The sequence below is a fragment of the Pithys albifrons genome, chromosome 21 (genome assembly GCF_047495875.1).
Source record: "Pithys albifrons albifrons isolate INPA30051 chromosome 21, PitAlb_v1, whole genome shotgun sequence".
Taxonomy (NCBI): Eukaryota; Metazoa; Chordata; class Aves; order Passeriformes; family Thamnophilidae; genus Pithys; species Pithys albifrons.
In genome coordinates this window covers 7809841-7873148 of record NC_092478.1, presented here as the reverse complement: position 1 = coordinate 7873148, position 63308 = coordinate 7809841, and the positions used below count along the sequence as shown (strand labels likewise).

Here is a 63308-nt window from a genome sequence, read left to right as displayed (position 1 = left end):
CCCTGTGTAAGTCCATGGGGACATCTGAGTTCCCAAAGTGGGCACAGAGGCACATTTGCTGGCTGTGACCAGGAAAACAATCCCTTTGACAGACACAGAGGCTCAGTGGCCACAACCACCCCAGGGCACAGACTGCCCTTGCTGGTACCCAGGTAATTTCTCAGCAGGGCTGAGCAGCCCATGCCAAGTTTAAATTTAAACTTCATTTTGGTTTAAAGAGAACACAGACTGGTCTGTACTGCCCAGCCCTGATGGAGGGAGGGCTGTGAGTCTCTGCATGAATCTTTACCATCCAAACCCCAGTGCCTGCAGGGATGTTTTATGGGCAGAGCCCAAGAGGTCGTTTCCCTCATGATGGTGTTTTCACATTAAATAAGGTTCATGCTGGACAAGGCTTTTTGCTTTAGTTGTACCATTCCCAATGTTTTCTTTTCTTTAATTTTAAATATTGATCCTGCACTTTGTTCAATCAGATCAAAACCTGGTGTTTTCCACCAGCAAATCACAGACTCATGATTTCTCTTCCAGCCTGTTATCACAGCAATAAAACCCCTCTAATCACATTGAATTTAGGCTGCCTCTTGTCACAGTCAAGTGCATGGCACCTCCTTGGAGCAGGTCCTTAAGTTAAAATATTGTGAATTTTTTCGCTGTTTAAGCACTACTGCAGAGACATGAGTGGCCAAGGAGAGAGGAGTTTTTTCCTCTGCCTGGAATTTTTCACTGTAACCATCCTCAGGGGAGTTCTCATCTTCAAAAGAAACATTCTTTCTATACAAGCTGCAAAAGGAATTATTTAATGACATCATAAATTAATACAGAGAGGCACAAATTTTCCAAAATGTGGAGAGAAAAAAAATAAATTGATGTTTGCCAAAACCGCCCCAGCCCTTCCAGACTTAGGCCCCTCTCGAGCCTGTGAGCTGCCAGTGATGCCAAATTGAATGGTGGGGCTTTTGGCAGGACTGAAGTTTAGCTTGTTTAAATTTTGGCAAATATTCCTATTACTCACATTCTCAGCAAGCTGATACAAATATTTGTTCTATTTAGAGTGAAGTCCAAGCTTGGCATCGGTGCTGCTGGGCTCGGTGGAGCTAAACCCGCCTGTGCCAATATTAAATCTGGACATCTACCTTAAAGAAAAACAGAATTTAAAAATTCCCTGTGCCTTTTAATGCAGATTAGAGCACATCAATGGAAAACAGACCTTGTGTGTATCCAGGTTTTTCTCACTTGCTAACTTTGCTTCAATCTGATTCGAAATGGCCTCAGTTTTCCTGCACTCAGATTGCCATTCCCAGCAAACCACCTCAGCAGAGCTGGGGCTGGAAAAGCCTCCACACACGTGAAACTCCACATTCTTGAGAATTAAAAGCTGTTTAAACTGCAGTAAATCAAACTGGGACACAGTAAGCACACTTGATCTCTTTTAAAGCTGTGCAGGTTGTTGGGATTGGGGGTTTTTTGGTGATGTCCACAGTTTAGTGTTTCTGATTTGAAAAACAAACAGACCAAACCCTCAAGGACACTCAGCATTGCTCTGGCTCTGAGCTGGGCAGCACAGAACAGGCAGTGCTGGGAAAGATCTGCTCAGCCAGGGCTTTGCACACCCAGCACCAGGATGGGAAACACAACACAAAGGGGGTGGATCCCAAATGCCTTTCGTGGTCACAGCAGAGCTGCCCACCCTGCCCATGGGCTTGGGATTGGACACAAACCGGGGTAGAAATCCTGCAATGAGAAAATAAACCAAACTGAAAAAACAACAACCTGTCTCCATTCCATCAATGGCCACAACCAGAGGGTGCTCTGGGGGTGTGCTGGCTCTGGGTCTGTGCTCAGGACGGGGTTTGGGAGCTGAGCACCACTCAGAGCTGCCTCTGTCACAGTCACACAGAAGGGGATCCCACTGACTCACTTTTATCCTTTTGGAAATGGGAAATCTGCTCTAAGTGGCTCAGCTTCTCTGAGTGGAAAAAGATCATCACTAGAGAATGATTCATCCCATTTAATCTAAATGTCTGATCTCTCTCCAGTGACCATAAAAGGAGTCCAGATGACCAGATTAGCATTTATCCAAATTTTGCACATTTTTATGCTAACTCAGCCTTCCCCAATCAGGTCCTGCTCACAAACATCATGTATTATTTTTATAAGGAAAAGTTTGTTGTTTGGCACTTATGGCTGGTTTGAGACAGAGCCTTGGCCATGCCCTTTGCAAAGGCTGCCAGCAGTGCCTGCTCTGTGCCCACCAGGTAAAACCTGGAGTAATTCCATGGGCAAGTCTTCTCTTGCATTAACTGAAAGGTGCTGAAACAATTCTGAGTTACTTTTTAAAACTGTCTTAAATCAATAAATATTGCATCAATGAGCAGAAGGTGTATGAAAAATGGTTAAAAATAAAGGCCATGATTATTCATTTACAATGACATTGTTATTCTTTCAGTCATATTTGTAAAACAGGCCAAAGATCCAGGCAGTGGCTTGTCACCTGCAGTCTGGGCTGCTGACCCCATTGGACTGTGGGCTGTGCTGGCACATTTGTCTGGGCAGTGTTGACCCAGAGTCAGCATGAGGAGTGAACCCAACATTTCAACCCACGGGCAGTGACACCCTCGGGGCTCCCCCCTCCCTCCACCCTTCATTCTGCTCCACTGTCACTGTCACTGACCTGCACACCAGCACAGGAACGTGGGTTTGCTGCTCTTGTGCTCAGCTCAGTGGCTGCTTTTACCTCTCTCCTCACATCAACTCCTGTGCCCATTAAAACAAAGGAACAGGAGAAATCACAAACAAACCCAAACCCCTGCCTTGGGCAGGTGAAATGTGGTGGAGCTTTGGGGTCCTGAAAAAAGGCTCAGCTCTGCACCTTGGGGAAGTGTTGGTGTTGCTTGGATAGTGGGAGACAGAAGAGAGATGAGGCATCTTAACCCACCATGGAACATTGTTATACTAATTATTGAAATGCACCCAGAGACAGCTCATAGTAGTAAAATGACTTTATGTTCTGATATGTAAAATAAAATGTCCATGCTGTGTAACAAACATTTTAAAATTCCATACCACCTGTATCTAATGTGGTTTCTAATAAAGATTTATCTGTAGTATATATGTTTTTTGTCTAACCACTTCTTAGTTTTTACATCAAAGGTGTGTAATAAAAAAAATCTTAAATAGATGTCTTTAAAAAAAAAACAACCCTTGCAACATTCATTTTTATTAAGTATTTCATTTGTAAAAAGCAAAGCTGAATTGGACACGTGGCCTGCATTTGTGATATATATATATTTTTATATATATATATATAAAATATATATGTATATAAATAGCTATTCAGCATGCAAAAATGGTAGTGATTTCCAAATTCTGGTTACAAACCCCACCGCAGTCACACACTGGCTGCTGAGCGGGGTGTGGGACTGTCCTGGCTGAAGTGTGACCCACTGCGGTGGCCTCAGCGCCCTCACCCGTCAGCCCTTCCTGGGAACAGATTCACCAAAACACAGAAGTCCCTCCTGACTTCCCAACCTGGATCTCATCTTTGTGCCTTTGCCCCCTCAGGAAGCAGCAGGGGTAGAACCTCCCACCCTGTGCGTGGTGAGGGCTGGAACACGGTGCCCTGTGGTGGCACCGGCTCCCAGTGCCCCCAGTGCCACCCACCCCTGGGCAGCTCAGCAGGGCTGGACCCAGACACGTCCCTGCTCGGGGCTCTGGGGTGAAGGCAAGGGGAGGTTTGTTCCAGAAAGGCCTCCACTCGCTTCCCCACGTGAGTGTGAGCCGGGTGATCGCTCCTGACAGAATCAAGTTGGTTGGAAAAGACCTTGAGATCGTCCAGTCCAACCTGTACCCAATCCCACCTCAGCTGGTCCCCTCGCAGGGACACCCTGATGGGCAAAGCCAGCGCTGGAGGCAGCGGCTCAAGAGGCTTGCACAGGAAACGAGAGGAGCAACGGATACACTGGTTACAGAGTTTTGCCTGTTCTACAAGAAATTGTACACTGGAAAGCCTGACAGGTCATGGGAACTCTTCCCACCCCACCTCACCATTAAGAAAATACCCCTCTATGCCTCCTTTAGGCTGAAAATAATTCTGAGGGCGCTGCAAAAGAAAAAACAACATAGCACAAAAGGCGCATTTCAGCTGAACAGCACAGAAATCAAGGACCAGCAAATACAGAAATCGTTTCTGGGAAGTATTAGCAACTCTTAAGCTTAAACTTCATAAATATATTGCAATAAGCAAGTGTGATTCAGTCAAGGGATGGGACACTGGGTCTGTCCTAACAATTAATTTGCTGTTTGGCCTCGGGCATTTACACTTCACCTCTTCGCTCCCCACGGCCACGAGCGATGGTGGCGCGGGGGGAAGAAGAGCAGTTTGTGCCCCGGTGCCTTCTCCTCCGGGCGCTGTGCCCGGTACCGGTGGCACCGCCGCTCCCGAGCCCGCTCCGAGCCTGCCCTGCCTGCCACGGCTCCGGCACTTCCACGGGAAGGAGCCCTTCCTAAGGACCAAAGGAGCTAAAGAAGCGCTGCTACGGCAGTCCTGGAACTACACACCCGAACAGACGGCTTTTCCCTTGGAGCTTTGGGATGTTTGGATTTCATGAACCGGAAAAGTGAAGCTCTTATTTTTCCCAAATAGCCAGAATTTGCTTGTGGATGTTTAATATTACAAGCAAAAGGAAATGACCTGCTACGCCACTTGTTAGTCATGAAGGTGGTTTCTACCGGATGAAGACGCGAGAATTAATTTATTTGGGTGTCAGTAAGAGCCTGATGAACGCAGCCCACTGAGACAGGAGATGTAACTCTCTGTGTGCCTGAAGATACAGGCTCTTCACCCACACAAATCCCTCTGGAAATGCACATTTGTCTCCCCGAAGTGCAAGTTACCCACAGGTATCACAACACGGATTGAACACTGTCCCGGAGCAGCAACTCTGGCTGTGGCACTGCTCGGCCCTGCGAGTCACCCGTCGGTCCAGTTCTCCACAGCGCCCATCCCTGAATGGTACTGCAGCGACGACTCCCTGGACAGGGAGAAGCTCTGTGAGTACAGGAACTCGTTGGCCGCGTTGAGGTGCGGGGAGGGAGGTTTCCTCTCGCACACGGACGGGTGCACCCTTTCCCTCGGAAAGGACGAGGGCGGGACGCGCTCCCGGACCTGAGACTGCGACAGCTGGTTGTAGACGCTGAAGTGGCTGTTCCCGGGCGGCTGCGAGCCCTGGCCAGGGATGGCCGGGAGCCGCGGCATCATGGTGGTGGCGGGGAAGTGAGGAGGGAAGGGCTGGTAGGGCACAGTCTCCATTGTCTGAACGCTGTAGCTGGTGTAAGGTGCGACTGAAGTCCACATGTTGCAGCTCAGGGCGGGGGGCGGAGGCGGCAGGTCGTCGACGGCAGGCACGGCCGCGATGTCGGCGCCGGCCCCAGAGTACATGCAGGCGTCCCTCGGGGCCACCTCGCCGCAGTAGGACGGGCTCAGCATCTGCTGCTCGTACGGGGGCGGCGAGCGGAAATAGTGATCGTCCCCCACCGACGAGGACGCCTCCAGGTAGGAGCGTTTGCAGGGCAGGTCCAGGTGCCGAGCGCTCTCTGCGAACACAAGAACGCACGGTCAGGAGCGGCTCCCACAGTCCAGGGTTTAACACAGACCTGCAGGGACCCTGCGCTGGTTTTATGGAGTCCCCTTGGAAGCTGAGAGCGTTGTTTCACTGAACTGCTGCTCTTTTTTCAGAGTAATCCGGTTAAACCGTTTCAGTTTGGAAGAACAATGCACAACATCAAAAAGACATTGTGCTGCAAATGTCAGGCTAATCCCCTCGGCCTCAAAGCATTCTGGTGACATTTGTCAGGTTAAGTGAGGGACTTGGGCTACTATTCTCGCATCAGGGAGTACTTCACGCTCCTCCAGATAACAGAGGTCCCTGACACTCCTGCAGGCTTCCTCCTGACAAACTCAAGAAGTCTCTTAGAGGGTCTTATCGCAGCCTGCCTTCCTGTCGTTGCAAAAATGACCCTACATTTCCCAGATATTCATGTCAGAAGCTGCAGAAATGTTTCCAGATAAAGAAGCCCTTCCCTAGTCAACAGTCCTTCCCCAGCTTTCCAAGGAAGAGCCGTGGCCCGTCTCCTACAGATTATGGGGACCATGGCCATGTTTACCAGCAGCTTTCTGTTAGTTATTAGGAATATTCTCTGGATGAATTAGTGAATTCATCTGCAGATTGAACATCTGCTAGAACTCCACATTTGCCTTGCAGCCCTCATTACTGGAGCTGTTAGATTCTTCGTTTGCCCATGATCAGAGGATTCTCACAGCTTAACTAAATTAGCAGGCAATGAGAAATGCAAATAGAAGGATCTTTTTTTCTGGGCAAAATTTTTCCATTTAACTTAAAACATGCCATGATCTCATCTGATGCTGGATTAAAAGGAAAAGAATGTAGTCACAGCTCACTTAAACTTGAGAACTGGTGGATAAGAGGAAAGGGCTGCTTCTAAACAGCTTCCACAGCCCCACAGACACCGAGAGAATTGCTGATGGCTTTGTCTTGGAAAGTGCTGAATGTGCTAATGGCCTCTTACAGACAATTTTAAATTCAGCTGATCCTAACACTGGATAATTTTCCAGAGCAGCTTCGTGCCATTTGAATTACACATTTAATTAATATTTTCAGCTCTGACTCACAATCCAAATTTACTTTCTATGGGACAAAACCACCAATAACTGCCCCAGACAGCAGCTTTTGGGTCCTGATCCTCCAAAACCCTTGGATCTCACCAGCACCTTTGAAAGTCAAGGCCCAAGAGACTGATCCAAACCAAACCAGAGCCAGTCATAAGCCTTCAATGCTCATGGTCTCAAGTTTATTTGCTATAAGACTTTTCTAGTTGCAAACCCGAGTTACCTCTTCTTTTTAGGCAATGGTAGAAGAGCCCTGAATCTCTCTGTGCTGTGAAGGTGTTGAGTGGCAGATCTTGAGTGTCTGAAGCTGCGAATTGCATGTGAGCACCATTCTCATACTGATAATGTTGAAGGGTCTGGTGATTCCCATGGAGTGGGTTCACATCTGGCTTTGTTGAAAGCTGCCCGTGACTGGACACCAACCTCTGCCTCATGATGCTTTTGGAAATTACTGGATATTCTTTGCTGAAGGAGGTGGGAAAAATTGTCACTGGTTAGACAGGGATCAGCATCAACAGAAGGATGAAATATTAGTTTGGCTTCCCCGGAGCATCTCCAATGACTTTACCACCCTTTGCCTAATCCGATGAACTCATCACCCTCCTCTGGGTGTGGGCAAGTGACACACCGACTTACAGGAAAGGGCTTTTCAGGGGTATAAATGGCATTAAAAGCCCCAGTGCCCTCAAGCACAAGCAAAGGCAGTGCCCCATGGCATAGACACCGTCTGGGTGCTCTCCAGAGAGGTGCAGCCCTCGAGGAACAGAGCAAGGAGGGACCCCTCGAGGAGCAGAGCAAGGAGGGACCCCTGGAGATGCAGATCAGGGAGGGACCCCATGAGGAGCAGAGCAAGAAGGGACTAGAGATGCAGAGCAAGGAAGGACCCCTGGAGAGGCAGAGCCAGGAGGATCCCCTTCAGATGCAGAGCCAGGAGGGACACCATGAGGAGCAGAGCCAGGAGGGTCCCCTTCCGATGCAGAGCCAGGAGGGACCCCTGGAGATTCAGAGCAGGGAGGGACCAGACCCCACGAGGAGCAGAACCAGGAGGGACCCCTCAAGGAGCAGAGCCAGGAAGGGCCCCTGGTGCTCCAGCTGTACCTCTGCAGCCGAGCCACGCGCAGGTCGCTGTCGTCGCTGCCCCGGAATCCCTTGGCAAAGGGATTGTTCTCGATTTTCAGCTGCGTTATCTTGAAAAGAACAAAACCAAGGCTGAAGTTTGAAAGCAGATCCCACCAAAAAGAGCAGCAGTGCTGCAGCAGGTGGTGGGCCTTGAGGTGCCCAGTCCTGTGTGACAGCCTGTGAATAAGAGTCTGGATCTTAGTCTGGGCCCTGTGCTTACTCTGGGCTCTTGACAGAGAGAACATACTTGTCTGGTTCAAAAGGTTTCCCATGTTTCCATGTCAGAGAGCCCTACTTGTTATGCTGTGGCTCTCCCTAATTTCCATAAGGATTTTATGAACCTTTATGTCCACCATTCAGTCATTTTTCCTCTGTGGAAAGAACCACAGCTCCAACAGTGCTCTGCCCCAGGGCTGCCCGAGGCACCACGGCCCCTCTGCCCCTGCATCCCAGTTCAGCAGGCAGGGGAAGAAGGCAGTTCTGAGTGTTGCTCTAACTAACAGCTACACTTTCAGCAGTGTGGAAAAATAACCCTTACCAAAAAAAACTCCTGAGCAAACAGCTGGCTGTGCTCTGGGATGGAGGGGAAGGTGGTGACATGTGAATTGAACCAGTCCCCAGCGCTTGGGCTCTTCCCCTCTGCAGCCCACAGCAGCTCCAGGAAAGCTCCCAAGCAGCTGATGAACCACAAGGACCCTTCCAAACCCACAGCCTGACAGCAGGTTTGTACATCCTCATTTCATCTTGTTGTTTAGTGGTTTTCCTCTGACATGAACAGAATGAGGACATCAGTGTCTCCTTGTCACCTTCCCCGGCCTCATCCAGCCAGGAGGGGATTTTGGGTGAACACTCACACCTTCCTCACCAACCTGTGCTCAGGGGTGTCCTCTGTTCTCAGCTTTCCACCTCTGGGAGCCCACAATTACCAAGACTCTCATTTTTTAATTTAGAAATACAATTATTTGCAACAACACTTCTTGTTAGGAGGATATTTCTGACCTAAAGTGGTTCAGTGGTTTGTTTCTTCTAAAAGACACCCAGAGAAGGTTCTGAATTGTCCTCCCTGTGCTCCCACCCAGCTACACCCCCAGAACCAGCTGCTCAGCAGTGACAGTGGGAGCAGGAGGTCTATGAAGCACTTTGGGAGCCTTAGGGATGAAAGGCACTATTGACACGAGACATTTTAATTGAAGTACATATTAAATATAAGCTCTTTTCAAGCCTTTTTGGTTAACCATGTTTGGGCAACTGGTCATTTTACACCAACAGCTACAACTTTTCTAACAGGATTCACTTCAGTGTCCTAATGGGTACTTTTCCCCCCCTGCCTTACCATAACACTCACATCCATGTTTCTGCTCTGAGTCTCTTAATTAGCTCACTAATTGCAAAATTTCTGCAAGGGCTCTATGCTTCAAGCATCAAAGGGCACACAGGCATCCTGCTTGGGAGGAAAAGCTCTGGTCAGGTTATTGGGGAGGAAAAATTTCACACTTGTTCCTGTTCCTGTAGGGTTTTCCTAGGAATGTGCAGAGAAGGAGCTGGCACAGTAGCAGAGTTGGGGGTGACAGGAGGGCCCAGCAGTGCTGCCTCTCTCTGCACCCTTAGTTATGGATCCTCTGCACCTCAAACATTCCAGTCCATCCTCATACAGCCCTGCAACTGGAATTTACCATTAGGAAAACGGTCTGGGAGCACCGGCAGGGCAGTGGCAGGAGAGAATCCAGAGCCTTGCCATGCCCTGCCTGGCACCCTCTCCCTGCCCTGGTGACTGTCACAGGGAGGTGACAGTTCACTGTCCTGCTGGGAAGGAACCTGGCTTGGTAAAACCCTCCGAATGCTGCCCCTGCCAGCACTGCCAACACCCTCAAACCAGGAGGGAACCCAGACCCTCCAGCACATGGGCAGCCCCAACACACCCCCAGCACAGAACTGAGCCCTTTGTACTTCATATCCCCCCCCAACCACCCCAAAGTCCCCAACCCCTCCTGCCCTCACGTGCAAACCGCAGTGCCGGCGGTTTTATGGTTACATTCCTCGTATGTCTCACTAAACACACAGAGTATAATTACTTTTCACTGCAGATTTATGAGCAAGCTTTGCTGGGCATTATTAGATGTGCTTTGCTGGTTGACTGACAGCCCAGCACTATGAGCACAGTGATTCATTAGAGCCCGGACGTGCAGGGCTTGCCAGAATGTCGTTAGCAGGGATGTTCCACTGCTCCAGAGCTGCATCCTCTGGCTCATCTCTCCTGCTCCATGCCAGGGTGGAAAGTTGTCTTTTAAAGCAGCAGAACAGGCTCTCCACCTCCCTCCAAGCAGGCAAATCCCACTCACCAAAGCACAGAACTGTGTGGCTGCAATGGGGAGGATCCAGAGTTACAAAGCCCCTGGGCAGAAATAAAGCCCCTGCAGCCCCCAGAGCAGCCTAAAAGCCCCTGGGCAGAAATAAAGTCCCTGCAGCACCCAGAGCAGCCTAAAAGCCCCTGGGCAGAAATAAAGCCTCTGTAGCCCCCAGAGCAGCCTAAAAGCCCCTGGGCAGAAATAAAGCCCCTGCAGCCCCCAGAGCAGCCTACCTTGTGGTTCTGGTAGGAGGTCACTGATATGAAGGAGGTCTCTGGGAACACGTGGGTGCAGAAGGCTGTGTTCTTGGAGCCAAAGGCGTTGTTCTCGTCTGCCTTCACGATGTGCAGCCGGGGTTGGTATTTGTGCATTGAGTTAAGGATGATCTGGAAAACAATTGGTGCTAAAGTAAGAAATCCATTTAAAAAATTAAAAAGACAAGCCATAGCTGTTCACCAGAATTCCCAAAGTCCACTAGAGCCCAGCTCTGCTTTGCTTGTGAGTTAGGAGGGAAAATTACTTCATACAAATGCACATGAACCACGACAGAAAAGGTAACTGCTGCTCTGGCAAGCAGGACTGAACTTAAAGCTTTCCTGGTAAACTCTCATTTTCCTGTTGCTATTGGATAGAGTCAGTCTGGGTGGAAAAAATGCCATAACTTTTTTTCCCAGCTCACACTGAAGCTGTACAATATATAATTCACCAGCAGACTGGTCTGTAAAGATTCCTAATAAATACTTTACTGAGCTGAAAAATACACAGTTTAGCAGAGGAAAAAAAACAACACAGAAACCACAGGGGAAAAAAAAAGCTAGAAAGCTGTTTTTCTTTTATCTGCTGGTAAAAGAAAACTACAAAAGAGCAGATTGGTGTTTTCTGCTGTTGGTGGAGCTGTGGGTGGCTAGGTCTGGGCACCTCTGGCAGCTGCCCCACGGCTCTGCCCCTCCTTGACCCCTACGGAGGGAAAGGCAGGAGCCACCAAGGGGTTTCATGGCTCAGGGCAGCACAGGGGTCTCAGATGGGGCTGAGAGGGGCTGCCCATCCCAGCCTGGCCCTGCAGCACTGACCCCCACAGAGCAGGGATGTGCCCACACTCTGCAGAGGGAAACAGCTTCAAGAAAGGGAACTTCTTTTAAGAATTGTGGTGGGTTTAAGAAAAGCCTTTATTCCTTTCACTGGGCAAAGAAGAAATACTGCCTTCTGGTTTTCTGGGCATAATCCTTTTCAATCTCTTCTTTCCTCTCCCAAGTGGGCTAATTGAGCCCGGCTGGGCCTGGAGGAGAGGGAGTCTCCAGCCAGGCACCACCCCTGTCCCCAGCAGGGACACAGGGAAAGAGCCAGGGAGGGGACACTGCGGTGGGTGGAGGGGGGTGAGGAGTGACTGCCACTGGTGGTCAGTGAATGGGTGGGTGGGTGAAGGGAGGGAAGGGGGGAGGGAGGGATGGATGGATGGATGGATGGATGGATGGATGGATGGATGGATGGATGATGGATGGATGGATGGATGGAGGGATGGATGGACGGACGGACGGACGGACGGATGGATGATGGATGGATGGATGGATGGATGGATGGACGGACGGACGGACGGATGGATGATGGATGGATGGATGGATGGATGGATGGATGGATGGATGGAGGGATGGATGGACGGACGGACGGACGGATGGATGCATGATGGATGGATGGATGGATGGATGGATGGATGGATGGACGGACGGATGGAGGGATGGAGGGATGGATGGATGGATGGGGGGGGGGATGCAGGGATGGAGGGACAGAAGTCTTTGGTGTTCAGGTACCCTCTCTACCTCATGACTCCCATCCCAAGGAGAGCTCCCAGCGGTGGCTCCAGCCAGGATGGGAGAGTGTGTGGGGCTTGTGCTCTTTAAGCTCCTCCATCTGCCTGCACGACACTGCCCACAGTAGCCACTGCATTATATACCTCTTAAATGCAATTTTTATTGTTGACATTTGCCAGACAACCCTCCCTGCTCCCCAAGAGACAGAATGAGGAATTTTTGGCATTTTATCAGCTTTGCATCACGTCTCTTAAGCACTTTGTGGCCGTTGATGGGCAGGATGGAGATCTGAGAGGGTCAGCCCAGGTTTTGGGTTGGAGCCTTTTCTCTGCTTTCATGTTTCAGGCACTCGTAAAACAGAGCCAAGGAGTAACACCAGAGGGATGAGACTTTGGTCAGAAGGGACATTTTCATTTTCAGTAATTAAGGGTTGAGCCAAGCTGATAAACAGTGGCTGTCTGGAGCAGAAGCTGGGGCAAGCTGAGCTCTCCTCCCTGTCTGTCCCACCCTGCCCAGGTCAGGGATTGTCCCCAGAGTCAGAGCAACTCAACTTCTGAGTGAAGAAAACAGAAATTTCCAAAGGGAAAATTAGGTCCCCAAGTTTAGACATACTCTGTAAAAACAGTCTGTATTCCCCCTCCAAGGAGTTATCAACTGGACCACAACCCCTTTAAATATATCTATGTATTAACAACATCTTGAAATTCAAGGAGTCCAAACAATCTCTAAAATGAACATATTATTACTTCTTGGAGCCTGATAAAAGAATTCAGGAAAGGGTTTTTGACAGATGGCCAAGGTCCCAGTTGTGCCTGCAAACCTGCCTGGAGGTTCAGCATGAACTACTTGATGTCTGTGGGGTGTTTGTTGTGGAAATCCTAAATGGTTTAATTTAGCAACTGCATTTACAGGGTTGGGCATTTCTGCCCCTTACACCAAAGGGAATGTTTGCCCACTTGTCTCTGCTGGAAAGGGCCAAACCTGAGGCTGTGCCCATGGAAGGAGATGACCTTGGGATGTGCCAGATCAAGGCCTGAGAGCAGGAAATGTGATTAAAAAGGGTGAGAATTGCAGAGCCAAGAGCACTGCACCAAGTCAGTGTGCCCAGGAAAGGCAAAGCCAAGCCCCATAAAAACACATCACTGTCATGGGGTGAAGGGCAAACCCATCAGGTGTTGGCAGAGGGTCGGAGTGGCAGGATGGGCAGGAAAACGGTGTTGGTTTGGATGCTTCCCTGTGCTCCCCTCCAGCTGCACGGGGCATTGCCCACATTTTTGGGGAGCCACTGCCCACATAAACCCCCCATTTCACAGGCCTGAAAACAAGAGCTCCTGTGCAGAGGCTGTGCCTGCACACACATCCTCCTGCCCTGTGCATCCAAAATCCCTGCAAACCACCCAAAAAATGACCTTTAGCTCCAAAACACCGTGTCAGTGCAGAGCAAAATGCCAACAATTCAGGCTGAATAGTTTTCAAGGCTGCTGTGGAAAACTGGTCACCAGCTAAAAATACACAAAACAAATGTAAATTCCACTGGGCTGACGAAGATCCGTGGAAAGATTAACTCAGAGAATTGTGTCAAAAATGAGAAGTATTTTAGCTGATGGGGCAGAGCCTGTAAGAGCCTTCAGCCTCAGAGATGATGCTAAAACAGGAGCTTGGTATTTTCCTGCATTTACCTTTCCCATTGCAAAGTCATGGAGAGATTAATTCAGTGGCAGGCACTGTCACACCCATTTTTTAATTGTTCTCAGTATAAAATTAAAGCAGTTTGGCTGCTGAAAATAGTTACTGATGGTTGGTTGGAGGGGAATTTGGATGTGATAAAGGACAAAGATATAAAATCAGGAAGGGAAATGGAAAACAGTGTCCTGAGCAGCACTGGGAGACATTTAGGAACTGAAAGCCTCTCTCTGCAGCCTGGGGATATGAAAGAACAGCTCAGTCAGGAAAAATAGATAAATAAAAATAATAAAATTATAAGTAAACAATTTTTTCATATCGAAATGAAACTCAAAGCAAAGCAACAAATGGTAAATCAAACAGATGTCCCAACCAGAATCCTCAAATTAGATGGACTACCCCTAATTTGGGAAGTGGTATTGGCTCTGTGGGGATGCCTTTCCCATCACCACCACCCAACACTCTCTGCCTGGAAAACTCACATTTTCAAGAGAAATAACAGCTGCTAAAAATGACCCAGGTGGGGAATGGCCACGTTCACCTCTGGGGCATCAGTGTGGGCACCAAGAGGCTGCTCTGAACCAGCTGTGGGGACCCCCCGTGGGGACCCTCCTGGGCTGTGCCAGGTGAGGCATCACCTGAGGGGCGATTTCCACCTCCAGCCTCCCACAGCAGCCCCCAGGAGGCCCAGCCTGAGCGGGCAGAGCTGCCCCCCTGCCCAGGGAGCCCCCCCAGGGCTGCCCAGAGCGGCCATGGGGCATCTCCAGGGTGGTGACACTGCCACCTGCTCCACGTCTCAGTGAGGAGCAGATTGAAGGAGAGATGAACTCCAAGGGCACATGTGAGCTCACACAAACACCCCCTGCTTTGCACCCTCCTCTGTGCTGCTCACACAGTTGCAGCTGGAATTGCAGCTGTAACACAGCTCAGCTTTATTGTTTTGGCATTCCCCTGTCAGCAAGAAATGGAGAAAGAGGAATGGGATGGAATGGAATGGAATGGAATGGAATGGAATGGGAAGGGAAAGGAATGGAATGGAATGGAATGGAATGGAATGGAATGGAATGGAATGGAATGGAATGGAGTGGAGTGGAATGGAATGGGAAGGGAAAGGGAAAGGGAGAGGGAGAAGGAGAAGGAGAGGGAAAGGGAAAGGGAGAGGGAGAGGGAAAGGGAATGGGAAAGGGAAAGGGAAAGGGAAAGGGAAAGGGAAAGGGAAAGGGAAAGGGAAAGGGAAAGGGAAAGGGAAAGGGAAAGGGAAAGGGAAAGGGAAAGGGAAAGGGAGAGAGAAAGGGAGAGGAAAAGGGAGAGGAGAGGAAAAGGAGAAAAGAGAAAAGAGAAGAAAAGAGAGGTGTCATTTGCTCCTTCCAGTGGATTCTCCTTAGGAAAACAAACCCCTTCAGCCTCTGATCCCTCTCACTGCTGAGCAGTGTCAGTGCAGGGCAAAGGCTTTGTCAGTGTGCAGGATGGGGCCCAAAGGCCAAAACCCGAGTGGGGTGGGGGTGCCACATTCCTTGGCACGCTGCAAACTTGCCTTGAGATCACCAGTAAAACGTATTTACTTCCATATGAAATTTGGGGAGTTGATTTAAGAGCACTCCCTGCTTTGCCAGGGTATCAGATGTCACATGGTGGTTGTTATGGCAACGCCCCTTTTTATATTGAATAGTAAATGGCCACGAAAAAGCCACATAATTTTATGGTCAGTCCCAGGGGATCACATAACTAATATAAAATCTTGCATTTTAATATATTTTCTGCTTCTTTCTTCCTCCCCTCTGTTCTTTCAAAGTGAAAAAGCCTTTGAGCTGAGGCTGGCCCTGGTCCCACACTGGGACACTGAGCAGCACAAAAACCTGACAATTCCATTCTCTGCAGGGAAAACTGGGCTGGCAATCAAAGAGGCTCTGCAGGATCACAGCACTCTCTGCACACCTTGGAGCATTTGCTGGGGTGAACCATCCCAAACTCAGGTTTTCCTTAGGAGTGACTGGTTTGGAGATGCTGAGCCAGCTGTGCTGCCCTGGGAGAAGGGGATGTGTCCAGGGGAGAGGGAGGGATTGCTCAACCCTCTGCACCCACCTGGGCCTCACAGCAACACCTCAGCCCAAAGCACCAAATCATACACCATTTAGGTTGGGAAAGACCCTCAACAAATAAATAAAGCACTGTGTTCCCCCACCCTCTTACAGCAGGTCAGACACACACTCTGGAGTCATCTGAACCTCGTCCTCTGTTCTCAGACACATCCAGGGGAGGATTCCCCTCTCTCTGCCCAAGGGCAGGATGGGGCTGCAGCCCCAAAGACATGGAATGGGGCTCTTTCCAGCCCTGAATCCATCCAGGCTCCAGCAGAGGAGCCTCCCAAACCCACACGTTTGTCCTGGCAATCCACAGAGTGGGGAATAAAAGAAAGGCTGGAAAATCCTGGGAAAAGTTTCAACATGAGCTCAGACAAACAGTTCCTTACGAGATGGCCAAGGCTGGGATCTCTGTTTTTTTCCCTGCCCTGGTTCTTTTTCAGCTAACATCAGCTGGAACTCACTGTGGTGTTTCCTGGCCTCGGGGCAGAGCTTTGGGGTGAGTTCCACCTGGCACATGAGGGTTTGTTTGGGAAGGGGCAGGTCAGGGAGGATCCCAGGTGGGACATCCTGGGACACCCCAGTGTGTCACCCCCAGCACTGCCACCTGCCCTCCTGTCAGCCCTGGACACAGAGTGACCTCTTCTCTCACCCTCCTCCAGGCCAGCTCCTACCCCAGATGGATCTCTCTATATACAATTCCTATGTATTTCTTATTTATAAAAAATAAAGAAAATAAAAATGTCTATTGTATGTATTCCTTATATATACATATGAAATAATTTTTATGAAAATCTTATATAAATAAAATAATTCTTATAATATAAAAACAAAAATCTTATATATATATATAAATTCTTAAATGATACGTATATAAAAATATATATTAATATATATATATAAGAAATATTCAGCTGAGAATAAGAAATGCTTTCTTGCTACAAAGAGACCACAGCATTGCTCTAAGGAGGACAAGTGGGGTGAGGTTGTGTCTTTTCCCCCAGGCAGGATTTCCCCTGGGAGCTGCTGTGGCCCATCCCTCCACCCATCCATCCATCCCTCCATCCATCCATCCATCCATCCATCCATCCATCCATCCATCCATCCATCCATCCCTCCACCCACCCCTCCATCCATCCATCCATCCATCCATCCATCCATCCATCCATCCATCCATCCATCCCTCCTTCCCCCCCTCCCTGCCTCCATCCATCCATCCATCCATCCATCCATCCATCCATCCATCCATCCATCCATCCATCCATCCATCCATCCACCCATCCATCCATCCCTCCCTCCATCCCTCCCTCTGGAAAACCCAGCAGTTCCAGGGGGAGCTGCCTCCAAGGCAGCACATAAACCTCACAGCAGCACCCGAGAGGAAACTGCCTGGCCACAAGTCATAAAGCAAACAAATTAAAAAAAAATCATAAATAAAAATGAGGGGTTTGCAAGATTAGTGGAACATGAAGCTCATTAAAGGGCCTGAGTGAGCCTGACAAGCACAGACAGGAAAGAACTGGCTTTTAATTAGGAGAAAAATGGAAAGGAAACCCCAAGACTTGGGGAAAAATTAAGTCTTTCAGTGATAATCAAATAAAACCAAGTGTGCAAATATTAAATCTGGAGAGAAATAACAAACTCGTCAGCATTAAAGAGCAAAGCCAGTAAACAGCAGATTTGGGTAAAGAAAACCAGGAATATCACTTAAAATCTTGTCAAAGGTGACCAACCATCTGTAATATCCTGTAGCTTGAGACCTCCCTAAGTTACATCTCAGAAACTCAAATAAAAGCTTTATTTTAAAAGCAGATAAAGCACATTATGGCAATTAAAAGGCACCATCAGCAGCCAAGGAGCAAGGCAAGGACAGGGTGTGCAACAAGACCAAGCTCAGCAAGACTGTGTTGAGGGCACTGAATGAAATATCTACTTTTATTTGTCACAACCCCCACTTCTAATCTTCATATATTAATTGTCTTTTGTTTTCCCTGCAGGAATACCTTTGTATATTAGAGTGTGTGTGTGTGTTTGTATGTATGTATGTATGTATGTATTTATTTATTTATTCATTTATTCATTTATTTATTTATTTTTATTTATATATTCTTTATATTTACTTTTTTTGAAGCAAATAATTTCCAACTGATCTGGTCCCTGTCAGAGCCTGCCAGAATTACTGAGGTGATTCTTTCCCTTTCCAAGCACAACCCCCTGCTGGGATGCACTTGCTCCTCTGCTGTTTTCCAGCCTGTGAGCACCAGCCTCACTTATGTGGCTCTGAGTGTTCCCAGCAGGGCCAAAACCAGGCAAGGAGGGGGGCCCTGGGATGAGGCTGCAAGGATTCCTCAGCCTTGGGGCTGGGCTCCCCTGACAGCTCCTCTGGATGCTGAAACCTCATTCAAAAATCCTCAGGAGAACTTCCTGGGCTCCTGCACTGTCAGATTTGTCCAGGGCCACCAACCTGATGCCCTTCCCGATGCCCTTCCCTAAGGCTGGGCCTCCTCATGGCCAGTCATGTGGCTGAAGCCCAAAAGGTGCTCTCCTGTCCCCTCTGTCATGTACAGGGAGTAAAACCAAATTAAAGTCAGCCCTAATTAACAGCTGCTGCCCCTTTGCAGCACCCCTCATGTTCAGGGATGCTGCTTAACCCCTGTGACCTGTTTCTGGCTCTTGCTGCTCATCTCACCACCCCTCAGGGGATATTAACTACCTTCATATATTAAGTATCTTTGTATTAAGTACCTTGATGTATATTAAGCACCTTAATGCACATTATTAAGCACCTCCACGCACATTATTATGTGCCATTATCACAGTAACCTCCCTGCAGGTCCAGCAGCCCCCACACACCCCTTCAGCAGCTTCACCCTGAGCATCCCTCAGCTGCCCCTCAGCTCCACAAGGACCATCTCATGGGCACCTTCCACCTGCTGTTCACACACTTCACACCTCTGAAGAAATTGGGATTCCATCCATGAGTATTTATCCCTGTGGAGATGCTTGACTGGTATTTCCCCACGTGCCCTGGGCCAACCTTCTAAAGAAATCCCATGTTGCCCTCCAAAGGGGAGGTGATTTTGGGGCATCCTCTATGGCTTACCCAGCCCATGGTTGGCACTTGCACCGATACAACCTGGTTCATGATGGAATCATTCCCCTTTTTCACCTGGAAAACACAGCCAGGCACTTCCCAGGCAGGATAAGGGACGTGCCACCCTTGCTGGCACCTACAGGGCTCTTTCCATCCCTTCAGCTGCCTGTTGTTCCCGTGGCCTTGGGGAGCAAAGCACCGGCTCTGCCACAGTCACTAATGCTCATAATCACCCACCTGTCCCACGTAAATCAGAGGCTCTATCAGCCTGATTATCTCTGCATGTAAAGCTTTGAAAATACATAAATTCAGGTTTCCCTCTAAGCAGAGGTGGCTTGCAATGCTTTCTTTGGGATCAGACAGACCTCGCTGCTGATTTCTTAATCCATTCTCAACATGAGTGTTTCTGGGTTGTTAAGCCTGGTGTGAAAGAGCCTTTCACAGAGGAAAACTCCCCCTGGAGCAAAATATACAGCCCAGGTTTGTAGGCTGCGCAGTGTGAGCTGGGCACAGGCTCACCTGCCACGAAACCTGCTCAGCCAGTGGGGTTTGGGGCAGATTACAGAGCTCTGAATCAATTCTTATATAAAACCTGCCTGGTTTCACTTGTCTGCATTGACAAATGCCTCCCATGCCTCTGAGTGGAACCAATAATTTACCAAGCAGATAAGGGCAGGGGAAGCAGCAGGAGTGAGGTGTGTGAGAGCTGGTGGCTGGGTTGTGGGCTGGGTGTGAGAGAGAGAGAGGCTTTCCCACATCCCCAGCACGGTAAATAATCTCCAATCTAATTCTGTGGATTTCAGCAAGAGCTTCAGCTCCACAGCTTATTATTTAAGCTGTTTAACTTACTTATTTTAAGCCTTAAATGTGCCTACACTTGTCTTTATGAACTCTGTGGGGGTGCTTATCCCTGATGTTAAGCAGCTATTGCAGCACAGAGTCAGGGCAAGGGTTCATTCATCAAGGAATCCATTAAAATAATGGGAGGTTTCTCCTCCTGTCCCTCAGGTGAGATCCCAGGGATCCAGGAGCCAGAGGGATGTGACCCAGGGAGGGGGTCTGAAACCTTCAGGGGTCTGCTGAGGGTGCCGAGGTGGGTGACCCTGCACAGCTCTGCCCACACACCCAAAACTGCCCCAGCCAAGCCTGCAGGAATCCTCACCCCACGTGGGTTTGAGGTTTGGAGGAAATCAGGGAGAAAAGGAAGTGCAGGCAGGCTCTGCTGGCGCACGGGAAGGCAAACAAACCCTGTGGCTTTTCTGACTTGTTTTTCTTAGGGAGCTTTAAGAAAGTGTTTGCAGTCGCTGGGAACAAATTCCTAGAAATGAGAAGCTGTTGTTATGCCTTCGTAGGACTGTACTATGCTGGGCACTGCCCATCCAGGGCCATCAGCAGAACTGATGGAGAATTCCCACCCTCCTGGAGCACAGTCCCGCTCTCCTCTGTGAGCACCACACCCCTAAAGCAGGTGATTAATTCAGAAGTCTAACAAGGATCTGAGAAAGGGCTCAATCCCATTTAGCCAGGCAGGTTATCAGTGCCTGAAACTGAACAGCCAACCGGGCACCTAAAATAGATTATTTCAGGCATTGACCCAACAATGTGAGGTGGAACATGCTGCACTGTGGCACAAGGCTGGCATGGCCCGAGGGCACTGAACAGGGCCCATCTAGAGCATGGCATCACGGTGCAGGTATCACACCAAAACCCCAAGCAGAGTCCCCTCTGGGTCACCAGTGAAGCCTTGTGGGAGGACAAACAGTCTGTTCATTGAAAAGTGGAGGAAAAAAACTCTTCCCTGTTAAAATGCAGCGTTAAAATCGCAGTGTAAAAATGACAAAGTCAGGCAAAGCAAATGCTTCGAGCTGCAAAACCAACACTGCACATCCTGTTTGCTTTACAGCCACATTGCACATCCTGTGTGTTTTATGGGTTGCATTTTACAACGTAAACAGTTGGATATTGAGCTCCACAGTCAACCAAGAGAAAAACACCAAGTCCAGAGATGCCACGTGCAAAGCAAGTGGGCCAGGGTGGCCGAAGCACTGAACGGTGGCACTGTTGGGTCGGTGCCACTTGTGCCATGTGTGCCACCCCAAAGGCGGTGCTTTGCTCTCCTTTCCGTGGCACCTTTTTCTCCTGAGAGGAGAGCGAAGGGAAGGCATCGCCTGTGATTAATAAAGGCAGCATTAAGCGGTGCTGGGGAGCCTTTGAAGTTCCCACATGTTTGCTCGGGGTCAGTAGGTTGGGAGGGGCCAGGCCCCGGCGCAGGGATGGGTTATCCCGTGCCAGAGCCCGGCGCTGGTTTATCCCGTGCCACAGCCCGACGCAGGGCTGGGTTATCCTGTGTCACAGCCTGGCGCTGGGTTATCCTGTGTCACAGCCCGACGCAGGGCTGGGTTATCCTGTGTCACAGCCTGGCGCTGGGTTATCCCGTGCCACAGCCCGACGCAGGGCTGGGTTATCCTGTGTCACAGCCTGGCGCTGGGTTATCCCGTGCCACAGCCCGACACAGGGCTCCGTTATCCCTGTGCCAGAGCCCGGCACAGGGCTGGGTTATCCCGTGCCAGAGCCCAGCGCTGGGCTGGGTTATCCCCATGCCAGAGCCCGGCGCTGGGCTGGGTTATCCCGTGCCAGAGCCCAGCACTGGGTTATCCCGTGCCACAGCCCGGCGCAGGGCTGGGTTATCCCGTGCCAGAGCCCAGCACTGGGTTATCCCATGCCACAGCCTGGCGCAGGGCTGGGTTATCCCGTGCCAAAGCCCAGCGCTGGGCTGGGTTATCCCGTGCCACAGCCCGGCACTGCTGCAGTCCCGGTGACACACAGCCCGGGCACGGAGCTCTGGGGTCTCCAGGTGGGCACAAGCCACAAACACGGCAAAAATCCCAGGCTTTGGCAGCGTTTGGGGCCGGCGGGCTGATCCTGCCTCTGGAGTCAGCACCGCAATGCTCTGGCTGGCTCAGCTGGGTCCGAGCGACGTGTTCTGGGTGACTTTGGGAGCATCAGGACACTGACCCCAGGTGGAAAGCTGCTCGTTGGAGGCTGGATACACATTTTGAGCCAGACTGGCCCCCCTCTTCCCACCCTGCACCCTTCTCCAGGGCCTTCTCACAGCCTCCCTCGCCCCCAAACTGCTGCTGCTTCAAAGATTAGCAGGTCAAAAATGTGTTTAATAATATAAATTAAATTCTCTTACCTGTGGTACTGAGGAGGAGCTCATGGCACTAAACTTAGGGGGATTTTGAACCCTGTCTCCCCTTCCTCCTGCCTGGGATGGTTTATTTTTACATGACTTTCATCTCAGGTGGCACAAACCAGACAGGTCCATGTTTTTATGTGCAGTGTCTAAGCCCTTACTCTGCTGGCAGGCTGAAAGTGCCCTTGCTCTGAGTTATTAAAGGCACTGGGAAAGATAACTGTGTGCTCCCCACCTCTGCATCCCTAATACACCAGATTTTCCAAATCAAATGCTTCATCTTTTAAAGGGCTGCCAAAGCCAGCTTGGAAAATGAGCAGTTTATGCAACCTGTTTCTGTGAGCTGCCTGTGCCACGTGCCAGGCTGAAACTCCCACAGCGCTGCCCGTGGAGCACCCGGGCAGAAAATAAAAACAAAAATAAAAATTAAAAAAAAAAAAAAGCAAGCTATGGCTGTGTTTCCAGGAGCAGGAGAAGCACACAGGCAACCCCAGAGCCCCTCCCTCTGTGTGAAACACTGCCCACCCCTCTGCACCAGCAGCACGAAACAAATGTTTCTCCTCGCTACAAAATTAACTGTGACACCCCAACCAGCATCCCAGTGCAGACACAAACCCGGCACTGCCAGCCCCCCTCAGCCCCAAACCCTGGCAGAAGGTGTCTCTTACGTGTCCAAAGGGATCCAGGTGGTTGTTGGTGAGCTTGAGCTTCTGGAAGGACACGAGCTGCCGCATCCAGTGCGCGCCCGTGGCGGGCGAGTCGGGGTGCACGTACAGCCGGCCCGGCATGGCCGGCTCTGCCTTCCCAGCCACCATCCTGCAAGCACAGCACACTCTGAGCACCTCGCACCACAGCCTGCTGTCCTCACACTCAGCCCAGCAACCCTCCTGCCAGCCCTGGGGGTCACACTGGGGGCTTGAGGAGGCTCCTGCTGCTCATGGGGGTTTCAGGGTCAGTGTTGCAGGTGGCAGAGTGACCCCATCCCTCCCTCCACAGGTATTTCCTTGGGGCAGTGGCTCTACGTTGGCATTGGTCAAGGAGGAAATCTTGTCTGGGGTTTTGGAAGCTTTCAAAGAGCTTTCAGCAAGGGCAGATGGTCTCACACACACCCCTAACCCTATCCCTATTCCACAGCCTTTCCCAGTGGGAAGGGGCTGCTCCCCACTCCAGGGCTGTGTGCTGGCACAGGGAGCTGCCCCTGTACCCTCCTGCCAGCTGCCCCTGCCCCACACCAACACCACCAGCTCTCATGGACACAGGGCCCAGCCATGAGACATCACCAAACGGCAACGCCCTCGTTATTCTGCATTGTTCTCCTCTTATAAAACCCCAATAAAAGCAATATTACCAAAAACAACAGAAACTTTCCGGCAGCAATAAAAGGAAAAGGGGAAACAGCTCTAGGGCTGGCAAAAACCAAATTAAACAGAGTTAACAACTATCCATCATCTCGTGTTAAATGTTTGAAACACACAAAGTGGCCACCGTGGCGCAGAGACCCTCAGTCCACTCCCCTTACCCAGCGGCATTCAGGACAAAAGCACAGAGAAAAGGGACTTTTTTAAAAAACTAGAGCAGCCCTAATGTGCAAGTGAATTATTGCTGCTTTATGGGATGTCACCAGGCTCATTCCCTGCAAGGGGATTGTGAGATTTTCCATTGCTCCTCTTTTCACCAGGCAGGACTCGGTGGAAGGGTTTGGGAAACCACAGGGAATGGTGGCACTGAGGGGAGGCTGCTGGGCATCCTGGGGGATCAAAAGGGAAGACAACACTCTGCCTTTGCCAAAGAGCAGAAGTCACAGCTGCCTCTTGGGGAGGGAACTCTGCTCCAGGGCCCAGGGAAGGGAAGAACAACAGGAGAGAGTCAAAGCTCCAAGTGAACCACCCCACGTTTCGCCCTATAGCCACCCTTCTAAAAACCAAATCTTACTGTAGGAGAAAGGAATTTAAAACTTTTCTTTACTCACTTAGATACCTCATTCTGAATGTCAAAATGGACCCTTAGGTCATCCACTGCAGCCTCTGGTATAAGGCAGGCTGTGACTTCACCCTCCTGCACCACACACAGCCAGATAACCTATGCTTGGCCTGAAGCATCTCCTCCAAAAGGACACCCAATCTGGAGCTCTTTGGGAATGGACAACTCCCCAGCCCCATCAGCACTTTGTTGCAGCAGTTCATCACCCAGCCTGTTAATAATATTTTATTTTATATTTGTCTGGTTTTATCTCCCAGCCTTTGGCTCTTTTCTCCGTCTCTGCTCCCCCAAAGAGAGCTCTGGGATTTTGGCATCTCTCCCGTGGGAAGGTATTTGTGTTGCTTTCTGAGTCTGAACAACAAATGACTGATCCAACTGCAATTTCCTCATGGAAAGGAAGGCAAACAGGAATGTTGTCTTACCATTTGTTGTCGCAGAATTTATACCGGTGGTCGTCAGCCGGGACGATGTCGATCAACAAGATGTACTTGGTCTTGGGGTTCATTCCAGTCACTTTAACCTTGTAACTTGGAAACATCCTCCTTGGGAAAAGCAAAGGGTTAACACGTTAATGAGTGACCTGGAGCAGCTCTGGAACTGATGGAAACCTGGAGCAGCAGCCCAAGAGGCAGATCCACCATGAGGGGAATTCACACGAGGGTGAGTGAGCTACAAAACTTTATTGCTGCTTGTACAGCACCTGAATTCAACTCAGCCTTTCCAGAGCATGTCCTGGTGGGAAATGGAGCACAACTATGGAGGAGGGGACATGGAGGGGGGCTATGGGAAAGGTGGGTGCACAGAGAGCTGTGAGGGGATGTCAACACATCCCTCTTCGTGGGAAGCTTGGACAAGGAGCCCTCCCTGCTCCAGGAGGCTCCACTTGGCTTATGGGAGCCTCAGAATTGCAGATTTCTCTCTGCCATGGCAGTGCATGAGGATTCACGAGATGTGACCCCACTGCAGGAGACACTGAGTCCCCCCCCAGGTTTCTCAGCCACACAACACCAAGGCCCTGCTCCTGCACTGACTCCAACACACTGAAAACTGAGCATCACTGAAGCCTTGGGGGAGTAAGGGTTAACCCCTCCAGTGGTGCACAGGCTCCTGTGGCCTTCCCAGCATTCCCAAACTCCCAGCACACCCATCAGCCCCTGCCAGCACCAGGAGCAGGGCAGAGCTCCCGGCTGGAGCACGCCCATCCCGCTGATTCACCACCGACTGCAGGGACACCACCACCAAACCAGAGCATCACAGCAGCACTGGAGGGTGTTTGGAGATGAACCTCACATGTCTAAAGAATCTCTGCAATATAAAAGGATTTTTTTAAACAAAACCATGGAACAAATCTATTCCATCACCTTTGGGTGCTGCAATCCAAAGGAGATGGCCCTAAAGGGTGCTGGCACTGCCATGGGCTTCCCAACCCCTGGAGGCCACATCAGCAGCCAGGATTTGCAGGATTAGGCACTTTACATCCTCAGGGTTACTATTTTCTTGGCTCCATCTTCCCAACCTCCTCCTCATCCAGTAAAAACACCCAGGGCAGTAGAGCAGACTGGCTCACCACAGCCCTGCAGCCACCAGCCAGGACACAGAGTTCTCCTTCCCGTCGGCACCAGGGGATGGGGGATGAGAATTGCCACATCCTGCAGTCACTGGAATTGCACAAATCAGGAACGGCCCAAGCCCTGCTGGTGTTTCTCCATCAGCTCTCAGGGCCTCTCTGTCCCTGCTGTTATCCCTCCTTTCCCTGTTATCCCTACTTTCCCCACTGTTATCCCTACTTTCCCTGCCGTTATCCCTCCTTTTCCTGCTGTTATTCCTTCTTTTCCCACTGTTATCCCTCCTTTCCCTGCCATTATCCCTCCTCTTCCCTGCCATTATGCCTCCTTTTCTCTCCATTATCCCTCCTTTTCCCGCTGTTATTCCTCCTTTTCCCACTGTTATCCCTCCTTTCCCTGCCATTATCCCTCCTCTTCCCTGCCATTATGCCTCCTTTTCTCTCCATTATCCCTCCTTTTCCCTGCCTTTTCCTGCTGTTACTGCTCCTTTCCCCACCATTATCCCTCTTTTTCCCATTACCCCTCCTTTCCCTGCTGTTATGCCTCCTTTCTGTGCCATTATCCCTCCTTTTCCCTGCCTTTCCCCACCATTATTCCTCCCTTTCCCACCATTATCCCTCCTTTTCCCTGCCTTTTCCCGCTGTTATCCTTCCTTTCCATGCCATTATCCCTCCTTTTCCTTGCCTTTTCCCACTGTTATCCCTCCTTTCCCCACCGTTATCCCTCCTTTTCCTGCTGTTATCCCTCCATTCCCCACCATTATCCCTCTATCCCTCCTTTCCCTGGGTCCTGCCCCCAGGCCGGGGCTGGAGCTCCATTTTGTTGCTGCTTTGGGCAAAGGCAACAAAATGGGCCCTGTTCGACCTCGTTTCAATCGGCTCCTTCAGCCACCACCCCGCATAAATTCCAGATGTTTACCATGTAATTAGCCAGGACTAAAAAGGGGAGGTTTGCCAACGTCCCTCTTTGATTTTCATTCATAAACTCTGCACTCCTCTTAACCTTGTCCTCCTACAGGTAAGCACCTGAGCAAATACAGTGGGACATTTCAATTTGTGAATACACAGCCCAATTCACACGTCGGAAAAAATTCTAGGAGGAATCCAATCTGAATGCCAAGATTTTTTTTTCCTTTTAAATTAGGCTTTAAAATGGCATTTAAAAATGAAACAGAGAACAAAAGAGAGAGAAATGGATTAAAAACCAGAAATGAGATGGACACATTGACAGCTCCTTGTCCCAGGCCAATGTCCAGCACTGGGGGTTTTATAACATTGAGCTTCTGAATTTCTTTTTCCTCCATCATCTCATTTACTGTAGAACATCCAAGCTGCTAAAGTAGCTGAACTGATATATTGTAAATGTTAAGTGCTTTTTTAATGGCATTTAAAATTAAGCTTCAGCATATGGAGTTCATACAGCATGGACATGCCTGAGTTTATAATGTTCTTTGGTATAACCCTCTAAAATAAATACAAAGAGCCAAAGTACTACTATAATATATACAGCTGAAATTCTTTAAGGATAACAAATGGGGACTCACATCTGATTGAAGGTGTTGCTTAACTTGCCAGCCCCTCTCTATCTCACAGGGGCAGTGCTGTGCTCGCCCTTCCCCAGCCCCTCCGAGCCCACTGTGCCAATTCCCTGCATTCTTTTCCAGGAAAACACAGGGTAGATTTTAGCAATTTGGCTGTGCATGGACATTTCATCATTATTATTAGCTGCTGCATTTTGGCCTTAAAGAAAAAATATGCGACTAATGCGCCGTCCAGGGACTTGTCAGCTTAATTTTCTTAATGAAAACATATTTCTCAACCCCTTGGCAGAGGCTCACTCGGTAAATATCCCTTTGCAATACGATACAAACACGGGTTGTGCGTTCCTGGTGGGAAGGGATGACAAGCTGGGCAGCTGGGGATGAGAAAGTGTGCTCAGAGAGGCTGAATTAAAAAGAGGAAGGCACCTAATAACATGAAATGTCCTGTTTGAAAGAAAGGAGCTGAAATCCACGTTGAAGGCACCAGCTCTGCCCGGGAGTGGGGCCGTGCCTACAGTGGCTCCACAGAGTTCGCTGGGAGGGGGCCAGACCTGCCTGCAGAGCTCGCTGGGAGGGGGCCAGAACCCCTCCTGCTCCCCCGGATTCACTGCAGGTCAATGGAGCCACTCACAGCCCTGCTCGGGAGCAGCTCCGCGCAGGCAGCGCCTCTGGCAGCGCCGGGGATGCTCCGCCCGGCTCGGACAATAGGTTGCTTCATCACCCTCTGCCCCGGGACCAGCAGCGGCACCAGAGTCACCCAGCGCTGCAATAAAACCTGCCAACATCTTGCCAAGCTCTGGGGAAGCTCAGCCTGGCTTTGGTGGGAGGTCTGAAGCAAGACCCGGGCAGGTCCATATTTTATCCACCCTCCTTCTTCCCGCGGCCACGCACGGCTCCAGACTGGGTGAGGGCTTTGCTGTGCAGAAACTTGGGACTGAGGTTGGGAATTTGGGGCTTCCCAGGAGAGTATATCAGAGCAGGTGGCATCTGATTCTCAGGGAGAACTCCTGCACCAAGTGTGGCTGCAGCCCTGCCTGGGCAAATGGGGCATCTCACTGGGATTCAGTGCTGGGCATGTGCAGCACAGGATAAACCAACTGCCAGGGCGGAGGTCAAAGCAGCCATTCCTGGCCTCATCACCTTTGGGTGAGGCCCAAATCCTGGTCAGACACAGTGACTGGGCACTGCAGCAAATGCCCTGGCCATTAAAAGGACAATCTCATCCCTGGGGTGGGAAAGTCCAGCACTGGACAAATTTCTTCCAATTTCTACTTTTTTTTTTTTGAAAGCCACACCAGAGGTGAGTGTCTAACCCACCAGGGGTGTGTCTAACCCACCGGGGATGTGTCTAACACACCAGGTGTGTGTCTAACACACCAGGAGTGTGCTAACCCACCAGGTGAGTGTCTAAGCCACCAGGGGTGTGTCTAAGCCACCAGGGGTGTGTCTAACCCACTGGGGATGTGTCTAACACACCAGGAGTGTGCTAACCCACCAGGCGAGTGTCTAAGACACCAGGGGTGTGTCTAAGCCACCAGCACACATGATGAGGAGGCACAGGGAGCCAGCAGGGCCACTCTAGGAGTGGAAGCCACGGAGCTGCCACCAGCCCTGGAGCAACCCTGCCCACCCAGGGATCAGCCACGAGATGGAGCATCCAGGTGACAGCTGGTGATGCACAAGGGACACAGCACAAGCACCAGCACTGACAACCTCGTCTGCAAAACACTGAGCCAGCAGGACTCCAGTGTTGGGCACATTCAAACCAACTTCTCTCTCCATCCTGCTCAAGCAGGAGCAGAAGGGACCATCCAGGCTCCTCAGCCCCATCCTGGTGGTCCTGTGTACCCCTCAAAGCTCTCTGACGGGTTGGGTGGCTCTGACAGGCACATTTTTGCCCCACTCCCTGCACTGGCCCCACTCCCTGCAATTGGCACTGTGTGGTGGCAGCAGCTCTCACTGCCCTTCCCAGGGGAGAACTTAAATCAGTTTTTGTGTTTGCAAGAGAAAGTTGCCCTCAAAGATGATGATCATGGGGGGAAGGCTACGGTGCCTCCTGTGTGACATTAAAATACCACAGCCTGGCACCCAGTCACTGGGTGATGCCCTGGGGAGGGCAGAGGGGCTGAGCCTGGCTCTGGGGACTGTGGGCACCACATTGCCCCAGCTAAACCCTTCCCTGCAGATGAAATGTAGCAAAACCAGGAAAAGCCAGGAAAATAAACAAGCAGCACAATTCCACAGCCCTCCCAAGCTTCAAAGATGATGTGCTAGTGAATTATTTGTTCTGATAATGAAGCAGTCACTGCTTAGCTAAGTTTATGCTAGGCACATTTTATCTCTACATGATATTCACAAATTGTTTTAAAATGAACTGTTAGAATAAGCATCTCTTGTTTATTTATTTATACTATTGCTATCCAATCCCCTTAACGGTGGAGCAGTTGCTGACATGGAGCCAAAGCTTCTATTATGTTCAAACAAACTTTAATTGATGTGTAATTGGTTGGTTGGATTTGGAAGTGAGTGATAAGAGGAAAGCTTTGCTTTCCTTTGGGGCAGCAGTTCCCAGCCTTTCAGACTCTCCAGGCTTGGCCACTTTGTGGGCATCTCACATCCCCATATGAGCAGGTCTGGTCAGCCCTGGACAGATGGGAGCAAGGCTCCCGGGGTCCATAAAGTCATTTTTTGGGCAGGGGACAGCAAGCCAAAAAAAGCCAAGAGCATCAGGGCTGATCAAAGTGCCCAAAACACTCATGTGAGCACAGGATATGCTGCACAGAGGGACCTGTGTGTCCCAGGGACACTGGGTCATGCAAGCCCCTCACCACCTCTTGCTCACAGGGATTAAATGTGTCCTTCTTCACTTGGATACCAAGATCATTCCTGATGTCCATACTGGTGCATTAGCTGGGAAGGGCTTTCTCTGACCAGCACAGGGTAAGCAAGGAAGACAATGGGGAATTCAACTGGTGTTTCCATGGAGAAAATGGCATGGAAGCAAGACATGTGGGTGCTGCTGGGGCAAGCCAAGTCTTGTCCTCCCCAAAAGCTGTGGGTGCTCTCTGGAGCCCATGGGAATGTGCAGCCTGGTGCTCACTGCATGTCCCTGTGCTGTGGGTGGTGCTTCAGATCCCACCAAGTGCTCCCTTCTGTCCTCTGCAGGGAGGTACAAACACCCCCCTGCCCTCCAGCACCTCAGCAGCTGAAATTCTGGTTTTTAAGGCAATAAGATTTCCAAGGACAGACAGTGATTTTACAATCCCTGATTTTGAGTTGGCCAAGTAGAACAACGACTGGATTGTCAGGAGCTCCCGAGCAGCACTGCCTGGAAAGGCGATGCCTGTGGCACCTCAGGCTGTGAAAGGATCAGAGGATCAACTGATCACTCACTGCCCTGGCTAAGGAGTCATGTCATGGCTGAACAAGCACCTCCTCAGAACCTGCTGGGAGTGCTGAGATGCCACCAGTGATGGTTTCAAAGCACCAAGGCAGATGCCATGCCTGCATCCCTCATAGTGACTAATGTGGCCCCAAATTCTTCTTGAGAGTTGGCCATGGCTCCTCGAGGATGCTTCTCCTCATCTCCATTGTCAGGAGGCAAAGGAATGGTGTGCAGAACCTTCAAGAACTATGTCTCCATTCTGATGATCTTTCTTCATTTTTTTTTGGATTTCCCTTCTTTTGACAAATATTTCTCCCACTGACTTAACGCATCTTTAAAAATAATACCCTCCAGAGCAGATTAAAACAAATTTGGGGATGTCAGCTGTTTCTTTTAGCCTTTTAAATGGCATTTCCTTTTTGATAGATTCTTGCTTTCAGAAAATACTTTAAAGAGATCAAAGAGTTTTCCAACAGGGTCCCATTTTCCCAGTGTATCCTAACCCTCAGTCCCTTATTTCTCTTATCACCCACGCCACTCCGCTATGACGCTCTGTATACAAAGTAAGAGCAGTTAACTTTGAAGTGCTGGATTAGCCCATGCCAGATCTTTGCCTCAGAATAACAAACAATACAGGTTCAACAGGAGTTCTCATCAGTAGTTCATTTTTCAGCCCCAAATTCACTGTCACTAACACAAGCAACATTGAACTCTCAGTCTATGGGCAGATAGGAGAGATTTATCTGGTGGCAGGACCATGACCTAGTGATGAGAAGGTCAGACAGTTAAGGGATTTCTACATTGTGGAATAGTGAGGTTGTATTTCTTTCTTCTGGCTAGCACATCTAATTTTTAAATAAAACATTGTTTCTCACATGCTTGAGAAGTTGGTTAGCTGCATGGCTGCTTTCATGGTCTACAAACATTTCCTCTATGTCCCATGGTGACTTGAAACACGGGCAGAATTCTGGCCATGGGATGTTTCTCCACTGCTTTCGTTTTGCTGCCGCTGAAGTTGGATGGAGGGTGGGAGAGAAGGGTGCTGGCAGCACAGGACAGAGGTACCTCAGAGAGAACCTGAGCCAGAGCGTGGCCAAGGACAACCTTGCAGGGCAGGTTTGCTCCCAGGGCAGCATTGCCCAGCCCCTGCTGCTGGGTGGGCTCCACGGGGGCTTCTGGAGGCACCATGGGCAGCCTTGGCAGCAGTGCCATCAGTGCAGAGCAGGAGATGACCCACAGCCCCTGTGCCCAGCAGCCCTTGATGCCCCAGCCATGGTGGGGGGACCTTCCCCAGCAGGTCTGGGCTCTGACCAACCCCTGCCCTGCCCTCTGGCCAGCGCTGCTGCAGCCCCAGAGTGAGAACAAGCTTTGGGAACACCCTTAACCACGAGCATCCCGTGTCTGTAACAAACTAAAAGCCAGGGTTGCTGCTTGAAGAGAGAATTGTGTTAGAAACGGAGCTCCCGTCCCTGTGCACAGGCTCTGCCTCCCTTGCCAAAGCTGTCGGCAACTTCAGCAGCACAGACAAGACCCACTGGAGTTTGCTCCTGCTCCTTCTCTAAAAGCTGGAGTTCGCCTCAACAGGGTAATTCCAGGACCCCAAATTTAGGAGCAAGCAGATCAAACATTCCTCAAATATCTATTTTATTTCTTAGTTTTAAATTGACGGCTCACATTCCATCGCTGATCTCAGATATTAAGGTTTGCTTTTGGATCAAAAACCTTCAGCAGAAATTCTTGTAACTGCCTCAAAAGATTCTGGACAAATATTTCCCTCTAATTGTAATGAGAACTGGGCATCCATATGCCCTACAGAGCCATGGAAAATTTAACTTTTAAAGGATTATTCACACAGGAAAGCCGCACCAGCTTAGCCAAAGCATTTATACTTCTTCAGACCTTGATGTCCTAAAAACTAGTTTTATTTTGGTTTACTAAAGTTGATTAGGAACAGATTTTTTAGAACTGAAATAAGTCACTTCTAAAATGAAACTCGAACATCTAAAGGGGTTTGAGTCTTTTCCACACATGCAAACTGCTTTATTGATTCTATCTTTTTCCTGGGCAGTATTTTCCTACATATGCTTCTTTAAACCTGCTGCCATGGAGACTGAAGCTGTCTCTGTACCTGTGCACATCCTGCACTCCAGCCAAAACTCAAACTCAGTATCTTAAGCTTCCTGTTACATCTCAGGGATGGTTCTGCCACAATGGAGGAATGACACGATTTTCTCTTCAGTAACTACTTACAAAAATGTGACCAGACACCCTGTGAACTGGCATTTTTAACTACCTAACCATAAGCTTTATCAAATGGTTTGTCCTTGGCAATACCCGGGTAGAAATGGCAATCCCGCAGTGACTGGCACCTTGGAAAAAAGTAGGGAACAGCTAAATAAATAATCTATCAGAAAGAAGAAGTCCTGAGCCAGGGAAACTGTGTAAGCAAAAATTAACTTCCAGCAGAAATAAAGTTTGGAAGATGAGATTTCACAAAGAATGATGAGACACAAAGCAGAGTTTGCCACGAGCTCCAAAAACATTGCAATTGTTCGGTTAAATAATAGCACATAAAACTGGGAAGATGAAATGGGAAAGCAAGATTTATAAGGAAGTCCCTCGTTTGCTTTCTGCTTTACCCACCCCTTGCACAACTTCATCACTATGGAATTCCTCGAATCCCGCAGGAAAGGTGTGCTCCCTGCATCTCCATCCTCTAATAAACCCTGTCCCCTTTTGAGTTGATTCATGTGATTTAATAGGATCTCATCCTCTGGAAAATTTTTGGTGGTGGCTTTAGGGAATTTTTTGGTTTAGATTTTGTTCTGTTGTTTTGGGGGAGTTTTTTGGTTGGGTTTTTTTTTTCAGGGGGTTGATTTTTTGGTTGGTTGGTTAGCTGGTTTAGTTTGGGGATTTTTTGTTTGTTTATCTATGTATCTATCTATCTATGTATCTATGTATCTATGTATCTATCTATCTGTCTGTCTGTCTGTCTATCTATCTATCTGTCTATCTATCTGTCTGTCTGTCTATCTATCTATCTATCTATCCAGACATACAGACATACAGACAAACAGACATACAGACACACACATACATACACGGGAGAGTTTGTGAACAATTATTTACAAAACCAAGCAGGGATGGGGCCTGGGCTGTTGGATCGGGATGCTGGCCCGGGATGCTGGCCCGGGATGCTGGCCCGGGAGCGGCCGCTCGAAGGGCCGAGCCGGGCTCTCAGCCCCGCGACGGACGGAGCTTTGTTTATTTATTTCTTACAAGCCGCAATAATAAATCTCTCATCTGTGGCCACGCTGTCTCCCCAAACCCTGCTCTGCAAAACGCCCCCGGCCGAGGGCAGCGCCTGAAGGAGCCACGCGTGGCCGCTTCTCCTCGCGTGTCCCCCCAGTCCCGCACCCACCGCTCCGGGCAGCGCCGGGACGGGGCAACCTTTCCACTACATATATCCTGCCTTTTCAAACCATCAGCAGACAATCCTCTGGAGGAGAAATCCGTAATTAGAGCGAACCTCAAAGAGGAGGGAGGAGAGGAAGGCTCTGAGTGATGGAACCGGCGCCCATCCCGCGGGCGCTGCCGCGAGCGCTCGGAGCGGTTTTCTGCAAAGTTCAGGGAACTTTGCTAGCACAAACTTTTTATCTTTTGATGAGCCTTTTAATATAAAATAATCTCTTTTTTCCCCCCTCCCACAATGAAGCAGTCGGACATTAAAAAGATAGCGAGTGCATTTTAAAGATGTTTCCACTTTATAAATCAACTTTCTTGGCAACAACATGATTTCCATTTCAATGCTGAGCTTGCTGTGTTCTCCTAATATCTCTTACAGATCAGTCCTAAGAGAGAGTAATAATCCCCCAAAGCAATTCTCAGCCCTAAATTCTCGATAATTTATAGTTGGCTCGTTCTGTGGAGCTCTACAAAGAATGAAACAAATGACTCCCACTTTCAACCCCCAACTAAGTTATCAATATTTGCCTTGTTTATACAAAAATGCCATTTTACACCATTGCCATGGAATTGACGCTTCCGCTGAGCTTTACATTTCCTCTTCATTGAGTCAACTTGTCATTAAAGTCACTCTTTTTTTTGTCGTTGTTTGAAATTTAAAAATCAGGCTTCCATTTCTTTTCGTTTGTGCCCCTTGAGGTCAGACAGACCGACATTTAAGTGATTTCAACTAACGGCATTCAGGGGCATCTCTGTGCCTGCTGGGAGGGGGATTAGAGTCCTAATTAGTGCCTGCAATTAGCCGCTTTCCCTCTTTCCACTCCCGCAACGGTAAACGCAAGTGCACACAAATCTCCATTAACCATCGTTTTTTTAATTAGGTCAAGAGGAGGTTTATTATTGCGACTCTTTATTTAAATAGCTCGGGCAAAATAAAATCTGCATGAAGCAATAATTTTCAGATTGTCCCTTGCATGAGGAGTAACAGCAGGTTGCTGCTCGCGGGCTGCCCTGCTCCCAGCACCGACACGCGTGGCTCAGCCTGGCATCGCCATCCACCGAGAGGCTTCAGCCGCCACGGCATTTAAAATGTTCGATTTTTCCTCCGCCCTCGCGCTAATTATTTTGTGTATTTTTGCTGTCGATGCTGCTGGAGAGCCCAGCCCGGAGCTGCGAGGACGCAGCTGGGTCCTGGCACCGCCGCGTGGGCTCCGGGGCTGGGCAGCCTGTGCCTCGCTGCCAAAAACCTGCTAAAAACCCGTTAAAAACCCTGATAAAAACCACTGCCCCGTGTTTTGGCACCATTGGCAGCTGCATCCAAAGAAACGCAATGAACAGATTCTTTTGTTTCGTGTTATTCACCAGCATTTCAATCCCTTCTTTTTTTCATTATTTTTAAAATTGAAATCTATTTATATTTTTTAAAAAAGAAAAATTCTGTTAGCTCGATGGCGCTGATTTTCGCAAATGGAGCATTTGGCTCGGATGGCTTAGAAAAAACCAAAGTTTTGTGAGTCTTGGGGTCTACCCCCCATCTCATCCTCATGAAAGGGGCTACGTGTGCACTGCCAGCTCCACCGGACAAGGAATGTGGGACTGAACCCGATGCATATGGAGCTGTTTAAACCATCCACGTTAAGACTTACGAAGAGATAACACGCACATTTGGGATGCTTAGGGTCCAGAATTCGGTAAAGGTATTACGGGTCCCGCACAGACACACACATACTATAAATTAAGGGTGAAATATCTGAGGTCTTGATCCCCTCGTCTTAGCTGACTTAGGGAGCAGACCTGTCCAAATGAATCCGGCTCTTTCCATCACCAGACGCTACAGAACAAGCCTAAGATTTTATACACCAAAATGCGGTGTAATAAGGACAGGGTTACCTGCACGATCACTCCATAAACAGCTAAATAGCAAATAAATTGAAGATTCCCGGGACATACACCCCCTCTCCAGGGGGACTAACGGGAATATCTTGCTTATTAGAGTAAAACCCCCACACGGACCAGCTGCTGCAGAGCAACACTGCCGGGACGAAGGAAAGGAGAAGGAAAGAGCTCATCAATCCCCAAAATCCAAAGCCGAGGGTTGGGTTCTCGGTCTCACAGTGTGATCAGCAAACAGGATAAAAAAGTTACACACAAACACACACAGACACACAGACACACACACAGACACTCACACACACACACACACACACACACACACACACACACACACACACACACTCTCACTCACTCCATGAGTCGCCCCGAGTGTCCTGCACGAAGGTTCAGGGACCACAGAAAAATAAAAAATGCATAGATATTATTTGAGTAATATTTTCCTCTGCTTTCTCCCCACTCTTGGAGTGTCCGGCTGCACAGCTCCCTAACACGGGGTAAAACCAGCAATGGCAGGGCACGGCAGAACCGAACCCCTGTGTGTGAATTCAATTTTAACACCTAAATGTTTCTTTTTCAGCAGCAGCGATGCGAGCCCCCTCCCGCAGAAGCCAAGGTCAGATAGTTTGGTGCTCACAGCTGAGACCTGGATAATTTCCTTAGGAATCGACTCCCAGGCTGGGGACGGTCTGAGGTTTAATTCTCATGTTGAATTTTCTGACGTGAATTCTACATCTCCCACCAGAGCAGCCCGAGTGGGACAAGACTCTGAGGTGGGTTCTTTGGGAAAGTGAAGCCTCTGTGGGCTCCCTCCTGGGCCTGGGTGTGCACACTGAGGGGACGCTGACTTGGTAAAAATTAGTTTGTTTCCAAGGCAAGACAGGTTATTTTAACCTAAAAGTGGTACCCGTTTCTCTTTCAGTTTTGTGGTTACAAGAACAGCCCAAACCTTCGTATTGCTAAAACTTTGGTGCAAAGTATCCCAGCACAGGTCTTAGTGCACGGCACAGAAAATGGAAGTGGGGTTTGCTTTTTTAGGAAGAAAAAGATATAATAATAATAATATAAAATAAAGCCACAATCATGCTAATATCCTAATTAAAATAATATTAAAATTAAACATTACCAAAGAGAATCGCGGCTAAATGTTCCAAATGACTCTACAACTCTTTCTTGCATCCACAATCCCATTGCCACATTCAAACACATGCACAATTTATGCCGAAAAAAAATTATCTTATTGAAATCTGCAATCAAAATAATATTTTTTTTAAAAATTCCCCTCACCGCGGCCTCTCTGCAAAACCCAGTCTCAGCACCCAAGGACATTTCAGAGGGATCAGAAGCAATTCATGTTCACATGAAATTTTCACTAACCTGCCTGCTTTGGTTATTATCATTTCGGTGCCAGCCTCATGAAATTTCTTCCATAGCTCCTTCTCATGGAGATAGACTTTGATATTTTCTATTGTCTGTAAAAAAATAAAGAAAATGAGAACACCAAGAAATGACGGAGAAAACCTGGGAGAAGGACTGGGAAGGGCCGGGGTTGGGTCTGTGCAGCCAGGGCCGCGCTGCAGCCGAGGCTCCGGGCGAAGCCACCAGCCCGTGCGGGAGCAGGATGGAGTCCCAAAAAATCCTCTGTCCTTGGCCAAAAAATAAAAGAAACAAACTCAGGTCTGTTTTAGTTGTAGACTTTCACATCCAGGCAGGACACTGCAGCCAAATGGAATTTTTTGTCTCTCTTTTGTTTTTTTTTCCCAAAGGATTTCCGTGCCCCGTTGGGGCAGACTCGCCCCAGGGCTCCCAAATACCGGGGCCAGGAGCATCAGCGGGGACACCCGAGGGAAAAGGGATCCGCTCCCAGGGCAGGGGCGCGCTCCTGTCCGCGGGATGCGGGGCATCGCGGAGGCTCCGGCCCTGCGCGGGGGGCCAAGGCAGAGAAGCCGCACCGTGCCGAGAGGCCGCGGCAGACCCGGAGTTTTGTTTAGGGATGAAAAAAACCCAAAGAACCCTCTCGCCGGGCCAGGTCCTGCTCGGGTAGGGAGACGGAGGCTCCTCCACCCGACGGGCCCGACAGCCGCGGCTCTCGGACTGGCCCTTGCAGACCCGCACACCGATGGCGGGCGTGGAGCGGCCTGCCTTGGACGGGGAAAAGAAAAAAGGAATAATAAAAAAATAAAGTGAATTAAAACGTGCCCTCCTCGCAATCCCTCCCGAAGTGGTGGCCGAGGGAGATGCGCGGTGGCGGGCGGGCTCCGGCCAGGCTGCTGGCGGGGTGAGAGGCGCAGCCGACAGGAGGGCAGGGTGCGTACCTGCTCGGGGTCGGGGAGCTGCGGGCTGCTGAGCGGCGTGGTGCTCCCCCCGGCTACGCCGAGGACGGGGGAGCCAGCGGAGGAGTCCGCATGGCCGGGCGCGGGGGCTGTTGGAAACCCTTCCTCGGTTTCAGACAGGCTTTTCTCCTGGAGCATTTCCTTGGGGGAGAGAGGGGCACCGTTAGCTCGCGCCACCGGGGGCCACGTCCAGCCCCTGTCCCCTGCCCAGCCCTGGGCACGGCCACCTGCGTAGTCAGGCCCTCTCGGCCCGGCCCGTGGTCCTTCCTGGGGCGATGGCACTCGGCGAGACTGGGACGTTGCACCCCCGGTCCCGGGGGAAGCCGCTGTGCCCGGGAGAGCCGGGCCGGGCCCGCTGGGCCCCGCGGGGGAGCCGCCCACGCGTGGCTGCTCTCCCGCTTGAGGCCCAGGCAGCTCATCCCTGATGTGGCCGTAGCCCCCCAGCCCCGATCCTTTCTCCTCTCCCCTCTGGTACCCGTCGGGAAGAGCAGCCCAGCCCGGCCGGTCTCTCCGCCCCGTCCCGTCGGGGCTGCGGGGGCTCCGCGGCGAAGCGCTGCGGCGGAGCCGGGCGGTGTAAACAGACGGAGTGCCGGGCTCCGAGATAAAAGGGCCCCTCTTAAACTTGGACGGAGACTGGGAAAAGCCAATAAAGATAAGGCCTGACAGCTCCGCCGGGGCTGCCGCGCATCAACCCCGACTTTTACAGCGCGGAGGGGACGCGACAGCCCGCCCCGCTTGACGGACGGACGGATGGACAGACAGACGGACGGGCATCGGCGGCGCGGAAGGGGAACAGCCCCAAGGAGGCTGTGGGTTCCCGGCCCCGGGAACCGAAACCGGCGCTTCCCACAGGCCCGCGACCCCCGAGGGAGCACTCCTGTCCCCCGGCCCACAGCCCGGTCCTGCATCTCCTCCAAGGCCGAGCCGCTCCTCGGGGCAGCGGCGATGCAGGGCGAGAGCAGGGCTGGAATCCCCAGCTCCAGCCGCAGCAGAGCTCCAGGGAGAGCGGTACTGGGACCCCTCAACCCCAGCAGAGCTCTGGTCAGAGCGGGGTGGGATTCCCAGCTCCCGTCCCAGCAGAATTGCAGGGAGAGTTCCCGCCGAGGAGCCGGACAGCCAGCCCGGCTGTGTGCGAGCGGACACACGTACCCCGGTGCCCAGGGGCAGCCCCTGGGGCAGGGAGCGCCCCACAACCCCCGCTTGCAGCTGCTTGTCCGGGGCCCGGGGCCCCGAGCGCTCGGCCGGTCCCCCCGCCCGGCTCGGGAGGTCGGAACGGGGCGGGCCTGGCCTGGTCGAGGCGCGGATGTTCCCGGTGCCCATCGCACCGCGGAGCCGGTGACCGGAGGAGCACAGGTGGGAGGTGTCCGCGGCGAGCCCCGAGGGCCCGGCTCCTGTCCCGGACGGGGACCCCGGCGTCCGGTGCTGCCGGGATGGAGCAGGTTGGCTGGCGGGGAGCAGCGGGGCAGGCTGGCGGCGGTGTCCCGACACAGGCCGGGGCTCCGCGGGCTGCGGGGAGCCCCGCACCTTGGGACTCCCCTCTTCCCCCGTCCTTCCCCCCGCACCCCGGGAACTCACACGGCCGGCCGAGGGGCAGAAGGCACAGCGGGGGGCTCCGGGCTTGGCCTGGGGGCGGCTGCGGCATGAAGAGCATCCGCGGGGCGCTCAGGCCGGGCGCGGCTCCGCGGCCCCCGATGGCAGCGGCGTTCGGGGCATCCCCCGCTGCGCGGATTCACTTTCCCTTGATCTCGGCGGAAAATGTTCCATAAAGATCCAGTTTGGAGCCTTTCGACTCCCTCCCTCTTTGTCTACCCCCCCTCCCTTTTCCTTCCCCTCCTGTTGCTGACGTTGCCGCTGTCAATCACATCCCCACAGACCGGCTCTGGCCCGCTCCGCCCGGCCCGGCCCGCTCGGCCCGGCCCAGCCCCTCGCCCGCCCGACCATCCTCACCGGAGGGCACCGGTGGGGGCCGCGCCCGCCCGGCCCCCGCGCACCGGACCCGGCCGCGGCCTTCCCCGGCCTGCCTCGGCGTTGCCCCGGGCCTGGCGGAGAGCGGAGCAGCTCGCTGCTCCGAGGGGCGTCCGGGAAGGGGGAACATCCCCGGCACCGCCGCCCCCTCGCAGCCCCGACGGTCCTGGCGCTCCCGCCGCCCGCCGGGGAGCCGAGCCTGGCCGGGGCTGCGACAGGGACAGGCGGGCACAGGCCGCGCTGGAAGCGCACCTGGCTGGGCGGGAGCCGGGGCAGCCCGGGAGGGACGGTGGGAAAGAGCCGGGATCAGGCCTGGGCAGGGGTCCCGCCTCAGGAGGGATCTGCAACCCCCTGACGAACCGTCTGTGTCCGCCGGCCCAGGGCCTGCCTTCGGATGCGAGTCTCCCTGCGAGCCCAGGGCCGAGGACAGGGCCTACCGTCCTCCCATTGTCGCGACGGAGAGCCCCGAGCCTTGCCCCAAGGCGTGCTGGAGTTGGGCGGCCACAACAAAGCGAGGCCAGGCCGGCGAGGCTGCCCCGGTGTGAGGGGAGATCTCGGCCCTCGCACCACCACGGGCAGCGCCTGCCCGGGGCTCCACCGCCACGTCAAACCCCTAAATCAGGTGGAGAACCCCCTCGGGAGAGTCCGCGACTGCTATCGTGACTTGCAGGACCGCTCTGCTGTCACTGTTACCAAGACACAAACGCACCCCCAAAGCGCTGCTATCGAGGCTGCCAGCCCTGTGCTGAGCCGCCCTTCGCACCCGAAACGCGCCCAGGCCCCCGCGCTGCCACCTGTACCTATGTCTATCGCGACAGCTCCGCTGCTTCACACCGTACTATGTCGCGACAGCATCGCTAGGCTCTGTTCTGCTCTGCGCCCCCCGAGCCCCTGCGCACCCCTCGGCCCGGCTGTGCCCGCTCCGCGCCCGCGGGCAGGAGCCCTTACCCGAGCCGGGGGTCCCGGGCGGGCGCCGAGGCTCCGCTCGCTCCCGCAGCCCCGGGCTCACAGGGACCCCGCCATGGGGCTGAACCGGCCAGGGGTCTTATCGGGCTTTTCTTGAAAGTTAATTTAAACCCAAACTCACTCCCACCGTCACGTGATGCAGAAATTGGGAACAGGAGCAGAATAAAAAGTAAAGTGGGGTCAACCTCGTAATGAACCTTTTCCCCACTCCTACCAAAAAAAAAAAAAAAAAAGAAAGGAAAGGAAAGAAAAGAAAAAAGGAATTAAAAAAAGAAAAAAAAAGGACCCGGGCGGACCAGGGGATGCGAGTTTGGGAGCAGCGAGCGGTTCCCGCAGGAGCAGGTAAGACCGGGCCGCGGCGGGCCCCGACGGGGGACCCGCGACCGTCCTGCCCCCGCACAGACGAAACAGAGGCTGAGAAGGGCCCAGGGTTGAGGAGCCGTCCCAGCGAGGGCAGCGAGAGTCCAGCTCGGCCGGCGGCTCTCAGGAGCGCTGCTCCCGCCATTGACCTGCCCTGCGCGGCCGCGCTGGTTCCGCGGTCGTTGCTGCCTCTGAGCCAGGGGCCGGCCCCTGCCACAATCCCAGCGCCGCGGAGGGTGCGCGCAGCCGGGCACCGCGCCCGCTCCGCGCGTGGACCGCTCCGTCCTACCGCCGGTTCCCACCTGCGGGACGGGCTCTCCCCGCGGGCTGCGGGGCCGGGGCGGCTGCCGAGGGCCGGGCTCCACGGCAAGGTGAATTTTGGTGTTATTGTGCAGCTGGCGCCGGGGGCTCGGCTTTGTTTGGGCGAGTCTCCCTCCAGCCCTTCCTCCCGTAGCTGCGGCGAGGACAGCGGGAATCTCGGCCTCTGCCCGCACTTGCCTCCGTTAAATGCAATTTCCCCCCTCTTGAACAAAAAGCGTGTAGAAGGCGATCCCAGGTGGGGAGGATTTAATTACAGTAAAGCCGAAGACTCCCCCGTCCCTCTGCAGCCCCGGCCTTCCCCGTCGGTGCGTACGGGGATGCTGGAGCGGTGGGGTCGGGCCCATTCCTCGCCGTGAACTGCTGAGTCCAGCCGCGCTCGGCTCACCGTGCCCTGAGCCCGGACAGCACCTGCCCGCAGTGGGCTCGGGGTCGGTTCTAGAGGGGCTCGACCGTGGCCAGTTCCCTCATCCCTCGGCCGGCCCCGAGGGGTGAAGCGGCCCCGTCGGACGGAGCCCCCGACCGGGGCAGCGCCGTGCGCTTCGCGGAGGCTCCGGCAATTCACGGCGAGGCGAAACCAGCCCGACTGTCATCACCCGGCAGATAAACGGCCGGATCCCCGACGGCGGGGTGGCTCCTATTCACGGCTCATCAACGCCGAGCCAAAGGAGCAGGGGGAGGATAAGCCCCGCTTTCAGGGACCAGCGCTCCCAACCACTCATCACTGTCACCGAGCTCGCTCATGCCTTGGCCCTAAACACCGGCGATTAATAAAAGTTTACTGTCGCTTTTCTCCAATCGTTACGCTCAGTGCGCGGGCCGGGAAAACCCGCGTGGGATCCGCTCCTCGGGATGCTCCAGCGCTCTTCCAGCAGCGGCGGCCGCCGCATCCTTTCACCGGCTCCTCTTCCCCAAAAGAAAACCTGCTTCTCTTCCCCCCGAGCAAAGCTGCCAGCCACGACGGAGACGAGGGGAGGAGAGAGCCCTGAGCCCGCACCCGCCGATGCCCCGCGGCCGGGCGGCCCCGACGGCGGCTCCGAGCCCCGTGCGAGGCGTAGGGCGGCGGGGGGAAAGTCAGGACCGAGCCTCGGCCGCGTGGGTTGGCATAGATTGACTGGCTTGAGAGGAAACTCACCGGTTTACACTGCTGAGAAGGGTTTGAATGGTTGAGGACTGAGAAAAAGTTGCCGAATTTGGCCCGTAACAAGGCTGGAAGAATGGAAGGCTAATACTGAGTTATGCATGAGCTCGGGAGGAATTGCACAGCATCAGAGTCGGGCTTCTAAAGAGCGACAGTGCCAAATTTCTAATAACTGTGTAATATGCTTATTTATACCATACAAGGACTTACAAACCTCATTGTGCATAGCAGCTGGGTCATATTTCTTTACCCTTCCATTCCTCAGGCTCTTTTGCCAAGAGACTGGTACCAAACACTTCTAGGCTGAAAGGAAAACACAAAATTTAATCGCAAAGAAACGATGACAAAGAAGCGTGGGTAAGATACGGGCTGACGTGCAGACCTTTAATCTTAAGCATCTGCCTAAAATAGATGCACTAAGGGGGTATTGAAAATATGCATGGCTTGAAATGCAAGTGATTCTCTGCTTTAAAATCGTTCAGTCGAATTATCTACATGTATTTGCCTGACCTGGACACGTTCGTGGGCTCTAAGGCTTTGTTTTAAACCGTTAAGTAAATATTTTAACAAATGTTTTAAAACGTTGTAAACTAATGTGCTGCTCAGCCCAGCACCGAGCTCCGCTGGAATTGGGTAAATCAAACGAAAAACCATATTCCGATTTGGTTTTAAATATTCGGGGGGTATTTGTTAATTTTATCACAGAGTACCAAGAGTACTTATCCCTTGGAATTTCAAGCAAAGCTATGCGAGGTACAACCCAGCAATGTTAAATGTGTAACAGTAATAATTAAAGTATGAACGAATATTCATATATCTAGACATTGTTTAAAAGCTTAAGTATTTTACAAATAAAAGCAAACAATTGTGGAATTGCTTTAATTTTCAAAACTGTCACTGATTTTGTCTAAATGCTCTGGATTTTTATTTTTGAATATGCTCTCTTGCTATTTTTTCAAGTAGCATCTAAAAAACTAACATTTCAAATCCATTGCAAGTTTGGTTGTTGTTGTTTTGGGGTTTTTTTGTTTGTTTTTTTCGTTTTTTTTTTTATGGAAGAGACTTCACCATGACTTTGGCAACAGTCTTTGCAAGACTGAATAGTCCAAAGATCACTGCCCTGGTGAATGTCAGACTGAGATAGTCCCCAATGGTGTTTCCCAGACAAAGCTCTGGTTTAACTTCAATATATATTTTTTTAAAAAAATTTAAAAATAAAATTGCTCCTTCTACTTTGCAATTACTTTTTCATTTTTAATGAAAACATCCCTAAAGCTACAACATGCTGGAGAGTGAAGCAGTCAAATGGAGCCACGATGGAATGGGAATAATAGTTTAAAAAATAGAAATAGAACAAGCCCAGTGCTTGGAGCATTGTGATTTCCCCACAGCCTGACTGCAAACACCACGGCAGCCACAGCCCTGCTCTGCTTCCTGCACCCACCACACTGGTGCTGTGGGATGGGGTCTGATCAGGCTGTGCTGTTGCCGTAGGATGGGGTCTGAGCAGCCCCTGCCATTGCTGTTCCACCACTCATGGTGGGTCAGCAGCACTGGTCACACAATGCCCTGGCTGGACATGCCATGGTCAGTGGCAGTGCCAAGGCCTGGAGGACAGCCTGGGACAGAAGGAACTCAGGCAGCACTGTGGGTTGGGGTGGCAGCCAGATGTTTGCATGGAGAGGGGACAGCTGCCCCAGGGCAGCCCAGAGTGCTGTGGGGACTTTGGAGGAGTGGGAGGAGGACACATGGAACCTCCTGGGTAAGCTGCCCTGGGGCACAAGGGTTGCAGCAACAATCACATCAACCCACCAAGCAACAGCACTACAAGTCACTCCTCAGCAGGCAGGAAGAAAAGAGGATAGGCTTGTCTGAAGCCTTGAATCAGAGCAAGAAACTGCCTTAAGGTATTGCAAAACCAGCCCAGAACACTCACAGAGCTACACATCATGGCTCTGCACGGCGTGCTTGGCATCAGCCACTTGTCACCGGGCAGGGGATGAGGGACTCGGGGCGAGTCCTGCCCAGAGTGATTATTTAATTTGTGCTGGGGATGAGAAGGAGGTTATTGCTATGGGAAATCGCTGTCCTCCAGGGTAAACAGAGGAAAATGCTGGTCTGGGTGAGAAAGTCCCAGTGGGAGGGATGAAGACAGCCAGCTGCCAGCTCTCTCTCTGCCCCGGAGCTGGGTGTAGACCCTGCCTCAGCCCACAGTGTGGCACAGTGTGATGTTCTGCCATGGCAAGCAGGGCCAGTCAGATCAAACAAACCTGTTTAAACATCACAGTGTGGACCCTCACCTCTGGGACAGACCCCACTGACCCACAGCCTGAGCAAGGTTGAACACATGGCCAAGTGCCAGTAGTGCCTGGTGAGCCCTGCCATGCTTTGGGAGGGAGGCTGTGGCCCACACTCCCACTGTTTACTTCAGTGTCCCAGGGCTATTTAGACAAAAGCATCATCTCAAGCCAGTGGCAGAACCACCACCTCCCAAGCTGGCACATACAAGCCCCTGCATCCCACCAGAGCCTGCAGCTCTTCTTGGCCAGTCCCTTTCCCCCGTGGTGCTGTCCAGAGGGAATCCTTTTCCCCCCTCAGCTGGGGCCAGACCCGCAGCATGAGTGGGGCAAAGCAGGGCTCAGCACTGTAGCTGTGTGGGGGGAACACCCCCACGTTCAGGCTCATGGAAAACACTAAGCCAGGAGCAAACAGGGGCCCTGGGGATTTAAACACTTGCCAGATGCCTGCGATAGCCGTGTCTCATCCCGGGAATCAGCCCTGTCCCGCGTCCTTGCTAAATGACTCAGGGCAGATTTAGGGGCATGAGGCTCTCAGAGGCAGCTGGGATTGAAGGGTCAGAGGGGAGCAGGGAGCAGTGCAGGCACTCTCACAGTGTAGGGGAGAGGCAAAAACTCCTCCGGGTGTGGAGCTGCTGGCGAGGGGCACGGCGGGACGGAGGAGGGCGAGGGGAGAGGCAGAGGAGAGCTGCGGGAAAGGGAGATGCCGGGGGTCCGGGAGCAGGAGGCTGCGGCGGGAAGGGGCGGCCTCGGGGAGGGGTTTGGCTTCCAAGGTCAGCGCGATGGCCTCAGATTTGTGCCCTGCAGATGAGGAGGGGTGAACTGCGGGGCCAACCCCAGACCTGGAGGGCTGCAGAGCTGCTTGGGTGCTGTTGGTGGTGAGGGAGGGAGGAAAGGAAGGGGGAGTAAAAGGTTCTTCCAAAGAAGCAGGTCAGCAAAGACGGTCAAAATTCACCACCATATCCCTTTACTGTCAGAACACACTGGGATGGGATTTCCACAGAGCATTTCCAGTAAGAAACAAACCCTCTGGTTGGGGTTGGGTCTCACAAGGAAGCCACCCCCCATCACCAACCAACCTCTGGGATGTGGCATCTTGCTCCCTGCTCAGTCACACCCCTCCCATGACTCCATCCTGTCCCTGGACGCTGCTATGAAACACATTCCTCGAACTGCATTGGGGCAGGGCCAGGCCTGGGACAAATGCTGGTCTCTACTGGGGGCATTTTCCTCCTCACCCAGTGAGCATGACTGCTCTGAAAGCAGAGCTCAGCCTTTGGGGTGCCTTTGTCCCTAAAGTAGGGGGGCAAGAGCTGCAAAAAGCCATCATACTCCCAGTTTGTGGGGAGGTTCTCAACAGGAGGAAACAGGAAGGGAAACAATAGCCAAGGGGCTATCTGAGGCCCAGAAACTGAGAATCTCCTCCTTATGGGGCATGTCTTGCTGTGAGACCTCAAATTTGCTGCAGGTAGAAGGAGGGAAACTGGAGAGAGGAGGGATGAAATGCTGGAGCAGCATCTGCCCCTGGCTCCAGCAAGGAGAGAAAGGATGGCTGAGATTCATTAAATAGAGACAGGAAAACCTTGCTTAAGGAACTGTCTGGGAAAGGGGCCATTTCAGGCCTGCTGTATGCAAGTGCCAGTGATCTTGGGCCAGAACAGACAATTGCTAAATTTTCCTCCAGGCTCAGCTGCACAAGGAGCTGTTCTCAAGTAGAGCAGTCACAGAAAGTTGTGGGGAGCTTACTGGTGCTTTTCAGCCTGGGATGGGAGACCAAGGTGGCTCCATCAGGAGAAGGGAAGGAAAAAACCCCTCCAGATCAGCATTTTTCCTTTTCACACAGCAGCTCAGGGCATTTGTGGTTCAGAGAGGTCGGGGCAGCTCTAGCTGGAGGGTGTCCAGTGATGTGGGCACAAGCATCTCACCATGCAGTGGGAACAGTGAGACCAACAGAAAAGGGGCTTCTTGGTCCCCTTGATCAGTCTGCACCCACCATAAACCAATAGGAGGAAACTGGGGATGAAGCAGAAGCAGTGGGGACAGCAGGAGATGCTCCCATGGAGCCCTGTTGCTGAATGCAGCAGGAGGGAGAAGGTTTGCACCACTGAGCTTCAGCACAGCCACAGCTACAGAGGGAGTCCAGGAACTTCTGCCCCTGCCATTCCCTGCTCTTACCTGGGAGCCAGCTATGGAAGGAGGAAAAATGGGCTCTGCCCCAGACCCCAACCACTCCTCCACCACCATGAGAGAAGAGAGATCCATGATGGGATCTCTCACCTTGTCCCATGGTGATGAGGCTGCTGCAGGTCTGCCAGCCAGTCTAGGGGCTGGCCAGGATGCTTTGGGCCATCCTCAACATTATCCCCTACCTCTGCAATGTGATGTCATCCATTTCCATGCTGGTAAGTGGTCAAGATATGCTTGCCTGGGCTCTGAGCATCAACCTGAAGAAATGTCTTGGCCAGTAGGGTCCATCACTGGTCAGAAAGCCTCAGGGACTTGGCACAAAACCAGCAGCAGGATGGTCCAATCCCACCAGCTGCAGGAACACCTCTCAGATCCTGATACAGAGGAACCAGGAGCCAGAGGTCCCACCCTTTCTCTCCCCTCTTTAGTCATGCCCCTGCTCTGGACTGAACCTTTATCCCTAGAAAAGTGTGAAAAATGTGGATAAGAAATGCCTGTCAGTGTTTTCCAGACAAGCATCCTTCTCTGTGTGCCACACAGACTGAGCACCTCCAGCGAAGGAGAACACTGTGGCTCTGCCTCAGTGCTGGTGCCACTGACACAGCGCAGAAAAGCCTCAGGGCTCAAGACAAATGCCCTGAAACAGATGAAATCAGCCAGGAACACCTGATACTCATTCCCACGAGGTTATGGTAAAGGTTGCGAAACGAAGGAAGTGCCGCACTGGCATGCTGGCAGCAAATCAAAGCAAATGACATTAATTAAAGCATATGTTAGGAATAGGAAATTAAGCTAAAGCAACATTTCATCTGCAGAGTCTTCTCCGGGCACTTTAGAAAGGGTATAAGTTTACTGTAGAGAAAGAGAAATGAGGAGGCTGGTGCAGAGGATAGATGTGCGGGAAGTTAAAAGAATTAGAGGAGAGTTTTAAAAGCTTTAGACTATACACTCAGGGTCATGTTCACTCTCTGTATTTATTTTGAATTGTGAGTGAGCAGGAGGGCTGAGCGTGCTGGCTGGCACTGTGTAGAGACTCAGTCTAACATGGATCCCAGTATCCTTGACAAGGGAGCTCAGCCCCAGAATCCTGATCCTCTGCGCTCCTCCCTGCACAGCTGCACCAGGCACTGATGGACCTCAGCATCCATTTGTCTGGTTCTGCAAAAATACACATTTTTTCCCAGTTTTGCTTTTCTCTGGCTCGCTCAGCCCCAGAAGTTACCAAAGCTCAGCACATCACTCTGGGCACGCTGGGACAGGGGCCCCATTGGGCCCTGCACAAAGGGGAAACTGAGGCATGGCATGAGTAGGAGTCTTGGGCATGAAGCAAGCTCAGGGATGGGAACACTGGCAGGGGCTGCACCCCAGCCCCCTGGGGGACCACAAGCAGCTCCCTGGGCCCTCCCTCCCCAGGTCTGTCTCAGCCATGGGTCCTTCCTACTGCTCCCACCCTCGGGGCTGGCAGGGATGCCGCAGTCCCAACCCATCTGGGGCTGTACTGACTCACCAGCCACCCGTGTCATCCCAGGTCACCCAGCTTTTTTCAATCAGCCCTTTCAGGGCCGCCTTCCTGTGTCCCTGTGCTGGGGCTGTGAACGGGGCCAGCCCTTGGCCATTCCGATGCTCCACGTGGCCTCTGCGCCTGCCCACGTCGGTACTCGGTGGCAAAGGCCATCAGGGACCCGGATGGCCCCATGGGAAGGGGGTAACATGCCCACTGCTCAGGCCGTGCCAGGAGCTGTGACGTGCAGGGGACAGGAGCACGGCAGGCTTTCCACCCACTGCCCCACGCCATGCCCTGCTGCACGTGTGCCCCTCACCCTCCCCGCTGCATCCGCCCTGCCCGTCACAGGGGTGGCTGTGGCATGTGCAGGGAGCGACGGGCAGAGGCAGCGCTGGAGTAACGAGCTCTGAGCGAAAGGAACTAGAGAGCAGCCTGGCCCCAGGAGTTCTCCCCCTGCACGCCGCTGCGCTCCCAGAGCAGCTGCTCTCCTTCCCCTGGAGCCATAAATTGCACGCCGGGGCCAGCGGCCCTCGCGCGGTCGCCGCTGCCTCCCCACGGCGGGTGTCTCCGGGATGAGTTACGAGGAGCGAGCGCCGCGGCCAGGGCTTCGCTCCAGAGCCCAGCACGGCTCCCTCCCGGCACACGAGCCAGAGCCCTTTCCCCCCGCTCCCACCCGTCCCACGCGGCTGCCCTGGGGGTGTCACCCCACGGGACCCCTCCGCTTCACGGCGATCCAAGGAGCGCTGGCTGCGGCGCCGTGTTTACCCAGGGCGAGCGGGCAGATGGCTTGCTGACAGCTTCAGGAACACCTTGCAGCAGTTGCGGTGATTCTCGAGATCCGTTGCTTCCCATTTCAATTCACACATCATGATTTCTAAACCTCAGCTTGTACCTTCCCAGCAGAGCTCCCCACCTCCATCCCGGCTGCGTGCGGTCACTACCGGCGAGCGAGCGATGGGGAAAGGGAACCTGCGGCAGCGACAGCCGTCCTGTCTCCCACACTGCCTCCTTCGGTGGCCTGGGGCAAGGCCCTCAACGTGCCAAAGAAAGGGGCACAAGCGACACAGGAGCAGCACAGGGGCTGGAAAGCACTTGGAAGATGTAAGGGGCTGTAAATGCTTCCTAGGGATGAAGAATTCTCTTCCCATCCCTTTCTCCAGCTGAAATTATGGTTGTAAATGTATGGATTGAAAACAGGGGGTTAGTGGGGTGTGAGGTCAGCACATGTGAGGCTCTCCTACTCTTGACCAAGATGGGATGAGTTCTTGCCATCAGCTGCTGAGGACCAGCACCATGCTGACCCCACCGGGCTGGGGGAGCCTGGTCAGTTCCCAGTGCCATCTGGGAGGAGCTCACAGAGGCAAAACTGAAGCTTGGCTATGGTGGCTCCTAAAACCAGTACAGGTTTGGTCAGCAGGAGGCTCACACTCAACTTCCCACCTGGAGTGGCTGCTGGCCTCCCCCTTCCCTCAGGGAATTTCTTTCTGGGTCTGGTGGGACCACAGAGCCAGTTGTGGGAACCTCTGTGCTACCACTGAATTCCTCGAGCAAGTGTGAACCAGAGCATCTCTGACTTGTATACATTCCTTTGCCCTCCTTGTGTTGCTGTGGTAGAGTCTTGGCCTCAGGGTGATAAAAGGAGTATGTTTTTCCAATTAAAAGAGCCAAATGTGTTTTCCTGCCAGTATTTAGTCCAGTCTAACTTGCAATATCTACATTTTAGGCTTGAAGAAGCCTCTAGAGACACTGCAAAATAAATCAATACTAGTCCACGTGCTCGAAAAGAGAACTAATAAATAACTTCAGAGCAGCTCTTCTGTTTACCCTGTGAAATCCCCATTCTTGGCCATGCACTTCAAAACAGCATCTCAAAATAAAATAGAGAAGAAAAACACCCCCTTGAGCCCTTCATTAGCGGCACAGCATGAGCAGAGCTGGTTTCAGGTTGCAGGTGCAGGGCCAATTCTCTGCTGACCTCTGGGCTGGGACTTGGGAACGAGGTTGCCTGTGCAATGGTTTGAAAATATTGAATAAAAATCTTAAAATAAAACCCAACTCCCCCTAACCCCCCCTCCCACATCCTGCATGGCTTCTTATGGCATTGAAGATGCAGGAGGAAAACAAGCACACAGGTGCTTAGATATGCACGTTCCCAGCCTGGCTCCTGAGCCTGATCCACAGCTCCAGGTGTTGCATCCAGGACTCTGTGAACCTATGTCAGGCGTGGGATTCTGCACCCCATGAGCAGTCCAAGGTTTTCACCTGGTGTCATTGATGTGTCCCCAAATGTGCCACATGGTGGGGGATAACCGTGGCCCTCGACCTCCTCCCTCTGCTCTTCCCAAGTTACCCAGTCTGGGGCTGGACGGTTCTTCCTCCTTTCTGTCAATAACAAACGTGTCTTTAACATAAAATAAGATTTACAGGAGCTATTAAAAGGAAACTTAAAGGCATTTTTCTTCATCCTGTTGCAGAAAGGTCTCATGTGGGAGGCAGGTGGGTCTGTAGGACCCTGGTGGTGGGAGTGCTGCCCTGGACCAGGCAGGGGCACACAGTGATGTGTGGGCAGCAGGAGGCAGTGAGCAGGTAATGGGCACCCACCTGTGCATTCAGAGGTTTGCAAAGCCTTCCTCTCACACACTCGTGCAGCTGTGGGGTAAACTACCAACAGCCAGTGGTGCCATTAACAGCTTGTGCTGGTGCCACCAGGGCATCACCTGTGGAAGGGAGCCCACAGCATCCCCTGCACAGGGGCAGATCACAGCACAGAGTGACACCAACCTGCATCAGATGGCCTGGGATGGACAGATGGACTCACAGAGTCCCAGGCAGCTGCAATGACAAGGATTTTGACAACCACCTCCAGCTCTCCAACCTCCCACCCCAGCACGGCAGGGATGTACCACCTCCAGGGAAAACCCATCCTTTGGCCAGAGGACAAATTGGAAGCCATTGTCGTCATGTCCCTCTCTTTCTGCTCCCCTCCCCTGAGGCTCCCTGTTGTCAGCGTGCATTACGCAGGCAGGACAGCTCTATTAGTCACACTCTTAACGACTGGAAAAGCACATCCAGCCACCAGCAGCAGACTGAGCCACACACGTGGGCTGATCAGGAGCACAAGCCCTGTGGCCTGGGGTAACCTGGTCGAAAAGCATCAAGGGGAACCAACCCCAGAAGGAAGCAGAAGGTTTTTTTACGTCTTGATTCAAGGTCCAAATCTCTGCTGTCCTGTTCCCACTTGGAGATGCTCCTCCTGGAGCAGGATGTGTTTGCTCAGGGCTAGAAGCAGCTGACACCTCTCTGGGCTGGGCTCTGCCTCTAAAGCACTGACCACATCCCAGGAACTCCAAATATCCTTCCCTGAGAACTCGTAGCTGGGAGGAGCAGGACCAGGAGTTAACCACGTTGGAAAAATTAGTGCAGCCATTACAACTTTGCCATTCACACTGGTTTGGCATCAAACTCTGTGGCCAAATTTTCAGGGCAGCTCAGTTTTCACTGAGGCATCAGAAGTGTTTGAGCTCTCAGAGAGCAGCAGACTCCACACGGAGCTGTTTCACAAACACCCACCCAAAGCTGCACAGGAGAAGGCACAGGGCACCTGAAATCATAGCACTGAACCCACGTGCACGGGTTCATCCCCAAAGCCAAGGTCAGCAGGACATCATGTGCTTGCTGGAGCAGGACAAGATATGTCCACTGTGGGTGCAAAGGTGGGATATCTTCAGGCTCTTGCTGCCAGGAAGGGTGCATGTCCCCACAGTGACCATGGCAGGCAGAGGATGGGGGTGTTGGGGGTAGGTGTGAGCCCTGAGCTCTCCATGCCCTACGGCAGCTCTCCAGGAGTTCTGTGGGAAATGGAATGGAGGCAATGTCAGCTTTTCATAGCTGGACACCAGAAGAGAAACATGGGAGGGAAAGGGATGCACAAACCTGCAGCTCACTCAAGCTGAACCCCAACTGCAGCCCAAACTCCATTACACAGCTCACACACGCACATCCCTTCCTGTTTTGGTGCCACTGCTGCAGCCTGAGGACCCCTGCCACCACTGCCAGGCCCCTGCTCCTGTCCCTGTCCTGGACAGTGAGGGGACAGGGCATGACCTCACTATGCCACCAGCACAGACACAGGCATGGTGTGTGTCACACCCATCACACCCCTGCAAAAAACGTGGATATAAAATGGACAGACTTAGTGACTGCAGGGCCTTCTGTTCTTCCTTACATCTCTGGACTATTTCCCCACCCCTTAAATGGTTTACATTATTTATTACATTTCATTTAACCCCAGCCACGTCCTCCAAATAAAATTTATTTTGCAGCTGTCATTCAGGTTTACTCTGGCCTTAACCTCGTAATCCTATTGATTCCCTCATTATTCTCGGAGCGTGGGATTGATTTCATGCCTTCTGTGCTATGGAGAAGCCTTTGCTCATTAATCTCATGCACATTTGCAAACAGTCCATCCTGGCCATTCATTATTTTCTCATTCCCTACATGGTCTGAGTCACACAAGTTCTCAGCTTGTCTGCTCTGCCTCCTTATTTTGGGGGTATGGGTGGAAAGAGAACATGATCCCTCTCCTAAAGGGCATCCACCCTGCACTCTCACATGCCCTGAGGCAGAGGATGATGGGCTTCCACCCTGCACTCTCACATGTCCTGAGGCAGAGGATGATGGGCTTCCACCCTGCACTCTCACATGTCCTGAGGCAGAGGACGATGGGCTCCCATGCAGAGAATCACCCAAACCCCCCCAAACTCAGGCTCTGCATCACCTGCATGAGATGCCCCAGGACTGCATCCTGCTTGGAAAGGTCACTACAACCAACTGGGCTGGGAAAAAGAGAGAGCCAGGACAGATCTGTGTTGGAAAGGACCTTGAGGCTCTCCAGATCCACCTCCTGCACACACCAAGGAGCACTCAGACCCTCACAGAGCCTGTGTGTGGGGCAGCAGTACCTGTTGCTGAGGCTGCTGACGTACACACGTGTGCACACCCCCAAACACTACAGGAGTGTGTTTGTATGCTGTGATTAATCATCCTGAGCATTTCATACAGCCCCATCGGAGTGCACAGCACTGTACAGGCTATGGAGGAAGACATGACCCCTGTCACAGAGGCTTAGAATAAAAAATAGCCAGACACTATAGTTCAGACACATAATAAATCCCATGGAAGGGTCAATCTCAAATATTTCAGCTGTTTCCCCCTCCCTCCCATAATATATAATTGTCTTTGTTGGATCAATACAGAGGGGCTTTGTGGAAGGAGCATGTTTTAAGGGAAGATTAATGTAGTGAATTATATATGCAGCTAGGAAGAATTCTAATATTTAACTTCCAGAAGGAGAGGGAAGGCTTGTGTGATCAAATCCTCCTTCCAGGATGGGAATACAGTGTCTGGTGGTGTGGGAAGAGCGAGCTCCCAAGGACCTGCTCCTGTGGGATGGTGGTGAGAGGCTTCCTGAAGGGTTGGGTGGACCTGGCCAGGATGGGTGAGTTCCATGAGAGGTGTGATTTCAGCATGGCACAAACCCATGTGCCCGGGCTGGCTCTCTTAGTCCTGCTCCAGCCCACCTGAGGCTTTGGACAGGTGTTGTCCCACCCTCCCTGCCCCTGAGGCCACACACCACGGTGTGCTGGGGGGCTGGGTGGCAGCAGCACATCTCACCTTCCAGAGACAGCGAGCAGTGAGCAAAGAGGGCTGTGCAACAGCAGCCTGAGTGATATTAGTTACTAAACACCTGTAATTTATCCACTGCAAAGCCCTGTGGTCGTTTCCCTGGGTGCACAGACACAAACCCCACCCACTGCTCGGAGCATCATACACAAATTAATACCCTTAATCTCATTAATGTGCAATGACACAGGGCTGAGCCTCCCTCTGGAGAGCAGAGCAGGGCTCACAGAGCTGCACCAGCAAGGTGTGCATCCTGCAAAGGCTATCATATGGAATAAATTTAACTGAATCAAGTTTTGATTAAATGCCATAAATATGATTGATTTGGTTACATACCCTCTGTATGAAGGTCTGTTTAATTTATTTTTTCATTCTGAGAAGGGATGTTGCATTGATCCCCAACATCAGCTCTGACTACCACCATAAATTCCCATTTTAGGGCGACCTGTGGCAGCCTTATTAATATTTTTACACTTACCCAGCAGTTGCCAAGGTTAACCCTTCAACAACATGCCCAAATCATGCTGTGCTGTGGGGGCAGTTGAGGTGACCTGAACCAGAACCAGGGGCTGCAGCCCATGAGGGAAAGTCACCTGGTTTGATGCCACCATTGTGAAGCCACCAGCCCTCCAGCAGCTCCTAAACCTGCTCCCTGGACCTCTCAGGGCAAACCCCCTGAGTGAGCATCTCCACAAGCCCTTTGGCAATGGAACAGTGCCCCAGAGTGGGTGTTTTCCAACAGAAATCCCACAAAACCCAGCACACCCCTCACCCTCCTCACCACTCCAGCCTTTGGACCAACACTACTACAGATTTCCTTACAACAATATCTTGTTTTTTATCAAGGGGGAAAAAAGGGCTCAGATATTTTTATATTACTAATAAATTGGAAAAATGCTTTATGTTTTCAATATATTTTCAATTTACTGCCATGGTCAGTATCTTGGTTGCTATGTATATTTTATAAGCAGTGTCAATGATAACCAGATTTAGCTGTTGGTTTCTCCATAAATAGTGTGTTATCCACCAAAAATGATCTCTGGTAACAGAGTGTCATTAAAAATAATGCTGGAAATTGTCAGGGAAACACCAAAAGCAAAACTGTATAAATCACTTCCAAGCACGTCTTGGAGATACTGGAATTTCTGAGGGTTTATTTGGAAGATAAGCTGATTTTTAATACATATTTTGGACAGATCCTGCAATCCCTGTATCCACAAAGCCCTGAAGAAACACATGAGCTCATTCCAGGCTCTCCCTGATCAAAGGGTTTCAATGCACTTGGACTCAAGACAGTGACAAAAGCCACTTTGAGCCCATCCAGGCCCATCTCCAGGAGTCTCAGGAGTCCCTCAGCTGGGACCTGCTTTGCATTTTACCCACCTCCTGTGTCATTTTATATCATTCCTGTTACAGAATCATGGACTGGTTTGGGTTGGAAAGGACTTTAATATCATCTCATTCCACCCCCTGCCATGGGCAGGGACACCTCCCACTATCCCAGGTTGCTCCAAGCCCTGTCCAACCAGGCCTTGGACACTCCCAGGGATGGGGCAGCCACAGCTGCTCTGGGCACCTGTGCCAGGCAGTGGAAACCACCCCAGAGCTGTGGGCACCCCAGCTGGGGGATGAAGCCTCTTGGGTGCCAGGGGAGCAGAGGGGCTGGTTTTGGGGTGGGTGTTCCCTTGGTAGCATTAGGTCCCCCCAGGAGCTGATTGCTCTGCAAACCCCCCATGGTGCAGCTCACTGGATTAACACCCCAAGGGTCAAATTTTGTCTGTATATTACTGAATAATTGAACTCCTGATGAAATCCTTGGCTGAGCAGGCTCTGGGCAAGGATCTGAACAGCTGAGCAGGACAGCACTGTGAGGGTCTCTCTAAACACAGAGTTATTCAGCAGAAACATTTCTGCTGTCCTCCTCCAACCCAATTAAGCTCTGAGCTTAATTGCAAAGTACACTCCCCCTATTTTCACACAACGGTGGGGCCAACCAGTGAGTCAGATTCTTAGGGATAAGTCAGATGCAGCGAGGACTTTTCTTAGGATTAAGACCTTTCCTACAAGGGGCCAGCCCAAGAAGGAGCTGAGGCAATGGAGTGACTTACCCTCAAGCAGCAAGGCTGGAAGAGGGATGCTTTGTCCAGGCTGGGGCTTTCTGCAGGAACAGAGATGAACCACTTGCCCCTTCCTTCTTGCTGAGGCAAACAGTGCAAATTCTCCCAACCCCACCTAGGCCCACACATCCCCCAGCAGGCACCTTTTAGCCTCACTGCAGGCAGATTTCTCACTCACCTCAGCTGTCTTTTATGAGCCAGACAGTTTGTTCTCACCAAAGTCATGGCCATATTTCCAGGGTGCTCTGCAATCAGAGGGATCAAGGGAAAGCATCCAAATCACTCAGCAAATGACCCAGCACAGCCTGAAACACCACAACACTGTGGCACTTCCAATCCCAAACAGCTCTCAGACCCCCCAGAGCAGCACCTGGAATGGAGTTGGGCTGCAGGACGTTACTTAATAAATTAATTAACTCTCTACCATCAATTCACAAATTAATAAGATTCCTGAGCTTGCCAGGACTCTGCAAACATGACACAGAAAGTGAACCATCATATCACCTTCAGCTACACAGATGGGTACAAGGGTGGGTGCTGGCACCCAGCAAACCTTGTGCTACAGCCCTGGAAATACAAAATCCCAAATGAAACCAAGGCAGCACAAGGGGTTTGTCTCCTTTCACCCTTGCCAGAAGCCAGGAGAACCTCAGCTTAACAGCAGCAAAGTATTTTCCCATGGTATGCTGGTTTTTGTGGAGAAAAGAAAAGAAAAATGGAAAGAAAAATGGAAAAGAAAAGAAAAGAAAAGAAAAGAAAAGAAAAGAAAAGAAAAGAAAAGAAAAGAAAAGAAAAGAAAAGAAAAAAAAGAAAAATTATTTCAAGTTTTCATAGCCCCTTTTCATCTAATATTTAACGTGTGAGAGTTTCTGCATGCCCAGGTTAGATAAACATTAGAGAAGATTGTTTATAGAAATTATATACAGAGCAGTGCTGGTTTCATTTATCAAGAAAGGTTTTGTTGAAATAAATTCATTTTACAGTGAAACCCACTTAAACCTGTTAGAGGAGTGACCCTGTTTGAGAGAACCTGTTTGTGCTTCACCTCCAGGGACAGCTCGAGCAGCACCACGATACCATCTGCCAGTGTAAATATTGCCCTGCTCTCCCAGAGTGTGGGGCATTGCCGTGCCAAGGACAGGGGTGCCGGGGTCACCGGTGCCACAGGGCATGGAAGGATCCAGTCTTGCACCCCACGGGAAGGTTTGGCCACCAGTGCAATGGTTTAGTGCCACCTCCTGTGCTCCTGGGAGCAGGCAGGGAAGTTCTAGGGCTGCGCTGGGATGCCATGAGGTGCTGCAGGGGAAATGCAGCTCTTGGCAGCCTCCAAACTGGATGGGAAACCCCTCCAGGCTCTGCCTGCCCCTCTGCTCCATCTGACAATCCTGGCTTGCTAGTGCTTTGATTGCTATTGACACCACTGTCATTACCAGTCCACCACATCCCTATTGCTTTGGGAATTAATAGAAATAAGCCAGTAGCCATTTTTCCCTTCTTCTGAAATCCATTACCAAGTGGGAAAAGGCAGAATCTCTGCTCTCGCCTCCCCTCTGCTGGTTCCAGCAGCACTTGGCTCATGTCTCGTTTGGCTGCTGTGCTTTAGAAGAGTTAAGATCAGTGAGGACAAACCGGGACCACGCGGGATACAGGAAGAAAAACCCACCAGCATTCCTCCCTCACAGCAAAGGTCGGATTAACAGGGGAAATTAATGCTAGCACCTTTAATGGAGATGAAATGCTTTAGGAGTGAGTAGATGCATTAATTTGAAGCACGTGGCTTTAAGAGTTAATCTTGGTATGGAGCAATACCGGGAAGAACATTCATTCGTTCATCCATTCGGGAGGCATCAGCCAGGTATGGCTTTGAGCTGTTCCCACAGTCTGACCTAAAGGTATTTATAGCCTGGAGCTGGAGGAAAGAAAACACAGAAAAAAGGGATGGGATAAGGGAAACTGCACTTTGGAAGCAGTCTACAAAAATCCACCAAGGCAGAATTAATATTGTCTCGTTAACAGAGGGAGCAATTTGAAATTATATGAGAAAGGTGGATAAAACCTGGAAAGCATAAGAGCCAGCTCTGATTTCAAAGTCTATGGGAGCATTCCAAGGCAGAGCTTTAAAATTAGAAACAGCATGCAAAGTTACTTTTCCATTGAAATGTCATGTTTTCCTTGAAAAGAGCTTTTTCCATCTTGGGAATGCGTTTTGTCACCGAACAGTAAGTGCATTTCTCCCAGCAGATTTGCTGAAGTAAAAACTCTTGGAAAAGAATGAGAATCACATCCGGGTACTTGGCAAACAAATAAAGGCCAAGGGGAGAAGAGTCTGGGCAGCACATTTCAGTCCTGGGAGGTTTGTGGCTCACCCTGGGTTTCTGACTCCACTTCCCCCACACCTGCCATGGCACTGCCCATGCTGTTCCCTTTGGGCAGTGAAGACACCCCATGGTGCCCAGGAGGGCATTTGGGTGCATGTTTCCAGGGGCCAGACACTGCTTGTACCACAGTGTGCTGCATAACTGCTATTTCTCACTTGAGGCAGAGCCAAAAACAAAGAGCAAATATGTTTGCTGATTCTGAGTGTCTCCAGTAAATGCACAAAAATCACCATCAGCTGAATTCAGGTGATATCTCCATCCTAAGGCAAGAGGTTCAGATCCTTCAGCTCCTGCCCAGGGCACTGTTGGGGTGAAATCACTTGAGGATGACCTGGGAAGGAGCAGATCCTGTGGGAGAACCCCAGTGCTTTGGGCAAAGGTGGGGACAGCGGGGAATCCATCACGGGAGCTGTGACAGGCACAACCACCACCCTGATGGCCAACACAGTCATGGCTCTGCTGGGCTCTGTGTGTCACCCTGTGGGGGTGACGGTGTGTGTGACATGCATCAATCACCTCAGACTTTAAGAGATACACACACACCATCACCCCCACATTACCCACCATCTTGTGAGACCCTCTGTGTCCCCCCAACACTGGGTGTGTGACACTGGGTGTCCCCAGTCACACCACAAAGTGCTACAGCAGAGAAGAGGAAATTTGAGTAAGTGGGAATGCTAAAAGGGGATGGAAAACTCTGCGAGGTCAGTGCTTAGCAGTGACCCCACTACCCACTGCAAGGCTGAGCTTAGGAATGGGACTAAAAGTGTCTGGAGAAAGGGCATTCCTGGCATGTCCTCCACAAGGATCCCTGTCCCAACATCCTTCCTGGGCAGCCCCAAACACACTGAGGGAACAGACTCCCAGTGTGCGGGGGGGGGGGGGCGTTGCTGGAGGTCAGACCCTTCCAGTGTCCCTGTCCTGGCTCCCACAGGGCCGGCAGGTGCCGCGGGGACACAGGGACACGGGGACACGGGGACACAGCCCGCCCCTCCTGCCCGCGCCTCTCCCCCACGGCCGCCCGGAGACAGCCCCGCTTTGAAGCCGTGCCGAGGCTGGCGGCAGCGCCGGGGCTGGAATAAGATGGCTTTTAAACTCGGAGTGAGATGAAAAGCAGCCGGAAACGCATCTAAAGGGTGACTGGCGGGCTAAGCCTGCTTTTCTCATGCTCGCTTATCCCGGGCTGCTCCGCCAGAGAGCGAGTCCCTGGGGAGCCGCTTTCTCAAGCTCTGCTGCCTGCCCCAGTCCTTTGCTCCTCACATCCCTCCTCCTCCTCCCAGAGGTGAAACAGCAACAGACTTTCAGCAAAGATGTAAAAACCACTTTTTACCATTAAAGCTCCCCCAGCTCCCCTACCATGACTCCCAGGAGCCCAACTCTGGTTCTGAAGTACCAGCCAAGGTGCTCCTTCCCAGGAGCAGCCACGGTTCTGGAACAGGGGACACTCCTGCATTGCTTGTCTGAGTGATTTGGGAGGAGCAGTGGGAGACAGGGAGGCCTGTCACACATTCAACTGGCATGCACAGCATCGACATCAGAAAATCATTCCCTTCCCCAAAGCACTCCAGGCTAAGCCTACAGTTCCCATGTGCTCTGGGCACTGACCACCTCTGCTGCTAAACATTTAATGGAACAGGCTATAAACCCTGCCCAGACAGCCCCATTCCCTGCAGTGCCAGGCCACCAGCCAGCCAAGAGCAAGAGCCAAGGGAGAGCAGAGCTGTTGGGTGTGAGCATCACAGCCCCACAGGAGCACGTTGGAGCAGAGACATCACCTTGTGCCTGTTGCTCAGCAGGGGAGACACAGGGAGCACCCCTGGGCACCATCAGCTCAATCACTGCTCTAACAGAGCAGCCAAAGCTTTAAGTCAGGTTTAAAATACCCAAGGACCTTGAATGGCTTTTTACCTATTAGATATCTGCTCTTCCATCCATTAAGCTTAATGGAAATGATTCTGAGAAAAATAAGCCCAGAATGCTCCCCAGGGATGCAGCCACGGGCTGAGCACCCACAGCACCAGCTCAGAATGCCATGGAAAGGATTTCTTTGCTCATAGCCCACACAGAACCCCTGCAAGGGGCTGCTCCTGGCATTAGGAACACAGGAGGCCAGGAGAAGCACGGATCTAATGAGATTTGTGCTAATTCATGTGATTGTTTATAAGAACAACAGCACACTAAGCCTGTTAAGCCATTCTGGCTGGCCAGGGCTATCTGCTCCCACCAGCCTGGCCTCGGCTGCACACCCTCCAAAGCCTGAGGTTTGCTCAGAGCAGCTGGGCACACATTTGGCCTGGGAGAACACAGTGTGCACAGAGAAATCTGCAATTTCTCCTAACCAGAGCCCTCAGAGCACTCTCAGAAAGGTCTCACTCTGTTTTGATGGGGATGCCCTTCCTCCACAGCACCAGGCTCTGTGATTCACGTGTTGCACCCATGCGAGCTCTGCAGGGCACGTGCAGCTGGGAGAGCAAGGCAGGAGCAGCCCCAGGGCTTTTCTGCATCTTCCAGCTGCAAATCCACCACCTCTGGGCCTCTCCCTGGGTTCTCAGTCAAGAATTTACAGTACAGAATGGTTGCTGAAGAATCCCACAGGGGAAAATCCTCCCCAGTAACTCACTCCCTGCCCCACAGGTCACAGCTCCCACAAACTGGTGGCATTTTGGAGCTGAGCCAGACTTTCCTCCCACCACCCTGATGAAGACAACTGTTGTTATTGTTGTTGTTGTTGTTGTTGTTGTGTGTTCCCTTTCCTTTTGCTTTTTTCCTTTCCGTGATTGAATACTGTCTGAGCCTCCTCACATTGCTCCCAGCCAAGGAAAAGGTTACCCCAGCAATCAGCCCCCTGGTGCCAAGGAGTCTGCACCGAACTCAGCTCCGGCCTCCCTGGCTCTGGGGGAACCAGACATAAATACGGGTCTTTAATCTCAGACACACTCGCTGATAATCTGCTCTGCAGTTTGCAGATAGGGTAGTCTGGGCTCTCACAGGCTCCAGGGACACACAGGGAGGGCAGGGGGAGGCAGGACCAGGTCCCCTCCCAGGGCTCAGGCTGCTTGTGCATCTCTCTTGCAAACCACCCACAGCACATGTGGCCACCAAGGCACAAGATCCCATGCCCCCAGAAGTGGGAGTTTTGGCCTAGGATTTGTGGCAGTCACTTGGGAAATTATAAACAGCCCATTCCCATTCTAGAAGGATCACAGGCATTGGTTGGGTCTCAAAGTGACTGAGGCTTGCAGAGGGGAGCAGTGAGATGGGGAGTCCTGAAATGGGGTCCCAGAAAACCACTCCAGGTCAAGCGTGTGAGCTGCAAAAGCCTTTTTTTGCCACAAGAATCCACACTGAGGTATCCCAGGGCCAGGGTCCCTCTGACCATCCCTGTCTGGAGGACCTGGCTAAGCAAAGAAACATCTTGCAGCCCACAGTGGAGGTCTTACTTGACCGCTTGTGTCCTGCCCCACGCTTGACCAAGACCAGTCACAACACTCACCAGTCCTCCCAGTAAGAGGGACGACTTCTTCTCTTTGATAAGGGTCAAAAGGAGGAAAACATCCTCCATCCTCCTGCTCACATGGGACAGGACCTGGCCACCCAACAAGGGAAAGAGCAGGACTTTCCCTCCTGTCATCAAAGCACAGCACATGGCACTGTGACAACATGACAATTCTCAGGAGAGCTGAGATTTCTGCCCCGCTGTCCTCCATCCCAGAAAAGCAGGCATTTCACGCAGGCAAAGGGCTCAGACAGCCGGGTCTGTCAGTGTGAGACTGTGCCCGACCTGGAGAGATGGTCTCTGCTTGAAAACAACTGGGGAAAACCAAAACAATCCATCTGGAACAAAAACCCCTGCAAATGCTCCCTCTCGTGGACGCCGGCTCTCCTGCTGCCTCGGAGACCTGCAGAGGTCTTGTCCCAAAACCTTCCCAAGGATCAGGGGCTTTGCAGGAACGAGGGGTCTGTGGGAGGCAGCGACACACTCCCCTCGCAGTGCTGCACATCATCCCCATGGAGACAGCCCTTAGTGCCCAGCAGGACCTTCAGAGTGAGCAGGACAAAGTGGGCATGGGATGAGCTCAGAGCTGGGGCACATCTGTGTCCATCACCCTGGGATCTCAGATACTTCTGAGCCAAACCATCTTCCATTCTCACTGATGTGGGGAGAAAGTGTATGTGGGGGAGTAGAGGGAAACCCCAGGAAAACATGTTGGTATTGGCCTTGGCTAA

At 51.8% G+C, this 63308-nt stretch overlaps 1 protein-coding gene across 1 annotated transcript; it reads right to left on the bottom strand.

Moving 5' to 3' along the window:
- Positions 1-2987: 2987 nt before the first annotated feature.
- Positions 2988-39950, bottom strand: TBX4 (T-box transcription factor 4). Its single transcript, XM_071574939.1, has 9 exons — positions 39742-39950; positions 38149-38307; positions 37211-37305; positions 24411-24530; positions 22677-22824; positions 10383-10535; positions 7784-7872; positions 6909-7150; positions 2988-5592 (listed from the first exon to the last, which is right to left on the bottom strand). The coding sequence occupies exons 2-9, from the start codon at positions 38302-38304 to the stop codon at positions 4970-4972; spliced, it is 1626 nt and encodes a 541-aa protein (XP_071431040.1). The 5' UTR covers positions 38305-38307; positions 39742-39950; the 3' UTR covers positions 2988-4969.
- Positions 39951-63308: the final 23358 nt, after the last annotated feature.

Excerpts from the sequence above, each read along its gene's own strand:
- TBX4 (XM_071574939.1), bottom strand. The coding sequence starts at position 38,304 with ATGCTCCAGGAGAAAAGCCTGTCTGAAACCGAGGAAGGGTTTCCAACA. Across the intron at positions 37,306-38,148 it reads AGCTCCCCGACCCCGAGCAG|ACAATAGAAAATATCAAAGT; the intron begins GTACGCACCCTG and ends ATTTTTTTACAG. Across the intron at positions 5,593-6,908 it reads CCATTGCCTAAAAAGAAGAG|AGAGCGCTCGGCACCTGGAC; the intron begins GTAACTCGGGTT and ends TTGTGTTCGCAG.